At 50.8% G+C, this 53,191-nt stretch overlaps 1 protein-coding gene and 1 long non-coding RNA gene across 2 annotated transcripts; one reads left to right on the forward strand and one right to left on the reverse strand.

Annotated features, from left to right (window-relative positions):
* Positions 1 to 16,117: 16,117 nt before the first annotated feature.
* Positions 16,118 to 32,913, reverse strand: LOC119111887 (uncharacterized). The gene is made up of 4 exons (XR_005095639.1): positions 32,602 to 32,913; positions 23,217 to 23,397; positions 18,428 to 18,770; positions 16,118 to 16,744 (listed from the first exon to the last, which is right to left on the reverse strand). It is a non-coding gene; the product is annotated as an uncharacterized LOC119111887 (long non-coding RNA).
* Positions 32,914 to 37,329: 4,416 nt separating this feature from the next.
* On the forward strand, positions 37,330 to 42,571 carry mRpS2 (mitochondrial ribosomal protein S2). Its single transcript, XM_037228884.1, has 4 exons — positions 37,330 to 37,421; positions 39,809 to 40,066; positions 40,557 to 40,852; positions 41,493 to 42,571. Exons 2-4 carry the CDS (start codon positions 39,883 to 39,885, stop codon positions 41,841 to 41,843), a joined length of 831 nt encoding a protein of 276 aa, XP_037084779.1. The 5' UTR covers positions 37,330 to 37,421; positions 39,809 to 39,882; the 3' UTR covers positions 41,844 to 42,571.
* Positions 42,572 to 53,191: the final 10,620 nt, after the last annotated feature.

Here is a 53,191-nt window from a genome sequence, read left to right on the forward strand (position 1 = left end):
CTCTCTATCTCTCTCTCTCTCTCTCTCTATATCTCTCTCTCTCTCTATCTCTCTCCTCTCTCTCTCTCTCTCTCTCTGTCTCTCTCTCTCCCTGCAACGCCACGTAGTCGACGGAGTCGACAGCGGGTCTAGTACAGCAGGCTGCCGGCAGTTATATCACCTGGGCACGTGTTAAAAGATGTGTCTTGTCATAATGGGACTCAGGCTGTCAGGCATACCTTAGAAGGAGATAAGAAAAGAGAAAAATTGCATTTCTGATATCTGGGACCGTGACCTCCCCATAAGTCAATGGGAAAAAATTAAGTCCTTCCTGTTCAAAATAAACATATCAGACCAGGCAAACATTTAACAATGATGTCGCCATATCCAAATCTGTATGCGTCAGTTCAGCTTTTGTTATTCAACCCTTTGTTAAGTTCATCCGAGGTCATCCGAGGTCACGAATAGTTTTATTGCTAATAACTCCCGATACGTTGGAGTTAAACAAACAAAAATTGTATCAATGTATTTGTTGGATCAAGACACGCCTTTTGACATGCAGTTTGGCCTGCTTAGGCCACCCTGACGTTGACCGGAAGTCAATTTTTTATCATAAAAAATCAGACCTCTCTCTTCCTCTCTTTCTCTCTTTCTTCTCCTCTCTTCTCTGTTTTGTGGCCAGTGAAGTTCCGGAGGATGCGGGGTGAAGCGTCGCGTGATTTTCATCAGTGTGCTGAGTTCCAGCACCTACGGACTGCTGGAAGACCTGGTGTCGCCGACCGAGCTGAAGCACAGCGAATTGGTGCAGGTAGCGCCTGGTCACTTTGAACCGGAGAAGTCGTCATATTCGGACGATTCCACTCCTGGTCATGGCAATGTCTTTGCTTTGTCCCATAGCTCAAGAACGAGTGCGCACACCTTTGTTCCCGAAAATGGAAAGAAATTGTTTCATGCGCTTGTTATAAATATGTTTGCTCAAAATGTAGAAAGCCATGGGCCTAAAAGGTCATTTTAACGTGGGACTCTGAGCTAGTCGTGAAATGTGGGCCGCTGCTGTCATGTAATATGCTAGACTTTGGACACCCCGGCTCTTTGCATATCCTGTAAGATCCGTTAAGTCAATAGTCAAGTGACCGCTTATGTCTGAAGCTCTCAGGGGGGTCACCAAACACCCTGCGAGCGCCGTTCGCTGGTGCACGGCCGGCTGAAAAATAGATCAAGGAAACACCCAGCGTTCTTATAACAGTACGGCTAGATTTCATGCTCAAGCATAAGCCGCAATAATGAATTTGCAAAGGTACCTTTGTGTCGTCATTTAAAGGGAGTTTGTCAAGCCTTTTCGATTTTTCAAAAAGACATTCTTGCAGCTATCGTAACCAAGTTATTGATCTTGGCTGCAACCGATGTCCGTTACAGGTTTCTAGCAGCGATAATTAAGTAAAACAGTTTTCCCATCCATGGTATCGATGACTGTATGCGCTGTGCGGATGCGACCATAGTTCTTTTAGGGGAAGAATTACACCAATAAATACCACACGAAAACTCGTGCTATTATAGCCCGCTAGCCACAGCCCTTTGCTTTGGTGTCAAGTTTCTTTTCTTCGCCGGCACCATATAACATAAAATGGCATCCCAGTGGCGGGAAAACAGGCACACGTGTTCTCATTATTTTAGAAAAGACGCGACTGCGCAAAATTTGTCCCCGTTATGAGCAACAAAGGCATTCAAGCTCTGGGTCGAAGACTTGGAAGCACGCTGGCAGTCGTTAGTACCGAAATTTTGAAAGAGTGCGGCCCAAAATTACCCTGATCTGAGCAAGTGCTTAGGTGTATTATCTGATTTGCTTTGATTTTGATGACTAGATGCCAGTTGTGAGATTTTTCAATGTCAGGGATATAAAAGAGGCTGCAATTGGGTCGTTGCAGGGTGAGCCTTTGTGAGGACATGATATATGCCAGTGAGAGGCTGATAACATGGGAATAATGAGATGATATAATGCTTATGTGATAATTGGACTTGTTGAAACCATGACAATGCCAATGCCTATGTATACTTTTTATTCCTCTTCAGATGAAGAACTACGAATGCGGAGCTTAGACCGTGAACGGTTCTTAAAATTACACTTCAGGTGTCAAGCCTTACAGCATCGTAAAACCACATTGTTGCCGGCTCACATGCACAAATGTGTCACCACTTTAAGCCGACCACATATAATGTTACTTTAAATCAGTCATCTTTTTTGGCTTTAGCCCAGTTTCTGAACCTTTACAAAATCAAATATTGCTACCGCTGGCATTAAATAATTACTAAAAGGCGTACTCGCGTGCTTTCAACGTGCAAAGTGTTTCCCACGAAATTCTTAATTATTTTCATATACCATATGTGCCTTTTTCATTAAATCAATATATCTTTCATTATCATGTCATTACGCAAACTGCCACCGTCCGATCAATTTGGCAGATTACTGTCACGAGTCTAGCATGGTACCACGGGTTGAATTTGTTTGGAATGTTGTCTGAAATAAAAGTTGTATATTAACATTCAAATTTGGCATGGTTTTAGGTTGAATGCCCATATACGTATGTAACTATACTTATATCACCATCTCTCTTTGCATCTAAATCTAGACAGTTCGTAAGCCTTCCACATTATGCAAAAGTGGCTTATTATTTTAGAAAAGAGAGGTAGTGAATTATTAACTGTGAACTTAACCTGTATGTTCGGGCATATTGTTATTCCGACGGCCGTTCTTGAGTGAAGACCAACCAGCTACTGCACATTTAGAGTTATCCAGTCATTGGCTGCAACTGGCATGAAACAATTATCAATGAAGGTGTGTGCATATACAGAGGTTAGCAGAAATGACTGTGATTTTCTGACGTAAACGTTGGTTCTTCTATCATACTCTGCCATCTATTTCTGCCGATTTTTGTTTATCCTGCAGGCAAAGAGCTTTCACTAAACAACCAATCATAGAAATTCAGCAGAAGTGATGTCAGTGGTTGAAACATCAACACATGATCATCATGTTTCGGCAAAAACAGCTGAAAACATCAGTGCTTAGACAGGAAAAGGTCACGTCGGGTGTTCCCAGCACCCCACTGAGATTTGCGCCAAACATTTCGCCATACTTAACATGACTGCAACTTTTTGGTAAACATGAAGCCCCAGCACTGATAGTTGTGGACGATGTAAAATGCTGTCATTTCATGCATATGATGAGCCTGCGTGGACATGGCTACGGAAATATCATTTTGAAATTGAAGCCAAGAAAATTTTTCTTAGAACCTTCGGTATTAGGTAAGCAGCGTAACATCTCCAAAAGTACCAAGTGCCTATACAGTTGCTGGCAGCAAAACTAGATTGACCCAATTGTCGTAATATGTAGGCATTCAAGTTGGCGTTCTTGCATTTTTCACGCTGTCTGAAAACCCTAGAAAAAGTATAGAGCAGAACTAAAATGAATGGACATATCTCCATTCTCCTGGTTCCCCCAGAGGAATAAGGCTATTACTACTGCCTTACCTTTGTGAATGCAATTCCATTGAATTTAAAGTCCTGATGCGGCAATCAAATTTTGCTCACCCAATGTCCGCTATACCCTTGCTATAACACTTAATCCCTTCTTGCCTTTAATACAGAATAGCGCTCAGTGACGTTGTCGCAATTTATTAATTTGGAAATCCGAAACTATCACTTATTTTGAAGAGATTGCTGACGAGTCAACACATGCAATATCCCAGGTCTCAGGTGTGTAATTCTCTTTAAGCACAAGAAGTCTCTCCGGAGGGAGCCAACCATCTATCCTTGAAACAAAAGAAGTCGAACAACTCCAACCCGTGTCGGTGTTCACAAACGTGAGTGCGTGCATATGCTTTTTTGAAAGGTTTCGTTATTTACCTGAGGTTGAAATGCAGAACCGATCGTTCGGCACCGGTGGTACCTCGGAGGGATAGGTATGATCACTAGCATGCGGCTTTTTGTTGTTTGAACTTTTCATTGATGCTTGGCTGAATCTGTTTTTCGTACCATCATGTAACCAGGGCTGAAAAAGGGACGAGATGTCCCGAAAGTTTCCGTTCAATAAAAACAAGCCATTTGAAACGCCACCTTCTCGCAAAAGAAGGCTGGTAATGACTGACAGAATACCGAGCACAGGACGTGGTTTAAGCAAACATGGGTGCATGCCGAGCATGGTTATACAGACATGAAGTACTATAAAGGTAAGTACTACGTACGTTGAACTATAAAAGGCGGCCTCGTTTTGTTAACTGTGCCTACGAGTGCTACCAGTCCGCTGGGCATCGCTATTGAAGTGTTCCACGGATGTTTTGTGACCACTCGGCAAGTCAGCATCAGCGTGTTACGCTCCCTCGGTGGAAAGCCCAAGTGCCGCAAGCACACAGCTGCAATCCCGGCCGGGCTCAGGGCCACCGGAGCCCGATAGCAGGCGGTGGCGGAACTAGGAGTCGCCATCCGTCACATTTACTGCCACCCGTTCCGGCGCGGTGGATGGCAACAGACCGGACGGCGCCGGGGGCGCTGTTCTCCTGCCGCGGCCTGGCCTCCGTTCAATGGCGCTAATAGTCGTGTACGAACACCCAGATGGACACGGCGGCAAATAGTCGTCGGGTGGCGTCCGAGCGGGGCGACGTTTCATTAGCAAACTAATGACGGCACCGCCGACATCGATCACTGAAAAATACATACGGTTTCTGCGGAGGTGACTTATGTAACCGTCACGGGCGATGCCAGGCGCGGCAGGCGGAGTGAGTGCTCGGTTGCACAGCGCTGTGAGTGGCGGTGGTCCAACGCGACGGGCGCCTACGCGGTAACATGCATCTTGCCTGCTTTGCGTTTACGCTAAGGCCGCCCCTGCCAGTGGTCTACTGTTTGCGTTGGCCCTGAAGGAAACTGCCATGGCCGGCGCGCTAATTCGGCCGTTACATGGGTATATGCTGAGCGGTATTTACTCAGTCAACAACGACGGCCGACGGTGGGCGACTACTGTGCGCCGCGGTCCTGCCGGCTCGAGCCGACCCGGCCCAGCCCCACCGACTCACCAATACAGTCTCCGCCGGACAGCTGACCAACCGACTGGAGGGATGTACCGCGACACGCTATTGGCGCCAGCCCGTTACGCCAGGACAAGGCTATGGCACAAGCGTTTTCTTCACGAGCTGATACTTAAGCACAGATTGTGTCAGGCGTGCGTGGTATATATGAGTTTATCTTAGTTTATCCGCTATTTAAAGGCATGCTGCTTAACTTTGTGACGCACAGGAAGCGGTTGTTCAAAATCCCTTGATCACGCCATTGTTTTCTCCGTTCCTACGTCGTTTCACCGTAAGCTCATTCTGATTTTAAATTCGCTATATTTTTGGTGCGCGGCAGATTCCGAGCTATCCGACTCGACGTACTGTTACGTTGCCCAAGTCCTGGGCGACCACAATTTAGGAAGACTTTAATCATTAGGGCTACCACCACGAAACTAGGTTAATTTGGAAGGTGTTGAGATTCTACACAAGCTTAACTCGTTTTAGGCATCGGATTTATGCTATCCTGGGGCAGATGTTTGCTTTCCCCCTTCAGAAATTTTGGAGACGGCGGTCCGATTTCCATGGGAAAAACGCGATTAGATCCGTCATGGCAAGATGTCCATCTACTGGGGCCCCAAAGAGCGAAAAGTACAAAAAGCGTTCTGAACTTGGGCACAAATGTAAACAATTTTGTGCATACTTCTGGGTGTGGTCATGCTTACGTGTATTAAGCAATTTCCCTATGAAGACCAATGATTGGATTTTGACAAATACTTAGTGCAATTGTCTTGAATGAATACATTTCTGGGATCAGCGCTCACGCTAATCGGTACTAGTTGCGTGACCCCAGACCCCTACCATCAGATCTTGAAATTTCAGATCAACGGTAGACATTGAGGGCGAAAGTTCAACGTTCCGCGATGTTTGGTATGATCCGTTCTCCTTGGTCTGCGCCTGGCCTACCATTTTCAAAACAGCATTGGCTGTCTTCACATATCACACTCACCTAAGATCCCAAAATTGCATGGCATTTCGGTGAACGGCTTGGGAGTCTAATGCAATGTGCAAATTGGTGCATTTTCTTCGTGAAGAAATGCATGATTAGCGCCAGTACAACCGCGTGGCAGGGTCTCAGCCGCATCGTTGTAGTCCCGTTTAACTACGACCTCGGATGCCAAATATTCGTTGATGCACCTCTTAAAACTGAACTGGTGGCACAATGCATCATGGAGAAATGTGAGGTTGCTCACATGCACGTGACACCCGCGGCACGTACAAACGTGCACCATTCGTTTAACATGGAAACGCAAAGTTCGCAACTTGCCAAAAATCGTCGAATTACATTGCACGAAATGGATCGCGTAGTTTCCATTGACCAGACCAACCACTGAATCTGCTTACAAGGTGGGGGAGGATCGATATCGCTAAAATCTTTATCATGTCTCAGGCCTTTTGCCGAAAATAATACGTAAAGATTCCAGTAGCTCAAAATACAGTTATTTATGACTCATGGCGTTCTTACCGACAAACTAGCAGCACGCTTGTAGAAAAACAATAACTTAGTGCCGCGTGCGGGACAAATAAGCTCTAAGTGTCATAAAACGTGCAAGATCATACGTCAAAGTGTAAAAAAGGAGGAAGCATATGCGCTGGCTTGTCCGTCCTCGTAGCATTCTTTATCTGGCTCTATTTGTCCTCCTACGTGCAGCACTCCTGTTCATTGCCACCGTACAAAATTACAAATTTAAGGTATCTTAGTCCTTTCATAGTCTCTGCTTGCCATGTCTTGAAGCATTTTCTGGATTCACGCAAGATCTTGTTATAAGAGGTTGGCCGACAAGATTTATACCAAACATACCAGATTTGGAATTGATACGGACCAATCGGTCTCATGTCAATTTGAACGAATCATTGAGGCAATTATAAAGTTTCAATGATCTATCTTCGGCAGCGGACTGGATGTTGAAAGTCCCACTGGCGGTTCTGGCGACGACCGCCCGGAGAAGAGCGTCGTCACGTCTGACCACCCGTGTAACTCCAGCGCCTGGCGCCGGCACCGCGCCCGCCGCACCGGGCGGCGTGGGCGGCCGCAGGCCGGTCCCGGTCAAGGTCACCATGGCCGGGACACGGGACGAGGTCGCCTCGAGTTCGGTCAGCGTGTCGACAGGGCCGATAGGCAGGAGCGTCGCTACAGGTCAGCTACATTGTCAGCACCGATGACGATGATGCAGGTCCAAATCGAGGTGGTGGTGATGAAGCTGGGCCCGCAGCTGTTACCAGCAGGCAGGTCAACACCAGCAGCTGTTACCAGCAGGCGGGTCAACACCAGCAGCACCTGACCGCTGGCAGGACCGCGGTGCATCTTGGACGCGGCAGTAAAAGCACTGCTTCGGCGACCATCGTCTCCGTCTGGTCCCGGAGTCCACGACACGCTACGTCACACAGATGATCACTCTCACACGGCAGTCACCGACAAGCACGTAGCACGAGGCGCAGTGCGGTGAGGCAGGAAGGAGCGGAGCTCCCGACGCCGCCGACCAGGGGCACGGCGCGCTGCGGTGAGACAGGGAGGAGTGGAGCTCCCGGCGCCGCCGCCGACCGGGGCACGGCGTGCTGCGGTGAGACAGGGAGGAGTGGAGCTCCCGGCGCCGCCGCCGACCAGGGGCACGGCGCGCTGCGGTGAGACAGGGAGGAGTGGAGCTCCCGGCGCCGCCGCCGACCAGGGGCACGGCGCTGCGGTGAGACAGGGAGGAGTGGAGCTCCCGGCGCCGCCGCCGACCGGGGCACGGCGTGCTGCGGTGAGACAGGGAGGAGTGGAGGGGAGCCGCCGCCGACCGGGGGCACGGTGCGCTGCGGTGAGACAGGGAGGAGTGGAGCTCCCGGCGCCGCCGCCGACCGGGGCACGGCGCGCTGCGGTGAGACAGGGAGGAGTGGAGCTCCCGGCGCCGCCGCCGACCGGGGCACGGCGCGCTGCGGTGAGACAGGAAGGAGCGGATCTCCCGGCGCCGCCGCCGACCGGGGCACGGCTCGCGGGGAACTGATCTGTGTAACGCAAACACTGGGGCCTTCAGACTCACTGCTTTAGTAATGAGTTGGCCCTGTTTGGTCCCAGGGCGGATTTGGCCTCTAGGTCTCACCTGCCCTCTAGGGGGCGACATGTACCCTGATGTCCCCCAATGCCTACTGCGGTGGTCATCAAAACATTTAGTGTAGTTTAGTCCCACCACGCACGCAATATCACGTAATCTGCCATCTATCTTTCACTCACGTCAGCCCGCATCACACCATTCTTCACCTGGAAAGTCCAGCCAGACTCTTTGTCCAGCGGCCACTGCCCTGTTCACATTATGCTTGAAATACACTCGAGTCTATCTGATTATCATTTCAACCACGCTGGAACGTCAACAAAGCGGATTGGCCAGCTTTCCAAAACTAAATATACCTCGCTTACCCTTCTGACCCCCTCCCCTACTGATTACCTTCAAACTGTACTCGCCCCAGCTTACCAACACATCCCTCACATCCGTCGTCCATCGGGGCCCAATTATGCTCACTGGTGGGACTAAGAGTGCCAGGCGGCCGATGTAACGAGGCACAGGGCGGAGCGCGCCCTCAGGCACTGTATTTGCCTATCCCATGTAAACGCCTTCCACCTGGCGCGTTCGCAAGCACGAACCATCATCAAACACGCCAAACAAGTATCATGGAAGGAATCTCAGAACACAGTTGATCGCATTATCGCTTAATAAAAAGCTGTGGCTGATAAAGTGTTTCATAACCGACGCTCCACGCTCCACGTATTACCGCAACTTAAGATACCAAATGTGCAATACACCGCACCTTCAGAGATCACCACACAGTTTGCTTAACACTGGGTGCAAGTTTCATCCCGGGAACAATACACAACGCACGACGCTGTATTTCTGAACGACACCCCTCGACGTGTAACTTTGACGCTGACACCATCGAAGCATATAATGCGCCTTTTACACGAGATGAACTAAACCTTGCCTTCATCAAACGTGAAATACTTCCGTGAGCTCTGGTCGCATTGCATACTTGGCTGAGACTGGGCTCACAAATCTTTCAGCTTATAACGGTATTTGATCGAACGATACTTTTCGTCTCACTTGGAACTCCAGCACTATCATGGCAATTTCCAAGCTTCGCAAGCCTCCTTCTGATCCCTCTAGTTTTGGGCCAATCCCTTTGACCAGTTGTGCATGTAAGTAATTCGAACGCATGGTAATAGTCATATCAGGGCATATCTCACCGTCCAACCGCAGTCTGTCCAACCGCAGTCCGTCCAATCGCAGTCTGTCCAATCGCAGTCCGTCCAACCGCAGTCCGTCCAACCGCAGTCCGTCCAGTCGCAGTCCGTCCAACCTGCAGTCCGTCCAACTGCAGTCCGTCCAAATCGCAGTCCGTCCAACCGCAGTCCGTCCAATCGCAGTCCGTCCAACCGCAGTCCGTCCAATCGCAGTCCGTCCAACCGCAGTCCGTCCAACCGCAGTCCGTCCAGCCGAAGTCCGGCCAATCGCAGTCCGTCCAATCGCCGTCCGTCCAATCGCCGTCCGTCCAATCGCAGTCTGTCCAATCGCAGTCCGTCCAACCGCAGTCCGTCCAATCGCAGTCCGTCCAACCGCAGTCCGTCCAATCGCAGTCCGTCCAACCGCAGTCCGTCCAACCGCAGTCCGTCCAACCGAAGTCCGTCCAATCGCAGTCCGTCCAATCGCCGTCCGTCCAATTGCAGTCTGTCCAACCGCAGTCCGTCCAATCGCAGTCTGTCCAACCGCAGTCCGTCTAATCGCAGTCTGTCCAACCGCAGTCCGACCAACCGCAGTCCGTCCAATCGCAGTCTGTCCAACCGCAGTCCGTCCAATCGCAGTCCGTCCAACCGCAGTCCGTCCAATTGCAGTCCGTCCAATTGCAGTCCGTCCAATTGCGGTCCGTCCAACCGCAGTCCGTCCAATTGCAGTCCGTCCAATTGCAGTCCGTCCAATTGCAGTCCGTCCAATTGCAGTCCGTCCCGGTGGCTCCGTTGTTTGGAACGCCTGTCTTCCGATCCACCCACCCGTGGCGCGGTGGGTTCGAGTCGCTTTATGGGGCTTGCTATTTGCCCTTGACGGGTATGGCCCGTGGCCGGTCGCAGCGGTCGCGCTGAAGGTCAGTTGACGTCAGAGGGCAGGACGGACCGTGCCGAGCATTGCGGCACGTTAAGCTTTCGCGCTCAAATTCTGCCGTTGACATGGAAATGAGCCATCGGGTGATATGGGTCAGGGCTCACACAACAAGCACTGCTTAGCGTGAGCTCTGATCCCAAAACTCCATCCATTCAAAGGGTTCGGATCAAATCTTTAAAAAAGATGGTGTACCGCAGAGGTCTTGCACAACTCGCAGACGGCATTCAGCGTGACATTAAAAAGAACCATGTCACCATTGTACTCTTATTGGACTTACAATCAGCCTTTGAAAACGTACACAACTCGGTTTGTTTTATCGAGCTGCAACAGGGCTGAACAGGGATAGAAACGGGACCTCGAATATCAAAAGGCTTCTTGCCTTGGTCAGGACCTTCTTGGCAATGACAGGAAACATAAGAAATGATGATGCAACGGTTTGCACTTACAGTAAGGTATTGACCTGCGCTAGTCAAAGGTCACGGGACAGAATGAGGGGTCCTTCGCACCGTATTAACCAGGAGGTGGGGGCCGATAAGCCGAACTGGTGTAGTAACGCCAATTAAGCATTGAACTTCCTGTGTCGGTAAGGGACCATTTTGCGTCAGTGACATCTCTCTTCGTCGACCCCGTCGTGAGGCCTGTGTCAGATGCCTAGATCAAAGGATCTGTTGCATCTGGGACGGGACCGGTGCATGATGTATCCCTCTAAGGGCATCCTGACTGAACAGTGCACCCCGTATCGCCAGAATGGCAATTACTGGTTACCCCGGGCTGGGACGAAAGTGACCTTCAGCTCCTGACCAGGACTTTTCACCTATGCAATTTCGCGGTAGATCCGCAGAACGGAAGAAACAGCTACAGCATCACGAGCAGCTGAGATTCGCCATCGTGCAATGAGTTCAGGGTGCTGCACATGCTGAAACAATGTGAACATGCGTGGGTAATTGAGTGCGAAATACGTGCGAATTACATGTTGCGTATTGTGTACTACGCATAACACGATGCGCTTTGTTTGGAGCCTACTACCGTGTCATACTATAACCATATTAAGTCTAGAATGCAAGACGAATTTGCGCACCGGGTACGTATTATGCGTAACATTCTTGATTTTACTACTTAGACCTCCTGTTGTTTTTGCGTCGCTTGCGTCGCATTCCTCAATTAAAATGTAACAAATTTGCGTGCTCCTTCAAGACACTTAAAGCATGCAGCACAAAATTAGAATATTTCCGTGTTAACGACACGACGCATGTTACTTCAATCCACGAATAGTTTCGCCGCTTCCTTGATGCCACCACCGACATTTCAATATCCTCGTCGTGTCGTGTCACTCGAGCGGCATCACGAATTAGCCAATGTGTGCAAGTTATTGTTTTTGCGTTGAACCATTTACTATGACGTTTGACTCACCGCAGTGTCCGCCCTTTCTGCCAGCATGAGGGGCAGACGTTGCCATATAGTCTCGGAAGCGTCGTAAAGCGTAAAGCCCCCGTGGCGTTCAAGCATTCACCGTGAGGTTAGCGATTACAAAATGATACTTTTGCGGGCTTCATTTCACGTAGATTATTGGGTATTGTGTTGCATAGTGTCTTTCTTTAGTACCAAATTGTGAGTCCCTACAAAATCTTGAAATATTTCTACTTGAAAGAACTGATAGGGTATTGGGAGCCAGGTTCCACATTGTAAAGGTCGAACAAAATATAGCGCTGACCCAGCCAAGTGTTGGGAGACAGGGAAACATTAGAGGGCCCAACATTGGGGGGGGGGGGGCAGCTCAACACTGGGGGCATGACCCCCCCTCCCGTATAGATACAAAGTTCCACCAATGCCGGTGGCTCCAGACTGGGCGACAACACATGAGTCGCCTTCCATACGTCACCAATGCCTGTAAGCCACCACTATAGGCGGCGCCACTATTAGGCGCGGCGTCATTGCGAACGCGTCCGCCGTGCGGCGTCGTCAAATGGCACCGCACTCGGCACAGTTAATGCTCTCCTTACGCATCTTAGGATGATGACCTGCAAGCATTTGTCAATGTGGAATTTATTTCTTTGCATTGCCAGAAACAGTTTATTATTTAGAGCTTAGAGCTTAGAGCTTCCCTTTCCTTTTTTGCCTCGGCGCGCACTCACGATGGGCAAGCGAGCCGCCACTCCACCGTGAAGGTGAATACATACCTGCACGAAGTGATTTACTCAGTTTTAGTGCCCCGCGCACAACAGTGGTGGTGACTCCAAGCGTTCACGCCATTCTGACTAGTGCCGCGAGTGTTTTGACCGCCGGACAGTGCCTGCCGCGACCCGTGACAGTTACTGCGGTGTCGAACTCAGTAACCATCAAGTGATCAAGATAAGCCCAGAACGGACAGCTCCCGCACCCGGTGGTTCCGAGGGTTGCAGCCACCAACTGGAGTTGGTCTCACAGCCGCCGGGGAACCTCAGTGTTCGGCAGCCCGGCAGGTGATCGCGCCCCGCATGCCGCCGTTCTCCGACGAGGACGCGGAGCTCTGGCCGGCTCAGGTGGAGTGTGCCCTCGGCAGCGCAGGCATGGTGGACGATCTGGCCGGTTACCAGATGCTGGTGTCATCGCTGACCATGAATATGGCGGTCCAAGACCGTGACGTCATAACAAGCCCAGCATCGATATACGCGCTGCGGACTTCCGCACTGCGTCAGCGCTCGGCGCACTCCAGGACGTCCCGCCTGGAGGCGCTCCTGCGAAATAAGCACCTGGGAGACCCGCGGCCATGGCGCCTCCTTGATCAGAATTTTTGTAATTTACGGCTCGGCACCTACCATGCCTTTAGTTTTGGAGAAACGGGCCTGCTCTTTGGGGGGACATGTCCTTGCTCCTGCCCGCAGATGGCGGACTTCCCCTCCCTGCTGCGCCGCACCTGATGGTGGCCAGCAAACGCAATTTTGGCCACATTCTCACTTTTCGCCTTGCGCGCGTTCCACATCAACTCACAGTGTGGCAGAGATGAACGTTAAAGGGAGTGTTCCGCATTTGTATGGGATTCTGTGCTGAAATAGCCGATTGAAGATCATTCGGCGTAGTTCACAGCGCTGTCCTTGAGACCAAAATCCCTCTAGCCCCTGAGCGACACGTCCGCGAAGATATGCGGACTATTTCGCACCGACTATTTGGAGATCATTCGGGCATGCGTCACGCCATAGCAACGTCCATCAAACCCTGCCACCCCACAGGCCACGCGGCGTTCAAGGCCAGGAAAGGCATTTTCGTCCAGCCATTCAGATCTGGAGGTTGTGAGCGCGATTTGCAAATAAAGTCTGTGTCGATTGGCTTTCAATGTTGAGCAAGCCGTGCAAGTTTCAATCACGAAGTCCGTCTGTTGCTAAATGATTTAAGACATGTGTCTACATCATTCAGAAGCGCTCTGCCTTAGGTCGACCCCGATAGGCTTACCCCGACCCTTACCTTGACATGCCGTGGTTGCCTTAGAGTGCCGTGATTCAGCCTGATGCAGATGGGACTAACCGAAGGCGTCATCCTGATGCTTTATATTATCGTGCCTGATGCAGATGGGACTAACCAAAGGTGTCATAAGGATGCTTTACATTCTCGTGCATCCTTGACCCCAGGGCCGTGGGAATAGCGCGTGGGATCAGATTTAAAAACAACGTGTTCTGTGTACGGGCTAAACGGTACAGCTGCATTTTAAGCGGCAGGAGGGACTTCTGACCAACGTAAACGGCACTGAGCGGCTATCTAATCCCGAGTGTACAAAGGATCGTGAGGATACAAATTTACGTCTCTGGCAACCAAACGACAGCAGACGTGACAGCAGCCATCAGCAGGCTTTCAGTAGGGAAGCAAGCATATTTCAGGCAGGGTTTAGTCCCAACGTTTCTAGTAGATGTATGTCTGGTACCACACCAGATTTGTAACTTCCTCTTCAGTCGGGGAGGCGGTTGAGTCCCTTCCCCAAACTTGGGTTCATGGCCCCCCCCCCCTCCCCTCCCTGCAATTTATAAGAAAGTGGGCCAAATATGGAAAGAAAACACAAAATTGACAAAGGTGGCAAAGTTGGGACAGGCTGCGATATTTTTCACGGCTCGTCCCCCCCCCCCCCCCCCTCCCTCCGCAACTTATTTTGCTAAACTGTGACCCTGGATCAGGGCCCAGGCCGAGCAGTGCTTGTGTGGGCGTTGTGCCCACATCATTTCATCGTGAAACCCCGGGTCAATGACAGAATTTGGTGGCAAAACATTAGCGTATTGCAATGATCTGTAGGGCTCGTCCCGCCCTCAGTCGTCACCTGGCCTTTATTTAGCGCCGCTGCTGCCACCTGCTGACAACCACATCAGCCAATGGCAAACACCAAACGCCTAAAGCGACTCGGGCCTATCCTGCCACGGGTGGATGGATTGGAAGGCAGGCGCCCCAACCAACCGAGCTATCGACGGCCTCGGAGGGGTCACTTGGACACTTGGGGGCCATTTGGACTCGGGATGAACTCGTTGGATCTTCTGGTCACTTTAACCAGACAGGTCCATGAGTGGCCGCCACTGAGTAGCCTCAGTAGACCTCCAGCCAGCCCCCAGACCTCAATAGCCAGAACGGTACTGAAGTGTCCAGAAGGGTTCCCAAGCAAGCAGAGGTGCCCGTGAGTGACCGGAGGGTGGGTGACCGGACCGGAGGGCGACCGGGTGGGAGGGTGGGTGACCGGAGGAGCCCTGGGATATTGCAGCCCCGAAAAGCAGAGGTGCCCGTGGGTGACCGGAGGAGCCCTGGGCTATTGCAGCCCCGAAAAGCAGAGGTGCCCTGGGCTACTGCAGCCCCGGAAAGTCGAAGGGAAACGCCATTGGCCAGGGGGTGTTCAATGGTGAGAAGGCGCCTCAGTGGCCAGAATGGTCCTGAGAAGCAGAACGTGTTCACAAGCGACCAGATGCATTGAGCACAAAGATGGGTCTAAGTGGTCAATGCGATAGCTGAACTGTCCTTTAAAACCCCTCAGTAGTTTCGAAGTTCCCTCAGTGATCCGAGGGGAATTTGAAAGTTAGAGGGACATTACGTGGCTGTAAGTCTTAAGGCAAGCAGTGTCCCTGGTAGCCACAAAGGATGCAATGAATGGTCAAAGGTGAACCTGGGATGGCCGGATAACACCTGCCAGGCAGCCAGATGGTTATGGTTCAGTATACTTCCATTCTGGATAAGAAGCTTGTTGGCCAATCTGACTCGTGCGGTCTTAGCGACGAGTAACCCGAAAACAGCACTCCCACAGTATACAGCGTTCCCCGGACCCCTCGCTTTGAACCCTAGGGTGCTTCATGTTCGGCAGGGGGCAGACTCCCGATCTCCACATTTCCAGCCATGCATCGTCGCCCCGCGTGTCTTTCAACCGAGGCCGCACACCGTCGCTGCTGGGGGGGGGGGGGGGGGGGGGGGTTCACATCGTAATAAAAGTTTAAACACGATGACAACACAGTTACGTTATCTCCGCCACGGTCCTTGTAAAGGAGCATTATTCAAGCACAACAATCTTGGTACTACTCTTTTATTAGCTGTTGCCATCGTGATCAGCAAATAACGAGCATTCCAAAAATATCACATTTGTTTCTTTCCATCATTTTACACCATGGCTGGATCGGCAGTCTGCTAGTTGGTGCAAATCGCTTGTCCTCGATTCAGAGAATATATCAGAATGTGCGTGCGTGCGTGCGTGCGTGCGTGCGTGCGTGCGTGCGTGCGTGCGTGCGTGCGTGCGTGCGTGCGTGCGTGCGTGCGTGGGTGTGTGTGTGTGTGTGTGTGTGTGTGTGTGTGTGTGTGTGTGTGTGTGTGCGCGCGCGCAGTCAGGCTCAACACGGTTCGCGAGTGGGCTTATCCGAAAGTTCAATTGTGTGCTTGCACATTAACGGAAGTGTTGTGGGCGAAAACTCATTCAGGTTGAAAATACATGCCCGAAATGAAATGTGCATTGTAGTTTTTGTCAATTCGGTGTATGCGCTTACTTGCATGGGTTGACAAACTTAAAATGGAGTGTTGATTTTAGGCTGTTGTAGCGGTCGGCACAATCTTATGCAGACGAAATAACTCCGTGCTACTTACAGCGTCAAATGTATTCTCGAGCTGAGCAGCCATTACAACTGCAGAAATCGGGGTGCGGCTGGTCCACTGTCGCGATGAGCTATGCCTGGCAGCGACTGGAAACCTCTGGAAAACGACGCCTCGCCAAATCTTCCACTGTTACGCCGTCACCCTCTCAGTGGTGGCTATGTGCCCCACCCACTCCTCCCGCGCCACTAGCTCCTTCCGCCGGGTCGACCGTTGCTTCTCCAGCGCCGACAGGGCAGCGTGTCGCGCCTCCGCCACCGTCGCTCGCGCTCCTCCACCCGCCGGCGAAGAAGGCGTGCTTGTTGGCCATGTGGCGGTTGCGGTTGCTAGTGGTGCTGCACGTCTGACCGCAGATGTGGCAGACTGTGTTGCCGCGGTGCAGGCTGATGTGGTTATGTAATGACGCCAGGCTTGAATACTTCTGAAGGCAGACCGGGCACTGGAACGTGCCACGGGCGGGCGGCGCGCCTGGAACAGAGCACGCAGCCGTGAGATCAGATCCTGGGGAGCTAGTTCGGCGCCCGCTGCAGGCAAGGACCACTGTGGTGCACCCATAACAGAGGGCAGAAGGACTACCTGCATGCAAAGTCATCTAAGACTATATTATTTCGCCCATGCATTTTTTCCTTCTGACCGCCGATGAGGCACGGGAACCCTAGATTTGGTGTCTGCAATAGGCACTTGAAAATACTGCATAGGATGAACGAGCCTTCGCGGTTCAAATACATGTTGACTTGAGCAAACCCGGAACAGCCATAACTGAAGGTCCCTGGCGTTCGAGGGACAGATGGCTCCTGGGATCCTAGGACCAAGGGTCGCTGCGGGCCTAACCGTCCTAGGGACAAAGTGTGGGATACTAAGGACGTGCCATTGGGCTTTACGACGCACCCAGCTTCTAAGACCTGACGGTACTAGGGACGATGGCGTGACATTGGGGCTTTTGGGCCCAGGCCCGAAGTGACCCTCAGGACCCTCGGACCCGACGGTACTACGAACGCAGTGGGAGACACTAAGGGACCCCGTATGATGGACACACCGATGTCCACCATGCGGTATCCACTCAACACCACTCCCTACGCAAACGCAACATCAGTACAATGTAGGTGGCGATGGTACTTGGAGCCGGCCGCAGCCGAGCACTGGAGGACACCGTGAACCGTTCACTCGGTGGGACAGGACGCCTGCCGGGTTCAATTGCGAGGCGATTCGGTGCAAGTTGCACTGCCTGGCCGCCAACATGAGGATGGCCCGGGGCAGCCAGGTAGTGGCCTTCGATTGTGTTTATTAGAGCCGCGATGTTGTCCACTAACACTGTGGTTTGTGCCGACATGGTGGCTGATTGCGTGCCGGGGCGGCTGCAGCAGCCTGCTATGTCGCGATCAGTTCGGCCAGGTGCACTGGCGTGGTGACGGACAGCGGCACCGATAACCCCCCGAGGGATCAGCAAATCCTCGCTGGGGACGGGACGGAACGTCTGCCGCGATATACTCTGAACAGCCGCACAGCAGCAGCTACGCCCAACAACACCTCGCAACACCAACAACATGCCCACAGGTGTTATATGTCCAGCCTTACAGCGCCCCACGCGCGCCTACGCGGAAGGTGAGCGGAATTAAGGTCCCTTCAACTTATTTGCCCCACGCGGTGTGAAAATCAGACAAGCCACAGAACGTTTGCACGTTGATGCGAAATGTGTCCCGAACTTGTTGAAGACGCAATCCCCGCGAAATGGCATGTAGCGAAGTGTCATGTAGCGCGCTAAACAGAGCAGACCAACCACTGCATTGCAGGCTAGTCTGCCGGCTCTCTGGGCGCTGAGCATCCGTCGAAGATACGACAGCTACGCGTCACCAAAAGACAGCCTGAACTGCGCAGCATACTTAAGATGTGGATACCTAACGGTCTCAGACAGGTGGGGGCTTTGCACACCGGTACACCCACGCACCACGCGGTGCAGCAGCGTGATATGCCGCAAACAGTTCATAAAGAGCGCCGCGCGATGCAAGTACGACTGCGCGACTTCGCACTGAGCACGGCTCCCAAGCCAAAAGATCACGCCCCCGCGGCCAGTTGACTGCGAGCGCAACAAACACAGTTCCCCCGACAAATCTGACCAATAACATTAGGTAATGGGCAAAGTCTTGTATTCACCTCTGGCAGGAAGGAGGACCTGCTCGAGGTCGGAGGGAGCCGGGTGGTACGGCACAGCGTCTAGCTGTCCATCCTCTCGCACCTCCACCTTCTCCAGCTTCACTTGCGCCGCGTCGGCCACTGGCTCGCCACCGCCAGAGTCGGCTCGCTCCGGCGGCGATGGCCGTGGCGGCGGCGTGGTGACGCGGCGCCGCTTGGCCGGCGCGGGCCGCGGAGAGTGGGGCGTGGCCGGCGGCGGCCGGTACCGCGGCCCGTCGGGCTGCGCCGCCAACCTGGCTGAAGCGGCGCCGCTCGAGGTCGTCTCCGACCGCACCGGCTCGGCGCTGGACTTCTCGCAGCATTCCTGGAAAATCGCGGCACACCTGGACATGAGACTAGAAGTCACCCGGAGCAGCACGGTACAGATTCATATTCTGTCCATGCTGGCATGGTGGTGATGTCATCAGTAGCTTCGTTTGACACTGTTGCTGACTTTTGGCTTCCTCGGGACCTTATCATAACGTCCAAAGGACACGATGCCCAAAATGAGAAATGCCTCCAAAACTAGTCCAAAGTGAAGGTGTTCGTCATGACAGTACAGAATTCCCAATGTATACAATGTCCCAGAAGCACAATGCCCGTGCGCTTAATGTCCAGGGAGCAGCATGTCCAAAATAGTTCCTAAGGCAACCACCAGGATGGGCGTCGTTGCCCTTATTGGCAGGCAGTGGCGCTGCTGCCCGCGTCGGCCCCGCGCATACAGCCGAGACCTTAACGACGACTTGACGCCTGCAGCCGGTTGGTTGCATAGGAACGGATTCATTTAACGACGACTTGACGCCTGCAGCCGGTTGGTTGCATAGGAACGGATTCATTTAACGACGGCTTGACGCCTGCAGCCGGTTGGTTGCATAGGAACGGATTCATTTAACGACGACTTGACGCCTGCAGCCGGTTGGTTGCATAGGAACGGATTCATTTAACGACGGCTTGACGCCTGCAGCCGGTTGGTTGCATAGGAACGGATTCATTTAACGACGACTTGACGCCTGCAGCCGGTTGGTTGCATAGGAACGGATTCATTTCTCACGACGGGATCAGACGGCGGGAACAAGGCTGCCAATCGCTGTAGCTCGCACTGTAATGAAACAATCTGGCAATCAGCATGCGTTGCTGAAATGTAGCTTTCAAAATCAGTTGGTTCCCAGTCTGTGGTAACCTCTCAGTGATTCCCAAGTGTCAAGTGTCACTGCCATTAGTTTGGCATTTATTCACATCGTTATTTCCATTTCGTCCTGCTTTTTAACGACACCCTTGGATATAGGAATCAAGAGTTGGAAATATCTGGGGATAGCAATGGTATCATTCATATTGTTTTCTTTGCTGCTCATATGTCTCAGAAGTTTGCATGATTATCCTATGCTCAAGCTGTTGGACTCAGTGCAAGCTATGGAGCTGAGCTGCACTTTGGGCACTCAGCAAAAATTGTGAGCACATTCAGAATTTGCCTTAAGTCAGCAATAATGCCCATTTTTGAGACCTGCCAATCCTTTTCGCCATAAGACTAGATATTCAAAGTGGTACCGTTACCAAATATTAGACGAAGTTTATTTTGTTCTACAGCAACATGTCTGGACAACAAATTGGCAAGGTTCCAGTGACATCACCAAACACCACTTTCTCTCATGTGCTGAGAATGTTTAAGCAGAAACAAGGACGACTTCTCTCAAACTGCACTGTTCAGGTGCGGGCGCAAGCGCGCTAACTTTTTGACGTTGTCATTGTCATAATTTCTACAGAATTATTCGCTTCTCGTTACATGTCACATTCCATTTGCCTTCACAGTTGTTCAATGGTTGCAATCCTGTTCAGCACGTACTTGAGACTGCACCCTCCTGCGCTGCAGTACCGTGCCCTGCTTTGCCCTGTGATGTCCTGTCACAATGGCCTACCTTAAAGGGAGTGTTCCACATTTATATGGGTTTTGAACTGAAATAGCCATCTTCAAGACCTTTCGGTGCTGTGCTCATCCATGCCCGTCTAGTTTCTGAGTAACATGACCGCGATAATGCTGAGAGTATTTCGGGGAGGGTATTTCAAAGTCGCCTTGGCATTCACGACGCTATAATAACGTCATTCACATCCTGCTATTCTATGAGCCACGCGACGATCAAGGCAAAGGAACATATTATTATCGAGGAGTTCGTATCTGGCGCTCGTGAGCACGATTTCCCGGATAAAAGGGCCGTCAACTGGCTCTCAATCAATGTTGTGCAAGGTACGCTGACGTCATCAAACCATGACGCATTGGTAAGCATATTTACTTAGCAGAAATCGTACTGTCTAGCACAGTCTTTTCCGGGTAAGAAATATACCAATAGTTACGTGCTTCTTTCATCATATCTGGTAATTGCTTCAATACTTCGTGGGTCAGTTTAAAGCAAGTTGTTATAGTTACGCTGGAATTTGCGTGAACCTGGGAGGATTGCGCGTGGGACATGAAGGTTAGCGCATAGGTCATGAAGTGACCTGGCACTGCAAAGGTGCGTCAGCCTTGCTCCACCGTGACCTCAGCTATCCTACCAAGGTGCTTGTCACCCTTACCCCACCCAGACCTGCAGGGCTGGGCTGGGCTGATTTGGGCCTGAGCCTGGGGCTGGGGCCGGGCCGGGCCGGGGCCGGGGCCGGGGCCGGGGCCGGGGCCGGGGCCGGGGCCGGGGCCGGGGCCGGGGCCGGGGCCGGGGCCGGGGCCGGGGCCAGGGCCGGAGACCTGGGTGGGGCCAGGTTCAGGATCAGAATTGGGCCCGGAACGGAGAACAGGGCCCAGCCCTGGGATAACTTCACATAGTAGGCCAGTATTAGTTTGTAACCAATGTCGTTTAGTGAAAGACGACTGCAAACAGGCGTTCCTCCATTGTGTTGCAGGAGCGCCGCTATTGTGCGCCGGCAGCTGCCACCGTCCGGTGTAGAGGTACCGCCGATGGTCGCCGGATGGGTGGCCCCTGGCCAGCAGGGGCCACCCATCTCACTGACCCCGGTGGGATACCCGTCTGCATCACCCCTGGACCCTGGGCAATGAACCCACGGCCTGCCTAACACTGCAGAGGTGACCCTCTGTATCATTCCTGCCCCCCCCCCCCCCCATTATGGTATCTTTCTTCGTTGCCTCACTTCTGACTATTCTGTGCCAACCCCACCGTCTGCCTCACACCCGGCTACTCCTCGATTGTTGCTCCTTCGTGCACTTGATACATTGCTCCCCTGTGGTGATTCCTCCATCTGCGCCTCGCCTCTGTTTGGTGGTGGAACCCTGTTGGTTTCACGCCCGGATTATCGGTGCTGAACCTTCTATTTGTCCCCCCCCCCCCCAGACCATCGAATCCCCCCTCCCCGTCACCCATCCATCTCTGTCGGCTACATCCTTGGCTCTTCAGTAGTGATGCTGTGTTTGATGGGGCATTAGTTATAGACCCACACTTTGCCTCTTCGATGTTTTATGGGATGTCAGTCATACATCCACACTTCTGGCCCCTCTGTGGCGTTCTCTTTGTGCACCTCACCCTGTGATGCTTTTGTTTGGCCCGTCTGTTTTCCACCACTGGCTCCTCGGTCCTGGTCCATTTGTCTGCATCCCCCCTACCTCCCAGATGTGACCATTCTGTCCCCTCAGTGGTTGGTTATCGCTCTTTCCACTGCTTTATTCTTATATTTACAGCGGTGACACATCTGTCCTCGCCCTGGCTCCTCGATGGGAAGCTCCCCTCCCCTCCCATCCCATCCCATCCCATCCCATCCCATCCCATCCCATCCCATCCCATCCCATCCCATCCCATCCATCCCATCCCATCCCATCCCATCTCCATCCCTCTCCTCCCCTCTCCTCTCCTCTCCTCTCCTCTCCTCTCCTCTCCTCTCCTCTCCTCTCCTCTCCTCCTCTCCTCTCCTCTCCTCTCCTCTCCTCTCCTCTCCTCTCCTCTCCTCTCCTCTCCTCTCCTCTCCTCTCCTCTCCTCTCCTCTCCTACCCCCCCTCCCCAGGTCCTGTTGACCTACTCTGTGCGTAACCCCTGCGTCTTCGGTTGTGTCATTTACATCGCCGCTGGTTCCTCATCGGTGTGGCCGTTCGGATATCTGCCCCATCACCGTTTTTTCAGTTTTCAGTTTATCTGCCCCATCACATCACAGTTTTGGGCTCCAGTAGTGTTTGATAACTGGGTTTATCCGGCAAAAATCGACTGGCAGAAATGGTTTCAACTGGCTGCTGCCAGTCCTGTCAGATCCAATCCTGCCAGTCACGTCCCGCTCATTGTGCATTCTGGATGTTGTGTAATCTGAACATTACGCACATTGGACATTGTGTACTTAAGACATTATGTTCTTTGGATATCGTGTACTTTGGATATTGCGGATATGGTGCGCTTTGGACATTGCGTACTATGGATACTGCGCACTTTGGATATAGTCGACACTTCGTGGACTTTGTGCGTGTGTGTGTGTGTGTGTGCGTCACAATTTGGACACATTATGAACACCCTCCCTCTGCACGATTTTGGCCGAACTTCTCATTTTAGACAGTGTACTTCGGACACTGAGTTCTCTGATTATGCTGTACCTTGGACATTATGAACACCTCCACTTTCCTGACTGCAATCATGAGTCACAGTCCCACCTCCCGCTTTGCCATTGCCAGGTCAATTCATACGTCGGCGTCCGTAATACTGCCTGAGGATCGCCCTCCAGCATCCCCACCTGGCTTGAGCGCCTCGAGTCCCCTCTTCCCCCCCCCCCTCTCCCCACACTCCTGAGCTCCGACCTGTTTATCGCTTGTCGCCGCTGAGACCTCGGATCTGCAGCAGCTCCGCCGTCTGGATGAAGCTGGCTAGCTGAGCCTGCGAGACGTTCACGTTGCCGCGGTACACAAACTCGATGATGGCCGCCATGTCCGTGCAGCGCGTGTCACGCAGGAAGAACACCGGGTGCTGGCATGGGTTCTCCTGCAAAAGCAGCACCACACCGCGGCGAGGGTAAAATACGGTGTGACAAATTACCATTAGCCTGGGTGCAATTTCACCAATGAAAGACGCCAATCACGATAAGTTATCTTTGAATCAGCTACGAAATACGAATCTACTAACTTCGGAGTTTACGCATGTTGCAGCGCGAAGCGCATATAAGCCAGTTTCATGAAGGCTCGTATGATATGTAAGTTACGTTCATATATGTTAAAGAAATGCTTGCGGATGGCACTCTTAACGATAGCTGTTGATCCGGAGAAAGCAGGTATTCTCGAGAAATATGAAATCATGAATCGTCTCACAGCGTAGGATAAATATGAACTCATGGCATTGTCTCACAGTGCTGTCAATGGCCTATTATTGCGATTTGAGAATGAGCGACCTAAATGTTTTATTCACCTCATATGAATTTAGTTTAATTAAGAGAGCTTATATATTGAATCAAATAATAAAGGAAGTTGTGGAGCCACAAATTCATGGATTATAATTAGCATTAGGAACTTCGCAAGATCCGTTAGTTCCGAAATTTTAACCACTTAAAGACTGGCTCTGACCTGTGTGGAGGGTACCCATTGGCTACCCAAACGCACAAGCCCAGATGGCAAAAAAAAATGTTTCAGTGCTGGCCCCCTCGTGCTTGGTTTCTTTACGCATTTGAAAACATAGAACCTAGGCAGCATTCACGTAAGTCGGCAAGAAATCGTACATCATAGAAAACTTGTCTCGGACAATAGCAATATACGAAACATAGTAAAAACCCGTTTAACCGAATATGGTAAAGCCAATAATAAGCGACGCCCACTCGCATTAACGACGGAATACGCAAGATAAATGCCGCGTCGCGACAATTGTCAGTACAAATTGGCCTGCTGACATACGCGCGGAGCTTATCGCAATAACCCCTGAAAGGCTTTATGATAGCCTTTAAGTCAAACTGCAGGTGTTCATGCATTATGCATGCTTCTGCTATCTAGGGCACTGATCGAAACAAATAAGTATTGTATCTGTGCGCCGAACAATGCTTTCAGTTTCTCACATATCTGGATACCAATCGACATCCCGTTCACTGACCCTAAACTGCGCAGGTGCGTTTCAGTGCCAGCGAATGTACTGATCTTGGTAATGGCATCTCGGTTTGGGGCTCCTCGATCGTGTTGCGGGTCTTTTGCCATCCCAGGTGGTTGGATATGGGCATGGACGTAACGGCGCAACCACGACGTAAATGCTACTTGAGTCCACACATCTTATCGTCATTGGAGCTTTACGACGCATCCAGCTGCTGAGGCTGGGTGGTGCCGCCTGCCACCCTGGTAGGGAGGACAGCACCGTGGAGAATCGTACTCGGTTCGTCTGGTTTTCATCTGGCCCTCCAGATATATCGGTTACTTTTCAGTGTGAGGAGCGGCTTCCCCTCCCCCACTTGGGCTACAGCCCCCTCCTATCTTTGAGAGATAAAGAGTAAGTCAAATCTTGGCAATCTTGGCAGAACACAGAAACGCTGCCGTTAGAGATGTTGGCGTATGATGGAAGATTGCGGCATTTTTCTACCGCTCAGCCCCGTTCCTCATCCCAGACCCATAATGCGAAACTTCGCCCCTTCTGCGGACGTTTTCCCTTTGGGAGCTATCTTATGTGGCCAAAACACAACAAATGGTTCAATCTGGCCGAAAGTTGCTGGGGTTAGAATCCCAGCTGCGGGAGGGGAGGAGTCGGGAGAGCTACTCCCGGCAGGGCTATTCAGCGACTAGTGGTCTTCATGCCCATGGACACCAGGTGGATGGAGGCTGATGTGAAAGCCTGAGTAACGCAGAGGCAGGTGAACCTTGCGCTCATGTTCCACCGGTCCACATCCTCCCTAAATATCTACAGTGCGGGTGCCACGCACGCAGACTGCAATCAGCAAGGCGGTGGGAACTTACAAACGGAACGTATGCGCTCCCCCCCCCCCCCCCCCCCCCATCCTCCCCTAGGTCCCGACGAGCTTTCAGGCCGACAATCAAGGCCCCGAGGGAAGGGCACGAATGGCTCCCATCTTTTCATATTCTACACCGATCAAACTGCACCAAATCCTGTATAGTGCACCACATGACGGATTTCAAAGCAAGTACCGGACAAATCCGCTAAATTTTGAAAATATACAAACCAGACTTCGGCAACACTGAACCTAAACAAGCATATTCCTTCAAGAGAATGTAGCACATTTGAAGATATTGAGGCCAGCGGCAGATATAATGGAAAAAGTTCACTTGTAACGATTGGTGTGCTCTTACGGCTAAAAAACTTCTCCAAATAACGGGAATCACTTATCAAAGAACGCACTTCACTTCATCGTTTGGTTACGCCATGGGATGGGTTAGTGACGCCTGGGTTACCTGGCATCAACTGCCAGCCAGATCTAAGGCATACATCGCAATGCGCAATTATTCGCGAGCCATTCTCTTCCTGGCGGCTGCGGTGGCGGTTGAGCATGTGGTACAGATGGGATTTGTTTGAGGATTTGAGTGTCTTGGTACAAGACATGGGCAAACTTTAGATGGATTATTTGGCATACGCTACGCAGTAATTGCCAGTTTGCGTGATATTAGTGATAACAAATCACGATAGGTTGTCGAAACCGTCATGGGGTCAAGATTCTCCTACCTGAGCTTATCGAGGACTATTGTGGATGCAAATACCGCGTTTCGACCCTTGCATGCAGTGCTATATTCCTAACACTTACTTCATGCGACATGCACGGTACTTTTCTTTTAATTCATGCTTTGCAATCAAAAATTCCGTTGGATCCAAAGTCCAGCAAAAAGTGTCACTTATTCCAGGAACTGATTGTCAAATATTATCATTGGTATGGTAAAGGTGGGCATGTGCAAAGCCGCTAGAACGGCTTAGGAAATGCCGCAGCGGCGCAGCAAAACCCGCGTGTTCACGTTCGTCTTCGAAATACAAATTCAGCAGCGAAATCTGACTCCTAGCCAATAACCTTCCGAAGATCGGACTATTTGTGCCCGATCACCACTAACACGAAAGTATGAGCGGCCATACTGTCCTTTGATCATGAGCAGAAAACAGCCTGCGCGATGACCACGTTTGTATAACTTTTTATGACTGTTAGTTGTAGTACGATTGTTGTTAGTTCTATGATGCTTATTTCTATTAATGTCATTTAACAGTATGCCACAAACAGGAAAAGTCGCATTATTTTGGTATAAAATTCCTAGATGACATTGAAATAGTCTGCACATCTTCCCGACTTTGAAGCTCGGAAATCATAATACTTTAGGCCTCAAAAGGATATGGCTGTGAGCTGCACCGAACGCTATTCAAGATGGCTATTTCATTTCAAAACCACATACAAATGTAGGAAACTTCCCTTAATAATCTGACCATGCCCGGGACAACGTCATCCACGTTCATGCATTTTGCAGCGAAAAAAAAGTATTTCACTGACCAAATACGGGACATGACCACTAATGCTAGTTGATATTACGCCACAACCAGGAAAAGTGGTATTATTTTGGTATAAAATCTGGCGCAGCGCATAGCGTCTTTTGCGAATCGCTGCGGACGAAACTGCGATTCCAGGGCGATTGCGATTCTCCATGTGCGTTGTGAGGACGCTGTAGTCAGTAGAATACAAAGTTCGAATTTTTGCTTCAAATTTTGGGGCCACAGGAAGACTGAGTGTTTGCAGGTCTGTGGAGGACTAATGAGTATGGGCCAAGTGCCCGGAATGAGGGTATGGAAGACTCTGATGGCTGCGGCTCGAGTGAATTTCAGCATGACCCCCACCAACTTTCGTGAGACCATCAACGAGATCAACAATGAACTAGCACCAGAAGGCAGCGGGGTCAGGGGTTGACTGGACGCAGGTGCAGTCCGACCTGGAAGACAAAAGTGCAGTTCTGGGCTTAATCGGTTCAGGAGCAGAAGCTGGGTGCACCTATGCAGAATGCATAACAAAAAACAGCCAATCGTGATAAGGCATGCTAGAAGTGCTGAAACCTAGCATGTGCTCGTTAGCTGATGGCACTGTATCTGAGCAGTAAGACAACCGCTTACGTGCTATCGGTGAGCAAGCCTATGTTTAACTCAGTAAGATGTACTTTTCCAGAGTATTCTAATGCATCATTACTGTCTCTGGTACTGGACTGTCCAATGCTCAGCGCATGGGTCAAGGGTCATGGGCCCCACCACGGGTCATAAGTTGAAGGTATGACGATATGTTGCATGCATTTCCTCCCACAGGTTTGTGTAGGAAGAAATGCATACGAAGTATGTTTAACTCCCAAAAGTTCGGGATACCGTCCCCCATCCCCTGCTGACGAAGGACACGTTTATCTTATTGCTGACTGACATGTTAAGGAAAGGAGCCGGAATAGAAAGTTCCTAGAAGTCATATTATCGCAGTTGTGGCATGCTTTTCCGCTAAATAAAGCTGCTTCTACCTTTGATATAGCATCGTTACAAAAACAAATCACTTGTGCCAGATCTTTGGCCAGTCTCCTAAAAGCGCATCCAGTGTGATGGACACCTCATGCTGCTGAGCGGCTGTCCATACATCATGTTACTCACGGAGATGGAGGGTTTTTAGGTACAGCATAAGTACTAGTGCCTATGGCAGGGTAACCATGGCAATCAGTACAGCCCGGAGAAGTGTGGAGGGGAGGGAATTGCCCCAAATGCGTGACGTAATTTTGGATATCGACTGATGTACATCCATGCACATCAGGACGCAGGTCATCATTAGTGGAAGGTACGTTACTTTCATATTAATGCATAATACTTATACCGCATATCCATCCACTGCCACACAGTTTTCAGAATGGAGTGGAACAGTCACATCCTGAAGAAGATTCATAGCTATGAATCAAGCTGCATCCGATGTTAGTGTCGACAGGCCGTATGGTCTGAAGCCAGCTGCCAAGAAAGCTGTTGACTAGCTGTTCCAACAAGTATACTGCTGTGTCCTCAGTTTTTGAGCCAGTGATATCAAACGAACTCTTGTGACTTGCCGATGATGACGAGCCGCACGTCATCGACCAGATGTCTGATGCGGACAGGGGACAGTTTTGGGCGCAGTTCACCTCCCACAAGCTGGGCCGCCTGGCATAAATAATGATGCTGTTCACGCAGACGCCATTTATATGCGCAAATGAAGTGGACGTTCGGTGTTATCACCGCGCTGACTGATCCACGGGACAATTTTTTCCAAGTGCCGTACTCTGTGATAAGCTCGAAAACCTCCGATGACTGCAACATTGCTGCTGTGCCTGAAGAAGGCCGTGCAACGGCAAACGAATTCCCCCTTCGGTCCTTGTGCGGTTGTGGCAGATTGCTGTGAGGTCTTATCCTATGCCGTGCAAGCAGTAGTTCCGCAGGCTCTTCGGCGCTCCTGTCGGTTCCATGCGAATAAGGCGGGGGACTCGCGTATCCGTGTGTGCCAGACCTCGTTCGCACAACTGCCTCGCAGGACATGGCAAATTTGCAGCCGTGCTGAGCTGCTGATGAGCTGCGCTGGTTTGAGGCACTGATGCTGGAGTAGTGGAGGGCTGAGTGGTCATCAGAGAATGGCAGAACGTTTACAGGCACTTTTCCTTAACCCATACGCACCAATTCTGTGTGTTATCGGACGGGCAGAATTTTACCTCACCGAGCACAAATGACAGCTTCGAGGCCTTCGATGGCGTGACCAAGCGCCAACATACCACGCGGGAGCGCCCGTCGGTGGAGCAGTATTTGTTCCTGTCCTTCCCCATGATGCACTACTGGTCACTGGACTGTGGTACCCAAAGGCCATTCATTGCGTCCCTGGTCATTAGTTTAGACCTCCATACCCGGGCGTGTCAGTGGACCAACGGTGTCAAGGCTCTCATATATCAGAGGGATAAATAGCAGCGGATGACATTTGTCAATCGCCTGAACACCGAGGCCGAAACCGATCCCGAGTTTCCATACTGCATCTGGGTCAGCGACGGGCCCACTTCGACCCGAATAGGAATGGGCCACGCAACACTCGAAACTGCCCAGTTTGGGCCTCGAAATTGCGAGGCGACGTGCTGGAGAGTCCGCCGCAGAGCTGAAAGATGACAGCGCGGCGCGCTAGAGCGCGATGAGGCCACACTAGAGCTACAGTGGACTCATCGCGCTCTTTCTTCCAGTGTGCAGGAGCGGCGCATCAGCATGCTGGAGCGCTTCTGGAAACAACGAGATCAACAATCCAGAGCAAAAAGAAGAACATCTAGCTCCAGCATGACGGGCGACTTCCCACACATCAAACATGACCCTGACGTGGCCAGTGGACAATTTTGGCGCCGGCATCATCAGCCGAAAGACTGACAGCCGCTCACTCTCCGGATGTCCCCGGATTTCCTCACTGGATCACCCTCTACATTTGTACATATGTGGGTTCTCGAAATGCAGTGTCTACCGGAAGAGCCATCGGAGCTTCGGTGATCTGAAGAGGCCCATCGGCTAGGTGGTGCACAAAATCACACCTGGCACGTGTGCCAGTTATCTGAGGTGGTAAAGCGCACCGACCTCTGCCCACTTTGAGCACGTGATGCAAGGAGTTCCCAGAGCGGTGGCAATGTGCTTACGATACATGATAAAAAACCCACGGTTAGCTGAACATTTGTCATCAACACGCTTACTGATGTGATTCATGATCATTATGCGTGGGCAGGCGTAATCAAGACATGTTTTTCTTTCCACTCTGTACGTTGAGATGACGAAAGATCCCAATTGCGTTTTGCAGGCATCCCAAAAACCGCAGATGCGCGAAAAATATTTCAATTTTCGAACTACATTAGAGGCCATTTATCTTCAGTTTCGTGTCTGTCTTGCCAGGCTGGTAGCAGCGTCATTTTGGTCAATAAGTTGCCTTCGGGGGGACTGCCTATAACTGGAAAACGTCCCGGTCCCAGAAGAACCATGTGGCTTAGTAGTGCATTATCTACTGTCATGCAATCTTTCAGCGAATTTAAGGAAGAACCAAACATCCATTTGCACATCAATAACGAACTCCCCTGCAGTCACAGACATCCGGCCGAGTAGCATAAAACATCCCCCATGCAATCACCGACGTCAGGCGCGGTCGCACCAAACATCCCCATGCAATCACCGGCGTCAGGCGCAGTCGCACCAAACATCCCCATCCGGTCACCGACGTCAGGAGTCGTACCAAACATCGCTCTCCTCTTCTATCCGTTCGTGTTTAAGAATGATGACAAACCAAACCAAGGCGAGGGTTAGTAGTCACAGGCATAAATTATATTATATTTAAACATTAAAACTATTTACACTAACATGCATGCTGAGCATTGACTTATCTCCATCTACGACGATGGGTTGCTCGCAAATGTACGAGTGAGATGATTGCAAAGCTTGCAATGCAGGCTACAAGGCATCACAAGTTCTGATGACATTTTATTCAGACAGGATTGGAGAAAAAGGAGATGAGACTGGTGCTTAGGGTATGTGGCATCAAGAAAAATTGAGAGGCTTTTTATCATGTTTGAAGTTTTGCGATGATACAAACAGTTTAGCCATTTCGCTCTGTGTCTAGCCAGACACTTTAATAGCTGCTAAGAATACCCACCACACACGTCCTGTAACAAGCATTCATGTTCTTAGTTAAGCACATCAATTTCAACTGATCTCCCTTGTTTCAGCCTTTTTGTCAGACAAGTCTGTAAAAAATTTGCAGGCTGTAAAGTGTTTCAAGCTACTACATCTGCTAAAATGTGTTACAGAATGGCTGCCCCAGTGCAAGATGACTCTTTGGCCAGTTGCCACCTGACCATTCCATATCCTAATAGCATGTTTGGTAAGAGTGCTTACCTTCTCATCCAACCACCCATAACTGGGTGGATCAAAGTCACTTCAGATGCTAGCTTTTTGCCTTTGACAGGTGACTTGTGGCCCATGGCAGCTGTTGTGCTTGACACAACCAGCAAAGCATCAGAGGGCAGGACAGACAATGCCAAGCAATGCAGCATGCTTAACTTTTCCTACCAAATTTTCCTGGTGCATGACTGGGTGGCAGGGACTAGGGCTTACACAACAAGCACTGCTTCCTGCTTTTATTACACTGGTCTGAAGCCAGAATTGATCCATACAAAAGGCATGGATTTAATCTTTTTCAAAGTTTTGGCTTTCCCATGAACCTGATGCCAGTGGGCACAGAAAAGGATCTGTATTATCACAGTAGTGCTTTAATCCAAAGTGCTTACAAGCTTGGGTCTACAATGAACTAATTATGATGAAATATATAAAGCTCTGGCAATCTCCAAGAATATTTGGTACCTTCTTTTCTGCCAATTTTCCTTTATGCTGCAAGAACTCCCTATACTTCTGACAGAAAACATTTAGTATCATCAATCAATGCGACCAAAACAACTTGATACAGAGGGCCAAACAATAATTGCATGGATTGTTGACATTGATCTGTTGCATTGGATTCACAACTGAAGGTTGTTATAAACCAAGGCATGTCTCAAGGGAAGGCAAACATGGGTGCAACCACTGGCAGCTGGGGAGAACATATCCACTTCCCAGCTTTTCATGTATTTGTACAATGAAACTTGTCCAAAGGACAACTAGTTTTCATGTTTACTCAAACAGAATAGTATTTTCAGGTCATGCTGCCCATTCCTCAAGTTCCCAAATGAATGATCTGTTTCCTGATTTGTTCACCCAGTCTCACAAACATCATTACACCTTAAGTGTACATATGTCCTGCCCCTGTGAGTCCCTTAGCATTAAGCAGGACTATGAAATTAAAACCAGGGGCCCCCAAGGTATGGCTTCTTATCACCAACATTGAGAGTAAACCAAGTGCCCAGTCTGCAAACCATGGCAAGCATGCCAACAAGATGCTTGGGGCACAGATGATGGTGAATCTAGTCCTGAATATAATAAAAAGCACCTCATAAGGTGTAGAATTTGTTAACTTTACTGACCACCAAAGGATGGTTTGCCATCAGTTGGCTTTTTTAAATTTACAACAGTCATGCCCAAGTTGTACATCACAGGATACATTATGCTACCCTCAGAAGCCAAATTCCATATTCTCTGCCCAAACATTTTGACAAGCTGCCCCAAATTAGAAGATGCTTCACATAAGCCCCAACAAGACCTTGTCAAGGCCTGCCATGGTTTGCTGATCAGAAAATTGCAAACCAATACCTTGAGCAGATCCCTAAAATATGGACTGGCAGCAGACAGTATTATCTTGTGAGCTCCAATCTTGCGACCTTCACAGCATATTGTGATGTCTACAAGTTCTTCGTCCTGCCGCAAGGTCTCAAACATTGACGTTATATTGCTATGGAATCCATCCCATTTGAGGCAGAACTTGCTGCTATCCTGCACGTCATTTGCAGGGGCCATAGTCCTTTTTCTACACGTTTAAATTGGTCGGCAACACAACCTCTGGCACATGTATCATCGACTGATGCAAGGGGTTGTCATGGATTTCTCATTGGCGGAACCCGGAGCTGCTCAGTGCAGGGTGATGACATCACTGGAGCTTTCCGATTCCGCCGCCGCTGTGCCGCCGGTTTGCCACTACATCGTAGTGCAAATATCACATTTGGTGCAGTTTAACTGCTTCAAAGCTTGGCTTAAGCGTTGAGCAGGGATGCAGCGTCTCTGCCGCGTGTTTCTTATGGCTTGGAAGTGAGGTATGCCTTGTCATCTGTGGCAGGACGAGCGAATGTAACCCGTGCCGGGCGTGGCTTCCCACTGCCTTTGATATGCGCTCCGTTAGAACCAGTTTGCACGATGTGAGTAAAGGGTCTTCCAGGAACGAAATAAAAAGAGAAAAGTCCCAGACAATGTAGAGGGCCCCTGAGCATGGAGTGGCTCAGTGCTTTACCTTATATTGGCCCCAACAACAGCACAAGGCCCTCTGAGCAAGTAGAAAGAACCCGAGACCAATATGAGGGGCCCCTGAGCAACTGAGGGTACCCCGCTATACAGAGCCTCAAGAAAAAAGTATAAAGCCTTTCGGGCAAAGGGGAAGAATACGTGGAGGGCCCCTATCGATCAAGAGGGCTCAGGCATGTTAGCAGATAGCGCCCCAACAGCGCCGTAGGGCCCTGCGACAAAATGTAGACATCAAAGGCAACGCGATTGGCTCCTTAGCGATCGGATTGACTCGGCAAGCAGGCATATAGGGCCTCGGCAATGGGGTAATGCCTCTAGACGGCGTAACGAGTCTGTCTGCTCGCGGGCTTCACGGGCTGGAGGCCCAAAGACGTGCAATTGTGTTGTGTTTTGCGTTTGAAAGCTGCGTCCGTTCGCCTGGTCGTGAGCTCTTTCAGAGCCAATGGTTCCCATCATGGCACAAGAGAGGAGCACGGTTCCGTGTCTCCCCTCCTCTGGAACCCCCATTGGTCCAAGCAGTGTGGTAGATGGGGCCACGACAAGAACTTAGGGTCATCCATTCAAATAAGAAATACTCAAGATACAGAAAGGAAAGCCCTGAAATGATCCAGTGTGCCCAAGCAGGCCAACAGATGAGTAAGCCCGACAAAAGCGTAGGACGCTCCATTCAACCAGGAAGTACTCAGGACCCAGTGTAGATGACACCCGAACGATCAAGTGTGCCAGAGCAGGTTTTCAGAAGGGGTCCTGACGAGAGCGTAGGGCCCCATATTCAAATCAGAAGTACCCAAGACCAGTGTGGAGGGCCCCCGAAAGATCGACGACGACAGCGAGGTCACCTTTATCGCTGTCATCATCGGCTCGGTCCCGTGCGTTCTCCGTGAGAGGCTGAAGGGCTGACATCTCGGTGACCTCGGATGACCCGTTCTGCCAAGAAAAATACCCCAATTGTCATTTGAAAATCGGCGGATTTCATTAGAAGAAGGTAATGTGTGTCCTCTTAAAATTTGCGCAATCTACGCCCGTTAGGCATAGCTGACTTGTGTTTAACCAACTATTACAGCATGGTCGTTTTTTCCGAGCGGTTTTGGCGTTCTTTCAGTATCGATGCCCTGGAAATGGTTCCAATTGTTTCTGACGGTGGCTGCTTGAGTTGAGCTCGAGACTGTTTGAGATCATGTTAACACGTTTTGAACTCTCGTGAAGCCACCCACTGCAAATATTGTTTGCAAATGCAGTGCGGCTAATGTGAGTTACACGCACGGCGGAACAATGATTTGAATGGAACAATATCGAAACATTTACTGAGACCCAGAAGGCACAGGAGTGAAAGGTGCCCTTGTTGGACGATCCAACGATCCATGTTGGAAACGATGAGGTCAGTCACGGTGAGTAGGGCAGTCTCCGTGGAATGGAGGGGACGGAAACCATGTTGGGATCATGACAGAAGATGATTATCGGACGTGTATGTGAACACCTGGCGCTGCACCGCGCGCTAGACAATATTAGCCATGATAGGAACGGTGGAAATAAGACGGCATTTGGATCGCCGGATTCGAAAATATAAATAAATAGGATGAACCGAGGTGTGTTTCCAGGAATCAGGAAAAAGCGCAGGAGGTGGGCAGGTGTTGATAACATGGAGAAGGATAGGGCCGATGACGTTAACCCGGAGGAGCAAGATACTAATACAAAAGCCAGTAGCATTCTGACACTCCGTCATCCCCGTGGAGGTCACGCTGCTCGGACGCACACCTGCAACCGACCCAGCGTGAACTCAGCACCACTGCAACACCGCCGGGGGGACACCCCGCTCGGACGCTCACCTGCGGTCGAGCCGAAGACCCCGGCAATACCGCAGGTAACGCCAACAAACATCTATAAGCAAACGATCCCGATGTAAAAACTGAATATAAACAAATGGGGATGTCAACAGGAGTACATTTACGGCTGAAGCCATAATAAGTCAGCACAAGATTTAGTGTGACAAATGAGATGTTGCAGGACGTGAATTTAACACGACGTCATTAATGTTGCAAGCCGTACGGCACATTTCAGCTTGACATAGTCATTTCACCCAGGGACCTCTTCACCGGCACCATGCAAGTGGGACCGTGGCTCTGTCACGCTGCCGGGCCGGGTGATTATCGCGCTGAACCTACGCTCAACACTTAATTTCCGCTGTCCCCTCATGCGGCCGTGGTTATTGTAAGTGGTGGTGTTCATTTTCATCAGTTTTGTTCGCTTTACTCTTTGCCTTAGCAAAAGTGTAATTCTTATGTGAATAAATCTTTGTGCGTTTTTGTTTCAACTGATTCTTTAAAGAATAATAAATAAGTAAGGAGACATTAATCTTATTCTTACTTATTTTTGTAAAAATATTATCAGATGTCTCCATGCCTCTATGACGTCTCTTTCATCTGGCGGACACCTCCGCCGAGTCGCTCAGGTGTTCAACAGGGCTGTAAGTGGCCCTGGAAAAACTTTAAAAATCTTCGAATCAGAAGGGTTTTAAAGACCGTTGTGACAATATGGATCGTAGAATGGACCGCAGTTAGGGCTATTGAGCCTCCGGCTTAAACGAGGCCCGGGTCCGTTTTAGGGCTATGGCCAGGGGCTATGAAGCGCCCCTGACCGGTAGTAGAGCCCGTGATTGACCAGACCCTCCCTTTGTCTCAATGTGGACCATTTCCATTGCCATTTTTCGTATTTTCACCCCACGTCAGGCAAGCAGACCTCGACCAATGCAAGTGGCTCTTTGACATTCAGGGTCCCGTCCTGTCCCTCCTCGGAAAAATGTGCCTCTGGTCGACCTGAAGCCCGTTGCCGACAAAGACCTCCCTGTTAAGCATTCTGTGCCTTGATACAGGGAGCCACCTCATTCCAGAGGCCCGGTCAACGCAGGAGGCCTTCAGCAGCAATCGCGGACACCGGCCTCGTTCCTGCTTCGTAAATGGCTCGCAAGGTCCATGCCGACTCAAAGCCAAATGGTCAGCATTGGTCGTCTCGGACTTACATAGACGCCTTTGTCGTCCCGGGGACCACCGACAGGCGCAACGAGTCCATTTGGCCGACATTTAAAAGCCGGGCCTTTGCCCCCAGCCAGCCATTCGGGCCTCCACGAAGGGCACGCAGGGGCTAGCGGGAGGATATATCCCCTGCGCTCCCTCTCCCCACACCTGCTGGCTGCGCCCCTGGATATTTAGGTATGTGCGAAACTCAATGCTAGTCAGCGGCTTGCGCTCAAAACGAAGCTTTTTAGTGAATAATGACAGTTGCGTCCCAAAACGCTCGCAAGTTGATGCCAGATCGGTCAGGGGCGGATCTAGCCTGGAGTTTTAGGGGGGTGGGACCAACCGTTCGTCGCCAGCTGGCTAGTGTGGGATCCGAGATCCAGTGCATGGTGCCTCTCTCGAGTACCTAGTAGGGACACCATTCAAGCACCGAAATACTTTTGAATCTTCTATGTACAGTATGCATGTTTACAAAGCTTGTAACATAATTACTTTTAAGTCAACAGAAATGCTTGATGCTGCACTTTCAAAGTTAAAGAGACGGTAAGTCGACGAGACTTTTATGAAGTTCTGGGAATGATTTTTGGGGGCCAAAACATGCTCTGAGTTGTTTTTTTTGGGGGGGCCACGGCCCCGTGCCCCCCCCCCCCGCCCCCCAGGATCCACCTATGAGATCGGTTTAAATTTAGGCCGTGGTTCGTTCTTGTTGGTGGGTTGAATACTTTGGTACAAGCATTGGTACTTCTGGTACAATTTTGATTTCCCTCTATGCCTGGTGATAAGTTTCACCTGCCCGGTGAAACCACCGCAGATATGGTTGACAATATTTTTCTGGACATGTCTTTCGGATGTTTGTTGGTTTAAGTACACATTATGGTTAGGAACTCCGTTACATTGGTGGTGAAAATGTTCGTGTTGGTGGAAATAATGGAATCGGTGGTGAGGTACACAATTTGGTAGCCGTTGAAAACGGTGCCCAAAAATACAACTTATGTACTTAAAGCGGCGCTATCCACGTTGTGGCTGCTGTGATTGGGACTGTCGTCCACGCTGTGGCAAGTTACGCTTGGAAGAGGTAGGGGGCTGGGCCTGGATGTTTTGGGGGTATGTATCTCCTTTGTTTTGTCACTCAGATAATCAGGTTATCAAAGGGTTTGGGGCTATGGGTAGGTAGTGAGTTCGCCTTATTCTGCTGTGGGTGAGGGTTGCCTTCAACTCTTGCAGAGGTAATGTTTGGAGTGTAAATCCTCGACATGGAGACGTAGCCCAGCCGGCAAAAATATACGTACTGCGCCTGGCGCGTACGTGACATTGTTAAGCTGAACTTTGTGCGTGGATGCGCCAAATTTAGGACTAGTCAAATCATACTGAAAACTTCACACTGTTTTTTCATGAAAAATGTTTTGTTTCAGACTTTAGATTTGGCACATGTGTGCACTAAAATTTTGTCTGGGCTCTGATGTTACTGTTATTGCAGATATGTTTGGCATAATATGTGTTTTTTAATCTGGGTGCTGCCAGAATTTTAGTGTGGGGGGGGGGGGGGCAGCTTAGCTTGATAAGTATGTGCAACACTGGCTTTTACTTCCTGTCACAAGTCATCTAAAGACTTTTGAAAAGGGTTTAAGGGAATTCAGTTTTTCACTCACCTGGAACATGTTCTCTCCAATAATAACCATGATATGCTTGCTGGTTTTGCCACCTAGCATTACTAGTTTGCTGATGGTATGTTATTGTTGATCAAGCTTTTATTGACTTGTCACTTCAAAAAAGGTCTGATTGAATGACTGAGGTAGTTTTAGTTTGGATCCATGGTATGCAACCACTTCATAAGTAATTTTCTAATGTTTTTATACTTCAGTGTTTATTGAACCATTGCAAACATTTTCCATAATTTTCTTTTGATCTGGCTTTGTGTGTGGCCTGCTTTTGGTTGTGACTTTGGTTTTCTTCCACATCTTGGCTCTGAACCTTGTAAAGGCAGTACATTATTTAGGCCTTTCCTCAGTTGTTATAGCAGCCTTCTGCAATACAGTCATTCCTGGCCATGTGACATTTTTTGAACCCTCCATCATTTCAACTTTTATATCACCATTTGGCATGGCTAAGCCTTCCGATGGCACCATTGGAGTTGGCCATGAATGAACACTACACTCATCATGGCTCCCAGGGTGTCCAGAAATTTTAGGGGTAGGAAAAACATGTTTGCATACCTTGACTGCATGGTGGGTAATTTGGCCATCCAGCCATGGCCCACATAAGCCATTTGGTGGCATCACCTTTTTTATTATTTATTTAAAATTTATTCCAAATGGTTTGTAAGGGTGATTTCAGATTCAGAGTACCTGCTAAGCATAGCTTGTTGCGTGTACCCCATTGCATCATGGCTCCCAGGGTGTCCAGAAATTTTAGGGGTAGGAAAAACATGTTTGCATACCTTGACTGCATGGTGGGTAATTTGGCCATCCAGCCATGGCCCACATAAGCCATTTGGTGGCATCACCTTTTTTATTATTTATTTAAAATTTATTCCAAATGGTTTGTAAGGGTGATTTCGGATCCAGAGTACCTGCTAAGCATAGCTTGTTGCAGTGTACCCCAAACCCACCACCCAACCGTGCCGTCCAGTTCAACAGCTAATTTTGCCTCTGCCCTTTCGCCAGACCCTTGTTGGCCAGTTGCCAGCTGGCCTTTCCGTTTCAGTGGGGTCAAACAATGTGCCCACTCTAGGACTCGTACCCAGTGCCGCTTACGAGTCCAGCATCTTTCCCCAAGACCACGGAGGTGGCTTTTATATGGAGCTCCTGTGAACAAAATATGTAGTATCCCTACACAAAGCATATCAGGGATGGTGAAGCAGAGAGGAGGGGCAGGGGGAGAGAAAAGTATGTATTTGCCTCCTCAAATGTCTGGGAGACCCCTTTTGCCTGTACTATAGGCTTTGCAGTCACCTGTAGATTACCAAAGCTCAGATTAAGGAGGCCTGCATAGCTTAGCTGTAGGAAAACAAATTAGGCTCAGAAGACCATTTTCTGCCTGACTGGCCAGTTCTTGGATCATGAGGCCACATCTATTATTTGAGTAGCTCATGATCTAGATCTGGAGGCCCAAATGTTATGCTGAGAAGGTCTCTTGTCTGGGTTGGGAGGCTCTTGGTACACATTATGAACTCCTGTTCACATTATGAACCACACATTTTGAGCCCCCCCCCCCCCCCCCCCTCTCCTTCTGAATATGGCACTGCCCAGCAGGTCTCCTGAAAATTCTCACCCTCAGAACTCAAAATATGAGGTACAACCCCTGAATCACATACATCATCAAAAGCAGACACAGCTGAGAATAGCAGCATCAGCCTTTGTACTTCCTTCAGTGATGCCAGAACAGATGAATGGCTCAGACTCCAAAGTCCTGATTTTCATGTCATCAACCAGACATGGCTTCTGCGTGTCCTGAGAAGATTGTCTCAGCATGTGTCACCTCCTTTCCCGCAGAGTCTGCTGTTGAGCCCCACAGCGGCAGGCAGCGCGCGCAGGCGAGGGAGCAGCGCCTGGGCTCGGGAGCAGCGATGCGTCTGTGCAGGTCCGCCTGGCGGCTGTGCTCGGCCGCCGGCCGCCTGCTGCCGGCGCGGCCGCTGCCGCCCCCGGCCCGCCGCCACCGCTCCGACAAGGAGCTCCACCTGCCGACGCCGGCCGGCCCGCTCGGCACCTGGGCCACGCTCAAGCCGCGACCTGAGGCGCACGTCGACCCAGGTCAGCCGGAATGGGAATGGTGCCTTGTTCTCACTCTGAGGGAAGGTTTCAGTCTGGGTTGTTTGTCAGAGATGTTCAGAAGTCTTTCAGTGACTACTTTGCTTTTGGTTTTTGTTTTTCTCTTGTTGGCCTTGATAAGTGCGTGCCAAGCAATTTTTGCAACAGAGAGGTGATTCTAGTGCAGTCTGTACATCTGGTTGACAAAACGCGCCGAATGAATCTTTGATCATTTCATTCAAATGTACTGCGATAAACATCTAGCATTTTTACGAACAAGTGTGTCATCGTCCTGATGGCCACTGACCGCCGTTTCTCACTGACAGAGTTGGGTGTAGGGCCCTTCACTGACGTGTCATTCACCAGAACTTCAGTGGTTCATCGGCAGCACGTCTCGCGCGCCACCGGTAGCTTGCGAAAGGGGTCGTGCATGCGCCCTCGTGCCCGGAGCGAGCGCGTGCTGACTGGCCGTGGTGGCGGTCCGCTTTGGCAGACGCCGCCGCGGACCCGGCCGAGACGGACCCGCTGCGGCACCCGGACCTGTTCGGCGTGCGCCAGCTGGTGTCCGTGCCGGAGCTGATGGAGGCGCGCGTCCACCTGGGGCACAAGGAAGGCTCGCTGAACCCGTACATGGCCGAGTTCCTGGTGGGCTCGCGACTCGGGGTGTGCGTGTTCGACCTGGAGCGGACGGCCGAGCTGCTGCGGGACGCGCTCAACTTCACGGCGCACATCGCCCACCGAGGCGGCATCATCATGTTCGTCTCCCGCGCGCCGCAGCACGTGCACTTGGTGAGTGCTGTCGCAGGGCACGGGCTGGTCTCGGCAGGTTGGCGGCGGCTCTTATGTTTGCTGGTAGTGACGTGCGAGTCTGGCCGCGAGAGCCTTGGGGTGAGAAGCTGAAAACCAAACAAGTGAATGTTGTCGAAAGTCATATCCCAATCGTGCGCCCTGGAGGCTATCTCGCCTGGCCGTTTCTAGTTTGTTCTAGTTGAATGTGTCGAGCTGGAAAAGTCACGGATCAGACAAATTTCAGCTATAGGCAGGTAGGCTGCTGGCGGCTCTGATGCTAGTGTCTGCGCCGTGTTGATCCAGTGGCAGGTGGTTCTTTCCAAATAGCACAGGTTCTTCCGGCGATGCAAGCATCCGTGAAATCAAACAATGACGTATCGAGGAGCATATTTACTAAGCGGAGAAATTGTGTTGTCTAGAGAAGTGGTTTCCACTAGAAATATACCAGCGGTCATCAGTAACCTTTCATCATATATGATGCTTGCCTCAATATATTAAAGTGTGAAACATTCCCTTTAATAGAACGTGCTCGTGTTCGGGCTTATTGCTCGCGCTGTCTTGCGTCGGTTCCCGCCTGGCTGTTCAGCGTCGTAGCCTGTGCCCATGACCAACTTCCAATAGCCCGATTGGCGGCCCTCAGGTGGAGCAGACAGCGATGGCGTGCGGCGAGTTCTCGCACTGCCGCCACTGGCCGCCGGGCTTGTTCACGGACGCCACGGCCCGGTTTGGGGGCGTGACCCGCCTGCCCGACCTGATCGTGCTGCTCAACACGCTAGACACGGTGCTCGAGCAGCACGTGGCCGTCCAGCACGCGGCCAAGATGCTCATTCCCACTGTGGGCGTGGTCGACTCGAACTGCGACCCGCGGCTAGTCACCTACCCGGTGCCGGGCAACGACGACAGTGGCGCCGCCGTGCGGCTCTACTGCAGACTGTTCGCCGAGGCGGTCCGCCGCGGCAAGAGCCAGCGCACGCAGGCGGAGGCGGCGTGAGGAGCGCCGCCGCCGCCGCTGGCCGACGGCGGCCGCCTCAGCTGTGGGCGGTGCGACTGCGCTGATTGTCTCGTGCAGGTGCGGTCTGACGGGCGCTAGGAAACGGTGCGTGCGGCGGGCTTGTGCGGCGGTTCGGTGCGTGGGAGATCCGATGTCATGGCCCGGACGTGTATGTGTGTGTAGACTGGTTACACCGCGCTGTAGTGTAAACGAAGCTCGGACTGTACTGATGTGCCTACGGCAGTATGAGTTACGTGGGAGGTAAAAGATGGCCATGCTGTGCTTTGTCAATGGAAGGAAGTGTGCTTCCTCCAGTTGTCATTTTAGACCGTGCGCGCGTCTGACTGCCGTAGTCGGACGCCGATGCCAGAGGTAGCATACACAAGATGACATTCAGGTATATGCGTGCGAGTAAATGTGAATAGCCTTAGACCGGCCTGTCAAAGAAGACCTGAAGCGCAGCTTAGACACTCTCGATTCGGCCGCTCGCCGAGCACAGATTGTTGGACCAGAACACTCAGACCGTCAGACAGACCGTTGCTGTATTTCGTGCGAACCCTTTGTGCCGTCCTGGGTTGCGGGCTTGTGAGTTCGCCTTTGACTTCAATTACGGCAACGCGGGGCAAGTCAGGGTTCGAATCAGCACGGCAATGACATTAGTCTGGATAAACTCGATTGATATCTAATGTAACCCAGCATTCTTCCTCATATATGCAAGACGTTTTTAATTATGTTTCGGTTCGAAACCATATGAAGAATGTAAGTGAGCCGACGGGCGGAGGAATTCACCCCAACTAGTAACGATGTTACCGGTCGCACCACCGGGCGCTGGTATCAATTATGCGGATTACCTGGTTACACCGAAATCTGCTTCAAACCTCCGCACCAGTAGCGCAGGCAAGGGGGGGCACATCCCCCTCCCCCCCCCATGTTCCGAGGGACTCGGACCGTTCGGGGCCTACGGTTACGGGTCCGATTTGAGGGCACCAAAGGACCGGTCGGAGGTCGCATTGAGGAGCCCAGGCCCGTAGGATCGGGCCCTCCAATGGCAGCTACAGGGACTGCGGGCTGGTCAGTGGCCACTGAGTCGATAAGGGCTTATATGTTGATCATCCACCACCAGTTACGCATTGTCTGCTCCGTAGCGGTACGAGTCTGAGGGCCCATTTCCCAAGCAGGGACAAAGCCAGAGCCGGGTATTTACGTTGGTCCGAGCTCCAGCGTCTGTTGGAGCCCTTCGGCACCCAGCGAGGGTTCCGTTTTGGCAAGGGGGCCAATTCTGCCAGATGCAGTGTTGGGGAAGTCCCGAAGAGCCTGGAGGACCACCGTGTTCCACGATCAATAACCCGATGGGATGATCTAAGGGCACGAGGGGCTGGTCGTAGTCTTATTCAGGAGGCCCGGCCTGTGGGTACGGGCCCCCAAATGGCAGTCAGATGGCCCTTTGCGCTGATTAGGGACCCCTGGGTCGATATGGGCCCACATGTCGGTCAGGCACCACCAGGGCCACAGTCGGCTCTGTGCCGGTATGGGCCTGAGTGTCCACTTCCCACTCAGCTACGAACTCGGGGCCAGTGGATTACACTGGTCGGGATCCCTGTATCTGTCAGGGGTCCACAGTGTCCAGCAGAGGGCCCTGTGCTCGCAAGGGGCCCCGAGGTGACCAAGGGCAGTGTTCGATGAAACCCAAGGAGGGGCGCAGGCGGCTCAACGGAATCGACTGTTAAGGCCATGGTTGGAGGGCATAAGGGCCCGAATGACTGGCTGTAAGTCACATAAAGAATCGCGGCTCGTAGGGTCGTGACCTGAAATATTAGTCAGAGCTTCTCTTGCGTCGTCTGAGACGCAAACACACACCCTGACACCCTAAAACGCCGTGGGTGTCTGAGCCGGCGGGAGACCACGTACACCAAATAGTCAGCTCCCTGTGAATCTGAACCCTGGGGGCCCATTTCTCCAGGAAATGCAAGGCCGGTGACCACGATTTGCATTGGTCTGGGTTTCTAAAACAATGGATGAGGCCCTGTGTTGGTCAGGGGTTCACAGTTCCAAACAGGGGATCATGTGTAGGCTAGTGGCCCCAGTCGATCATGGGCTATGGGGAGGTCCAAAGAGGGACCGAAGGGCCCCCAGGGACCAAAGATTAAGGCCCTAATTGGACTCGGGTCTGGCCCACCACCATTGCGGTAGCCTGAAATGTCAGAGAGCTTCTTTTTGGGTCATTTTATTAGGCCTATCTATCCTTTTCATATAGGGCCTGGACACGGAGCCAGGCAATCGGCCCCATGTCCGTCTGGGCCCTTGAGGCCTACTTCAGAAACAGGAACAAGGCCGGGACATGCGATTTTTAGTGCTCGGAGTCCCTGACACGATGGGGCGGGGGCCTGTGTCGACAGGCTTACAGTACCTAACAGGGGTCCTGTGGCGGTGAGTGGCCCCGAGTCGGACAGGAGCAGTGTTCGAGTGGTTCCGAAGATGGATCGAGGCTTCTCTCGAGACCAAATATCAAGCGCCCGATTGTAAGGTTGGGGGGCTCGAAGGACTGGCTGTGGGTCACATTGAAGACCACCGCCCCTTTGAGAAGTCGTGATCTCAAATGTCAGTTAGAGGCACTCCTGCACCGATTGGGGACCCTTGCACAGAGCTTTCCTCTATTTTGGCAAGAGATCAACACCGAACAGCCTGCTCCGTGTCGGTCAGAGTCCTCGGGGTTCATTTCCCAAACAGTGACTAGGCCTGGTCGGCGACTTACGTGGTCTGGGCCCCGCAACAATGCGGGGCTCCTGTATCGTTCAGGGGCTGACAGTGCCTAACGTGGTTTATCTGTGTCAACAAGAGGTCTGGAGTCGGTCAGGCGAAGATCCACCCAACAGGCACGAGGACGGGGCCCAGGATGCTTTGAGGGCCTCTTGCGTTGGTTGGGGTCCTCAGACAATGAACGGAGGCATGACAACTTGTGATGAGTCCTTAGTTGAAGGCAACGAAAGGGTTTTTGCCAAAGAGGTCTCCCACTACCGAACGGTGGGCCCTCCAACCTATTCTCAGCATGGCCCGTTAGGCCGAACTGGAATCTATGTGTCGATTAGTAGATCGCCTGCAGTAATAAGGCATGTTGTTGCGCCAATGAGGGTTGCTGTGTCGACCCGGGGTCAACCGCGCGGATCAGAAGGCCTCCCACGTAAGCGAGGGGACCAATGTGATATGATGTATCCCTCTGAGGGCCTCCGGATCGGCCAGGGAGTCCCGCCCCGTGTCGGCAGAATGGCCGCCTGAAGGCACCCCGCGGTGGAAGAGAATGGCTCTGCGGCCCTTGACCGGGAACAGTTATGCGTCTCCTAGTGGGCTCCTCAATGGGCTCCTTTCCCGAGAAGCAATAGGGGATATCAATGGTGTTAAATGAAGTGGGTCAAAATGAGTTAAAAGGCGAATAAGATCATCCGATATTTGCCTGGGAACGTTTATTTTTTTCAAGATTCAACCCGTGAAACAAATTACATCAAACTGGTTAAGCCTGCGCGCCCGCAATTTTGGGGGTGGAGACAGCGACGGCCTGGGTTGCAGTTCCTGCAACACCGAACAGCGTTGACCACTGTAAGTTATACAAGAAGGCGGACGCCGTGTTCGCGAGGAATGACCGTCATGAAACAATGGCTTCAAACTTGTTTTAAAATGAATTTGTACTGCCCAAAGAGGGAACTGGGCGTACCTTTTCTACAACTTCGAGGTTATGCTCTGGACAGATCAACAGCTGCAGTAACAAGCGACGGCACGACCTTACCTTTACTCTGCTAGTTACACCACCAGTTTTTGTTTTGCATGATTTCGGGGCGCTGTAACGGCCAATCCGTTCTAATCATCTATAAAAAACGCGTTACTGAAATATATGCCCCGACTGCTTTCTAAATGTGCGATTTGATGTCATAAAGCGTTCAAAGGTACCTTTTTCAAATGCGTCCTCATTTAGGTCCACGCGTTGGCCACGTTGTTCCTGTTGTTCATCGATCTGTTGTCATTTGTATCGACCTGAGATAACTGCTGGTTTGATGAAGTCAGGGTCTTCTCAACAAGCTTCGCTCAGCGAGGACTTCAACCCCAGCACTATCGTGAAAAAACACCCGAACAAATTGCTAAAAAAGGAGCATTTCATCCGAACTGCAGTCGCCACGCTGAGCATGCCAGGGCAAGCCATCATGCGTCCAGACCTAAGGCAGGTCAATTGGCGTGGTCGCCACGAGCGGCCGTGCGGCCCGAACCTCGGAAACTTCAGGACAGGACGGAACTATTTTTGGGTTACGACCCCGTTAAAGGGCAAAAGAGGGGCATGCCCTTAAGCATATCGGACATGGTGACGTCCATAGTCAGATCACGGGTGAATAGGCGGCTGCCCCGACTTCGCCGGCGAATACGGCTCAGCCCCGCCCACTGCCGTCCGGTCTCTGTTGATGAGGCGGACGCTGGTCGATGGAGACCAGCTGCAGGTTCAGCCGGTGGCAGCGGCGTATACCCTCACACCAGGTGAACTCAACGTTTGGTCCCAGGCGTGGGCCACGCCATGAGAAATAGGGCCGCACCGCCGCGGCAGTTTGAAGATCTCCGTACTGTCCGGCCGGAGCACCGCTAGGCAGAACGCCGCCAGCACCAGCGCACGACCAGCCGCATCTGCGGACAGCGGTCAGCGGTCGCATCAGCAATCCGAGCAGCCGCATCTGCGGACAGCGGTCGGCCGCCGCATCAGCGCACCATCAGCCGCATCTGCGGACAGCGATCAGCGGCCGCATCAGCCGTCCGAGCAGCCGCATCTGCGGACAGCGGTCAGCGGCCGCATCAGCGCACGACCAGCCGCATCTGCGGACAGCGGTCAGCGGTCGCATCAGCCCACCACCAGCCGCATCTGCGGACAGCGGTCAGCGGCCGCGTCAGCAGTCCGAGCAAGCGCATCTGCGGACAGCGGCCGCATCAGCACACGACCGGGGCAACGTCTCGAGAGTTATGGTTGTTGTTTGGCCAGCGAATTTGTACCGTTAGTTTTAAAAATTACATTCCTAGTAAAAATGTGTTGGAAGCTATCAACTCGGAAGTCTTACCTGTGCGCGAAATAGCAAATAATATATGACAACACTCGTGCTTATCAACAAATGCCGCTGCATGCGCGCGGCCCGCGTCGTGTCGTCTTTCAAGCTCGCTCGAATTTGTCGCATTGGCGGCATAAAAGGTCGCAACGATGCTGGGCACGGTGGGCAAATTTCGTTTGGTCATTCTTTAAGTACAATGAAGTGTGGGTTTATGGTTCCGTCCTCACTGGTCCCATTTGTGACTAGGTTATGACTTTGAGCTTGAATCATGAATCGTGTCAGAGGCATAGGGATGTCTCTGAAAGTGTGCAGTGGGACAGGACCGTGCCTTAAGGCTGGCTCACCTTTGTGCCTTACCCCTCACACTGAAAGGGGGTGGGCGCGATGCGGCCTCCTTTCGTGGTTGACATGCGTATTTATTGTACGTACCAATCCTGTTTGTATACGGTAGGTGCTGGGATCGCAGGTAAAAAAAACTGTCTTCTTTGGTAGTTATGCGGCATACTTTTGCCTGCTGTGGAATTATTTACCTACCGGAATAAAAACACGTCCGGCGAAGCTCTGACCGGCTCTGGTTGGCGCGTGCCAGGTCCTCGACAGACCCACGGCCCACTGGCGGCATGGCCACGGTGTGATCCTCCCAGCTAGCTGGCTCACGGCAGACTTGTGACCAGCTCGCCACATGTTCACGGATGACTCTCCGGGTCTCCTGACTCACGTCATACTCGTGGCGCAGTCACGACCGATTCACAGCAGACTCATGACCGGCTCGCGGCATGTTCACGACTGATTCACTATGTACTCACTCCTGAATCCCGTAAGACTCAGTCGCGGCGCAGCTACGACACACTCACGACCGACTCACGACTGACTCCCGCCACACTCACGGTTGATTGAAGGCGTTCTTACAGTTGATTCGCCGCCTTCCCGCAACGGACTTTCGAAGATCCTCGACAGATTTACCCTCACCGCACGACATACTCGTAGCCAAGTCATAGCACTCTGGCCACTTGAACCTAGTGTGCTTAAATTTCCGCGGGCCATGCGTGCACTTCTCTAATCATTGCCAAACCCAATCTGTCTTTTAAACAACATGCAACACATAGTTCATCACAACGGCATCCTTTGGAACACCATTACCCGTTTGAGCGGGGCAGCCACGGACTTATCAGTGGGTGGGCAGACAGTGGGTGGACAGACATTTGCATTCTATTGTGACGCTGCAGGACAGCGGGCTTCGCAAGACAGCGACGGCCTCCGTATGTCTCCTCCTGACGGTCCATCACGAATGGGATGTCATGTTTATTGCACTTGTATATCGCACGCCATCATACACCACTTCCGTCGGGTGCACGGTCGCTGTCACAAATTTACGGTAGTGGTCATGTCGACATTCATGTGAGGATCCCACACAGTGAAGCGGCCGCTTCAGGCCGTTTCAGGCTCCAGGCGCTCATTGGCTTACAGTCTCAATAATGCCCATAACTGCTTCGCTATGCGATGGCTGGCGGTGCACGCACGCATTTACCGGGAGGAACAACGATGCTAAAATTGGTTGTTGGTTCCTTGCATTCAAAGTCATGTGCCAGCTCTCTAAGCACAGGTGAGCCAAAGTTTCTGAGAAAAAAAAAATAGAAACGTGAGGAGGTCCCTGCCATTACCTATGAGCAGATGCGCAAGCAGCGTTCACCAAAAATCGATCAGCAGGCCTATATCGTAGCGTTCCCTTAAATTGTCTGACCTCCACTCGGTCAGAACGATGGTCTCCTGGTCGCCACGAGGGCATGCTCCTATTCGTAGAAGGAGCTTTCTCTTGATCCCCGAACAGAGCCTCCTGCCTTATCACGTCCTGACCACATCTGTCCATGAGTGGTTTTGCCGTTCCAAGCACCTCAACTATGAAAAATCTCCGTGGGGCAGAGCAGAGGGATCCGCCCCATTGGGACAACGAACACCCAACTCGTGCGCATGCGTGATCCTTCAGTAATGCGGCGGTAATACAGTGGTAATACTTCAGTTCGGTGTTCATTTGTATATGAGGAAAAGAGCGGTAACTCACACGCACAACCACCATACGACTACAGAGCATATGACCTTGTCCCAGGTCATGACCTACCACTGTGAACGCATTTTGGAAAACATATGCTGAGGTCAAAATAGGCATTTTTAAAGTGTAATTCTGAGCGCAGGATTCAGATTTTCCCCTGAAAATATCCTATAATATCATTCCTATGCACCGCGAGGTCAAACTAAATCACGTGACAGCATTCAAGGACATACGGAGCCATCGAATGTCAGTTACTTATGTTTCCAGTAGTACTGAGACAAGATGAACGAGCGCGGCGAGTGTAACCACCTCTTCATCGTGTTTGTGAAGCTGATGATGCATAATGTCATGTACCAACGTGCCTGTTCTCAGTTTGTTATGAATACATTGCCAAGCATCCATGGGATTATGCAAAACGTATCCAAAAGCTGTGCAATCTTGATCACTTGTATATGCATAACACACTTTTTCTGACCACAGAAAAGCATTGTACTCGACACCTAGACCCGGTTAGCACTTAACATTTTTTTTTTCATTTCGGTGGCTTATGAATTTGAACTAAGTAACCTCAGCTGACCTCTAGGCTATCCTAGACTGATATTTTGTGTCTGGAAAAAACATTTGTCGCACAGCTGCGCCTAATGAGATGAATTTAGTCAGAAGCACCTTGTGAAAAAAGTATCGTTCTTGTAGGCTACTGGAAAAGCAATTTTAAATGGTGACCTGATCTGACCTGACCTTTGTGGAGGAATAGAAACGGTCGAAATGGATTTCACACAGACTTAACACTTATTTCCGTTCTATCAATGTTTGTCTTCACGTGCTAACATAGGTTTCAACTGCATCTATCAGAACGACCGTTTTTTACCTTTCGTCTCCTCTGGTGACTTCACATTTGGTCCATGGTCAAATACTTGGTATGCATTCTTCACGATTTGACGAAGCCTTCACAACGGTATTTTTGCTTTTCTTATATGGCGCCTGAAAGTTGGAGATCCCCGGGGAAGTCAACTTCAGCGGCCGGGCGCGGTTGTGTCGGCCTCGACTTGGCGCATGTTATACCGCGGTCAGGCAAAATACTTCTAAAAAAAAAGTAGAAAGGTGTTGCTTCGACCATTTGAAAGGTCGGGCGTCCGAGTATGAGGGGCATGCACAAAGCACTACTCCGATTTTTTTCCTATTTTTTCGGACGATCGCCCGACAGCGCATCGCTCAACTCTAGAGAGCCGGCTGGATGTGTGATTGGCACGGAAACGGCGTTCAATTTGAAATAATTATTTGCGTGTGCGGAGGGTGAAACCTTGTCATATTAGTCATATTTTTGGAACACTATCCGCCGGAATGGCAAGGTTGTCCAAGTTTTTCGCTTTTCTTGGTCGTAAAAAAATTATATTGGACGTCGCATCCAAGCAACTTACCCTTTAGGCGAAGCCGCTGGCGTTAACTGATTCGCGGTCGGGGATCGTCCGAAGTAAATGAAAGCAAAATTGGACTATTGTTTTTTGCTAGACTTATATAGCTAGATGCCAGCTCTGTCGAGCGCACCAGAATACCTTTCTTTAACCTTTACTCAAGCTTTCAGATCAACGATAAGTTGTTTTCCCGTTCGGCCGAATTATGACCATCCCTCCATGGGCACGAGGCCGCTGTCAGCTCTGTGCTGTCAAGACATGGTTCAAAAAAGGCAATGTCTGCCAATGCAAGTTTGCATTGCCGGCAGATAGCCATCCTAAAATAGGATGGATATGGCAAAGTCTCATCTCCCTTGCACAAGTTAAAGTATCTTAAATTGGACTCCGTATATGTGTTGAATCCCCCCCACCCCACCCCACCCACCGGTGCCCTGCAAGTGTTAAAAATGTGCATTGGGAAGATCGCCCGGAAAACATTGAGGCCAAACCTGACAAGTGTGTTGTGCTGCCGCCTGATAGTCAGATACCAGTCCTATTGAATGTTCAACATTCCAATCTGTAAGATGATTGAGAAGTATTTTCCAGACCGCCGTATTATGGGCTCCGCTCTGTGTGGTTGCAGGTCGTCGTCGTTAGCCCTACGCTGTGAATGTGTGATTTCAACGAAAAGCATCATGTCTCCCTAGGCAAGATTAGCATCGCCGGCGAATAGCCCTTCCACAAGAACATCGTTATAGCAAGGTTACACATACCGTGCAGAAGTAAAAGCATGTCAATTTGGACGCTGTAACTATGAAAAATCCTCCATCCAGCCAGTCCTCGAGCATTGAGTGATACGCTGTTAGTGAATCGTCCGAGGAAGCAAAAACAAAATCGGACTGGTGTTTTATACTAGCCGCTGATAGTCATATACCAACATATTTGAATGCACTATGTCGCAATGTTCCAGCTTATTTCTATGTATTTTTTCTGGTCAGCCGAATTGTGACCGTTAATCCATGTGCCGGCTCGCGGCCGTTTGCTCTGTGCTGTCAGGGCGTGATTTCAGCAACAAAGGTAATCTCAACCAGTGGAAGTTTTATGTTGCCGCCGAATCGTGCTTCTCAAATATGATTGAAATGATAAGGTTGCACAGACCGTGCACATGTAAAAGTATTTTAAAATAGATGCCGTAACAGTGCAAATCACCTTTCCAACCAACCTGCCAGCGCTGAATGATAGTCACAATCTCGAATCAATCGAAGTCACAATCCTCCAGTTTATTTAGAAGTAGTTTTCCGCCCCGCCGCACTGTGGCCCTCACCCCATGTGCATGCAGGTCGCCGTTAGCTCCGCGCTGTCAAAGAGTGATTCGAAAAGAGGACATTATGTTTCCCTATGAAAGAATTACATTGCCGGCGAATAGTGTTCCCACAATAAGCTCGTTATAGCAAGGCTGCACGCGTCGTGCATAAGTAAACGTATTTTAAAGTGAACGCTGCATAATTAGGTGCAAGTCATCCTTTCAGCCGGCCCGCGAGCGTTCAGTGATATGTTTTCTGTAGGTCTCCGAAAAATCAAAATAAAATCGGATTAGTATTTTGTGCCAACCTCTGATAGTCAGATACCAGTCATATCAAATGCACCAAATCAAAATCTTCGAGTTAAATCACACGCATCTGTTCGGTCCACCGAGTTATGGCCATCACTCTGTGTGCAATGGGCCGCCGTTAGCTCTGTTCTATCAAGGCGTAGTTTGAACAACAAAGGGCCATTGCAAGTTTTACATTGCCGGCAGATGGTCATCCCAAAGTGAACAAGAAATTGATGATGCAGCAATGAAAATAAGCACTTCTCCAAATACGTCCTACACCTCAAATGAGCTATCTGCATTACCATCTTAGACATGGGCAGCCTTGTGAATTCAACATAAATTATGCGGTGACATAAGCGTACATGTTGGAATATTGCTACCATTGGACTTCTTCCGCAATAACATTCCTTTTTCCGGAGCTAACTCGACACTAACTTAACAAAACAGAACTAAATACATACCTGCTATAAGTGTCTACAGAAAAATACTTTGATATAACCAACTCCAGCTCGAGTGCCGCATTGAACAAAGTATAAATGGGGTGGTAAACATTTTTGGAATAATTATTACTCAAACGGCAAGAGACGTACTGAAACTATGGTGTACCATCTATGAAGAAAGCGCTTATCATCGCCACATGAGACACATTACATACGACAAAACTGTCCATTATTTTTGTATTTGTGAAGCTGTAGCTTTCGGGCAAATCCACGAACTAAGCGTGAACAACCGCATTTGAATTTAAGACAATAGCATCACTGCCGATCAACAAAATATGTATCACCAGTGTACAAAAGCCATCAGAAGCTGGACGGTGCTTCGGTGTCACAAGTGAGTGCCAAGGACGGTGTAAGATCAGTGTAGGCGCTCCTACTTCCGAAGGGCATTCAAACTCTGTTATGAATGGACGCGGCTGTACTGTGAACTGTAGCGCATCAAACAAGCCCTAGTGAATGATCGCTATCACTGATCACACAGCACAAAAACAAAAAGGCCACTCAACCCATCATGAAAAATAGCCTCACAGACAATTCGACGCTTTCTAACGCACCAGCCTGGTTTCCAACATGTGTTGTGCCATAGGAGATAATGTCCCTCTGAATCAGTCAAATTACGTTGGTGTTGCTGCCATCACACCCCCAACGCAGTTGGCCATGCACTTCGCTGGCGTTGCCCCAAAAGAACATGTGCTACAAGAATGCGTCCAAAACATCCTCCGTGATGAACTCAGCGGAGGCATAAAC

Source organism: Pollicipes pollicipes, unplaced genomic scaffold, assembly GCF_011947565.3.
Source record: "Pollicipes pollicipes isolate AB1234 unplaced genomic scaffold, Ppol_2.1 Scaffold_2555;HRSCAF=2994_pilon_pilon_pilon, whole genome shotgun sequence".
In the NCBI taxonomy this organism is placed as follows: Eukaryota; Metazoa; Arthropoda; class Thecostraca; order Pollicipedomorpha; family Pollicipedidae; genus Pollicipes; species Pollicipes pollicipes.

Bases quoted from the DNA above. Each gene is read 5' to 3' on its own strand.
- mRpS2 (XM_037228884.1), top strand. From the start codon at position 39,883: ATGCGTCTGTGCAGGTCCGCCTGGCGGCTGTGCTCGGCCGCCGGCCGC. The intron at 40,067-40,556 runs GTCAGCCGGAAT...CCGCTTTGGCAG, and splicing joins TGAGGCGCACGTCGACCCAG to ACGCCGCCGCGGACCCGGCC. The intron at 40,853-41,492 runs GTGAGTGCTGTC...GGCGGCCCTCAG, and splicing joins CGCCGCAGCACGTGCACTTG to GTGGAGCAGACAGCGATGGC.